This window comes from Urocitellus parryii, chromosome 5 (genome assembly GCF_045843805.1).
Source record: "Urocitellus parryii isolate mUroPar1 chromosome 5, mUroPar1.hap1, whole genome shotgun sequence".
In the NCBI taxonomy this organism is placed as follows: domain Eukaryota; kingdom Metazoa; phylum Chordata; class Mammalia; order Rodentia; family Sciuridae; genus Urocitellus; species Urocitellus parryii.
The window spans coordinates 109,842,933-109,915,021 of NC_135535.1; positions in this window are offsets into that span (position 1 = coordinate 109,842,933).

Sequence of the window (72,089 nt, forward strand, 5' to 3'; positions counted from 1 at the left end):
TGCTTTTTTCTTTTCCATACTTTTTATTGGTGCATTATAGTCGTACATAATGGCAGGGGGTTTTGTTACATATTAATACATATACACAACTTAATAATATTATTTGGCTAATGTCACTCCCCAGTATTTTCTGCTTTTCTTCCCCTCTCCCATATCCCTTTCCTCTACTCTACTGATCTCCCTTAATTTTTTAGGTGATTCCACCTGCTCCATGCTCTTTCTAGTTTTTCTGAAGCCAGCAGAAGAGCTATGCTATGACTACAGAAAGAGGAAACCGCATTGTTGCCAAAGGGCTCACCTACACTCAGGTCTCTTAAAGTACTGGATTACCAATCACAGGAGACTATGAAATTGCCTTCTTAAAGGCTTTAAATATAAAGGCCATTACTCATATGTGGTGGATGGTGTCTCCCATCTTCACCTAACCAATGCTTAGATACCAGTCATTGGCTACACTTACCAAAAATGTTGGCTAAAGCAATTGCATGATGTTTCATTGGGAGAATGGAAAAGTACCATGTTTAAACCACAGGATCATGATTTGTACCAGGGCTGTATGAATCTGTGGCAGAGATTAGAAGGAACTGAGTTCTAACCACTGGCCCAAAATATGTGCATTGCTAGACAAAGTGCCCCACCCCCAGTTTACCTTCCCTGATTCAGCCTGAAGGGTCTGGAAAGCCAACCTATTTCAGACTTCTGTGATCCTGACCCACAGTAACAAGTACATTTTACATCATGAACCAGAACCTTCAATCACTCACACAAATATATATTTCATGAAACAATGTTGCAAGTATGTACTTTGATACTTCATATGCTATTGTAAACTGGATCTATTTTGTTTTTTAAAATGTCAGTCATGACCTGAAGTTTACTGTATAACCTGAAGTTCAAAAAATAATGTTCTTCACTACTGATAACTCCTACCCAGCAACAGTTCTTCATTTCCTACAAAAATAAAGTCCAAAGTCCTTAACATGACAGATTAGACCATTTACAATCCTACCTTTCAGCTTCAGTTCTGCCATTCTCACCTGAGCTCCCAACACACCTCGAGAATGACCTTTCCCGGAAGACTCAAGCTCCATGATACCTTCTCATGTCTCTCTGCCTTGCTTTCGCCCTTCCCTCAATCTGCACACACACTTCTCACTACAAGAAAAATGTCTCTCCCTCCTTGGGAAGTATCCTAAATATCACCTCCTCTAAAAGAGACTCTGACCTGCTTAAGCAGAGCCAAACTCTCCACGAAAATCCCAATCTTTAGGAATTTTCTTTTTTACACAGTATATGATTGCTTGACGCTTCTTGTAGCCTAAATGGCCTCCCCTATTTCCAAATTTCTAGAAATATATTTTTAAATCCTTTCCTTTATGACTTGGCCCCTATCATCTTCTTTCTTTATCTTAACAAATTTCCCCTCTCTATCTCCATAACACCCAGAATTCTCAATAGAATGAGAAGATCAGAGAATAGGAAAAGGCATTGGTCAAAACTGGTTGTGGCAAAACCAGTCTGGTTCTATTTTCCTTCAGTCTTGTGTCTCTGTTTCCAGGGAATCCAAGTTTGGTCAAAGTGCAGCACAATTAATCTGAGTCATAGAAGATCGCAAAGGGAAAACTGAGGTGGGGAAACGAAGGCAGAGTGAGGGCAGTGCTGGTCAGGCTGCAATGCTAGGGTAGGAACCAACCGGAGGAATCAAATAATACTGATTCACAGGCCACAGTGGAAATCTCATCCCCAAACAAATGTCCTGCTGCAGTTGCAGATTATAGGCAGTAGGCAGTGGATGGTCTGACTTACAGTCAGTCACAGAGCTTAATGATCTCTTCAGTCACCTTTATCTATATAAAAATAACAACAAAAAGACCCCAGTGCTCCACCGTTTTCAAAGCAATTACTCACTTATTACTCCATTTAAGCCTGGAGTGTCAGAGCTAGAGGGAACTTTAAGAGGTCAATTAGTTTAATTCCTTATCCTGCAACAGATAAAAAGGAGACTGAGAACAGATGAGTGACTTATCCAAGGCCACACCTGGAGTTCGAGCAGAGTGTGATGCTCTTTTTATCAAACATGCTGTTCATACACAAAAGTCTGCAGTGCTCTCATGTTCTGGTTGATTCTAATGGTTTCATTCCACCTGGATTTTAAAGCCCCTCAAAGAGGCAGGTTGCTGCCTGCCTTAGCACTAAAAAAATTCCTGAGCAGAGGTTCTGCAGCCTGTCTCTGGTCATTACTTCAAATCATTTTCTGCCACGTGGGCTAATTTGTTGTTCCCTATATTGCATCCTTATTCCCAAAGTGCCTAAGCCATTAACTCACCAATAGCAGGTGCATAATTGCCTCTTTTGCACAAGATGTTCATTTAAAATGAAACTGCACATAAATCCCTCCAGTTCCTACTATTTCCTTCAGCTAGCCCTCACCCTTTTTTGGTCTTTTTTCCTCCCAGACCTGACTGCTGGTTGAGTGTTTCTGACATGCCAGGGGGAGGAAAAGCTGGGTGCAATAGAGGAGTTTTACGCAGTTGGGCTGGGGCAGGACAGCAAATCACAGGGCTTAAGTCTACCCCCAAGCCCTCAGGCTCCAGGAGGGGTGATCCAGATCGACTGGCAAAACCACACAGGTAGAACTAAAAGGCCCCATTAGGACTCTTCTGGACCAACTCCCTCATCTTAACAGATGCGGAAACTGAGGTGGGTAGCACAGGAGGGACTTGCCCGCCAAAAGTCAGAGACATCAAGCTTGAACACCTGAAATTCCCACACTCCGGGGCCTGTTACTTTGCCAATGAGAAAATCGAAGCTTAGAGGTGGAGAGAGATGACCTACAAACCACCCAGTTACTAATTGTCAGATTCAAGCCTAGAACCACAGTGAGAAGGGAGAGGCAGCTCTTGGGAAGAAAGACAAGCTAGGGACCAGGCGTCCCGCGTGCCGCACAACTGCAGGGGGCACTATTCCAACTGTGCGCCTTCTGGCACGTTTGTTCCCTCCCAGCTACAGACGGGATCGAGAGCGCAGGGAAGAAAGGGCTGGGGTCCCTACCCTCCTGACACCAGCCCGGAGGGGCCCACCCCAGAGTTAAGGAGGCTTGGCCTCCCAGCACCACCCGAGGCCTCTTCTCGGGGAGCCAGGAAAGGGTCCGAATGCTTTTCCCCCATTCAAAAGGATTATCCCTTTTGATTGTTTGAAAAAAAAAAAAAAGCTGCAGCTAGCGAACCCTGCCTGACAACACCGAAGGAATTTTTCCCAGGGATCGGCCGAAAGCTGACTCACATTTAAAGACTTGCCCAAAGTGGTCATGCCCCTCTGAGCAAATACCACAGGCATGTAAAACCCAGCTCCCCACGGCCTCCTGCGCGGCAGGCCATTGGCACAGCGCTCCGCCGCTTCGCCGCGCGCAGCCAATCGTAGTAGCCGCCTCGCCGCGCGCAGCCAATCGCAGCGCCGCACCGCTTAGTTGCTAGCCTGGCTGTCCGGGGTCCGCACGGGAGGCGCGGGCTGGTAGCTGTCACTGCTTGTTTCCTGTCCCGCGGGCGGGGGCGAAGCGGGTGGGAGGCCCTGACTGTTTGTTTAGGCAGGTAAGGCCTGAGAAGGAAAGAAAAAAAAATTAAAAGGGCTGAACCACCTACACTCAGGAGGAGTGCCGCAGGGCCTTTGAGCTCCAAGTTTCCATTCCAGAATGTGAGCTGCTGCCGGCTCCCCGCCCCGCTGTGCTGAGAGCTCACCACGGGCCTGGCTGGGGGCGCATTCCTGGGCTGCTTCCCTAGACTTCCAGGGGGCCTGGTCTGGGAGTCCCGGCACAGTCCACTTGCATTCTGCCTCAAAACTCCACATCCAGGAGTCGTTTTTAAGTTACCCCCCTGCACTGCTCAGACACCTAAATAAATTAAAAAAAAATAAAATAAAAACAGGAGGCACAAGAGGCCAAATGAACGTGTGATCCTAGCCCTAGCTAAGTATATCTTCAACTGTAGTTCGTGTTTTCTTCTTTCATCTTTGGTATTTTGGTTGGTGCTTCTGTTCGAACCCAGGGCCTTCCACATGCCAGGCAAGAGCTCTACCCGTCACTAAGTCCCTCCATTTACAATGGGATGTAGACCTGATCATCTTAAAAGTCTTCGATTCTAAGATTCTGGTTCTTCTCTCAACTCTGGGAGGAACAGTAAAATTTCATTCTTGTTCCTCAGTCTCAAACCATTTTTCCATCCAGCAGCCCAAATACTTTTCTAAACATGTAAAAGGCATCATATCATTTCCTCCTTAAAACATTTGAGTATCATCTGTCTCCTTCCCCATCCAGGCTTTTGGTTGATTTCCCCTGGATTGGCTAAATTCCTTCACCTCTGTCTAGTTTCCTTTGCCTCAGGTGTTTGCACCTGCTCTTTCCTTCACCTGGATCCCCAGCCTCTCCCGTGGCCAATTCCTCATTCATCCTTCATTTCTTAGCATAAATGGAGCTTTTTTAGTGAGGTCCTCTCTGCACTCTAAATTTAACTGGGTCCTATTTCTGTTCTCTCTTATGGCACCCTGTATGGTGCTGTATTACAGATATAGTCAAAACTATAATTTTATAAGTTTATTTGCTTACAGTCTTTTTCAGACAGTACAGAGGTCACTTTTGTTTTATATCATATCCTCAATGTTTAGCACCATAAATAAATATTAGGTTGAATTTGTTTAAAAATTATCCTTAGGCAAGTAAATGATTATTGTACCCATTTAACAGACAAGGCTGTGAACCTGGAACAGTTTAGGTACTTACCTACATTCAAATGGCCAAAGGCTGTTAGCTAAAAAATGCATTCCCAAACCTGACCAAAAAACAAAAACAAAAACATCAGAAGTAAAATATGTTGCTGTTTCTTTGGATTAAAAAAAAGAGGTGTAGGAGTCAACCATGGTTATTTCTAAAGGAGAATGCTAGGTCAAGGAAGTTTTATACATGGTAAGAGACTTTTCTGGGTACCATTCCTGTTTCTGTGATCCAAAAGCTGGCTTCTCATCCCTCCCTACACACACACACACACACACACACAGCATCACTACTACCACTGCTGCCACCACCAAGTGGCTGAGTCAACATCCACATAGAAAAGAGTGACAGGGAGAGCCCCTCATCCTGTCCAAATGCTTTCCTGCAATGGATAACCTACAAGGCCAGGCAAGGTGATACATGTGGGAAACTGAGGTAGGAGGATCTCAACTCTGACGCCAGCCTGGACAACTTAGCCAGACTATATCTCAAAATGAAAAATTAAAAAGGCTGGAAATGTGGCAGTGTGGCTCGTGGTAAAGCATCTCTGGTGGGATCAATACAGTACCAGGAAAAAAAAAATCTATGAAATGAAAAACTGGCTTCATTACTTTATTTGTTCACTTATTCAACAGATATTTATTAGTCATCTACTATATTCTGCACCTTCCCAGCACTGGGATTACAATAGAGAGAAAAACTGGCTACTGTTTTTGGCCTCAGATAGCTTACAGTCCAAAATAGGGGAAAAGCTAGTAGAACCATCGCAATCCAATGAAAGAGTCACCAATCAATCACACATACACCTACAATCATAAGCTGAGCTGAGTGCCAAAGGGTGATCACATTAACATGCAAAAACCTGAAGACAGGAGGAATCCTGCACATTTAAGGAACTGATGAAGACCAGCATGACTGGAAGAGAGCGATAGGAAGAAAGGAGAGGCTTTGCAGGGCCAACATCCTGCCGAGTTTTGTAGAACATGTTAAGGATTTCAGCTGTGACTGTGAGAGCAATGTGGAGCCATCAGAGGCTTTTTTACAGAGGATTATATGGTCCAGTTTTGGGCTGGGGGTTTTGCTTAGAGCACTTGCCTATCATGCACGAGTCCTTGGGTTCCATTTCCAGTATCACAAAGTAAATAAACAAGTAAACAAAACAAAGCCCAGGGTTTATTTTAAAATGATTATTAGCTTTGTTTTATGGGAGATGATTTAAGTGAGGTTGTGTAGAGGGGATGCAGAAGACATTTTAGGAGGTAATGAATGATGGTAAGATTATGGGAATGATAGTGAACACAGATACCCCACCTTTTCCTCCATGTACAAAGTGCATGCCAGATTGTAAAATCTAGCTCTTTACAACACTATGAGAAATTTGCTTCATATTTGCTGTGGTCATTCCCAATTGCTCTGGAATATAGACGGAGTGGATATGCATATAGATTCACAGGGCCACAAATCTTTTAAACATGTCCAATTTTCTCTCATCCTCTCCCTTCCTCTGAACTTGGCAGTGATCACTCATCCCTATCTCCACTAGTTGGAGGGTGTCTTAGTTTTGCACTAGGGCTGGCCCTCCAGGACAGGGATTGTTCCTGCTCCCACACAGTGTAGGTGCAGTGCCTACTCTGGGCAAAGCCAGTGGAGGAGGTGTGGTGAGCAGGCCATTTTCTGTTTCACATGAGGCCCTTAGCGGCCAGTCCCATTGCATTGAAGTTCTGCCAGGCTCTGCTTGTGGGCCCTGAGCCAATCTTGCTCCCTCCTGCTTATTGTTCTGTGTGGGCCCTAGAAGCACCCCTGACCTGTTTCACTTTCAGTTTCCTGGAACACACGTGGCTGCCCTACACTATGTATTTCCATGGAAGAGGGAATGTATCACTGGCTCACTTATGCGACGAGGGACGTTTTGCAAAGATGCCCATCTCTACAAGATGCGGCATTTTCACTGAACCCTTCTGCTGGGCTTGCATGTGTGAGATGGTGTCTCTACCTGAAAAGGTGGAGCTTTGGGTAGGAATGGCCGTGACTTCCCACAGTACTGCCTGGGAGACCATTTGGCTTCCTGTGTGAAAGACTTCCAACTCCTCTTGCCTTGGGTCTCCTGTGACCCCTGGCAGTCTTGTGTCCCAGGAGAGCCTAGTGAAGTGGATGTGAATAACTCCAGGAAGCCAGTCATCCCTCTGAACCCTCCTCTCCTGGACTGTGTGTGTCGGAGAAAACAGGCCCTTTTTTTCTATAAGAGAGAGCATTTGTTCAGAGCTCTGAGACCCAAATAGGAACTTACCAAGACTCAGCACAACCAAGCTGTGGGTTTGGCTAGAGTGAGAGAAGGCAGGGTATCAGAGGGGTGTATCTCTGCGCTATCTAGCAGTTCATAAAGCAATTAGCGCAAGGGCTTGGCCCTTCCCACAGTTTCCATTCATTCTTTCTTCCTTTTATTCATTCACCAGACTAATGAGTTGCACCAGGGCAGCAATCAGGGATCCTATCGTGTTCATCTATGTGTTCCCACAGCTTAGCCCAGGGCCTGGCCCCAGAGAGACTCTAGTGAATGAACTCATTCAATGACCATTCATTCACCGTGTGCTGTACAAACCCCTGGAGGGTGCAAACAAGGGTGGGACACAAATCCTTGCCTTCCAGGAACTTACAGTCTAATTGGGAAGGCACAGTGAAGCAGCAGTGAACTTGAACTGGGGGTGGGGGTGGTGGGGCTGCAGAAGGCCCTGCTGAGAGGGCTGGGGATATAGCTCAGTTGGTAGAGTGCTTCCCTCGCATGCACAAGGCTCTGGGTTCAATCCCAGCACCACAAAACAACAAAAACAGAAGGTACTGCTGATAAGTGAGTGAACAAGTCCCCAAACCAAAAGTAAGCACCCCACCTTTTACCCCCACCCCCAAAGAAAAACACCCACTCCCAGAATTGTACATTTTTTTTGACCACCATCACTACTCAGGGGCTCAGGCCCTCCTCCTGGGCACTGGCTCCCTGACCTCTGACCGCTCATCTTTGACTTTTTCACCTTTCAGGTTTCCTTCCTGCAGCCCGAGCCTGGGGTCTGTTTTCTGTACAAGGTAGCTCACCCCACTGCCAGAGGAGGCAGGTAGTATGCCCCAGTGGTTTGGCACAGGCCTGACCAACGGGGCTGGAATGGAGTTTCTGTCACCCTCTTGCTGTCTGAATGTCACATGCACGACATCTTCAATTTTTGATTGCTCTTCAGTTTCTTCATCTCTAAAGATGACAGCAAGCACCCACACAGCCTCTGTCCCATGCCACACTCTGTTTTCACTTATTCCGCCCTCAGAGAGGCCATGATCTCCCTGTTACAGGTAAGAAAGTGAAGCACAGAGAAAGCAGTTCGTCTACACTGGCAACAGCATGATTTAAACCCAAAGAAGCAGCTCTCAGCGTGATGACTCGAATCCAGCCCTCATTTTGGCGTGGCACTCGGCTTGCAGGCCCCTGTTTTCAAACCCTCTCGTTCACATGTCACTTGTGCCTAAACAGAAAATGCCTCCTGGCTTCCCGAGAGTCTCACAGAACACAGGACCTTCTGTCTCTTTCTCCAGGCTTTGACCTCAAGTCCAAGCCCGGGACTCCAGGCACGTCCTGACTGTCCACCCTGCTGGGCTGCCACTCAGAGAAATTTCCCTGAACTCACCCTACTCTTCCCTGGGCGTGCAGCCTCAGGTCAGCGGTCAGCGGTCAGGTCCTCTGACCCGTCCTCTCAGCACTCCCCTTTGCTAGTGCTGCCCCAGCATCTTTCAACCTCAATTGGCTCCCGCTGTTTTCTCATCTCCAGGCCCTCTCACACGGCTTCCTTCCCCCTTTCATCCCTGCCCCCACTCGGCTCCCACATCCTGCCCTGGGGCCCTCTCTCTGGCCCCAAGAAGTCTGTCTCCGTATTGTTCTCCACTTCCAACATTAGCATTCTCAAAACCCACATTTGCATTTTGATGGCTCCTGTCCCAGCTAGACAGGGGTACACTTTGATGCATATATATTTTGGAAAGGAGAGCTTTCTCCTGCACAGTGTCTGATTTTCCACTTTCATTCAAGTGTATTCTTTGCTTCTGGCCTGATTTACTCTGGGCCAAGACAGACTTTAGCCAGCACCTTTAGGCTATGCTGAGGCCTATAAGATAACGGAAAGGCTCTGCCTCGTGGGAGTTCAGGGGAACAGACGTCTCACTTCCCACGCCTCCCATCCTGCTCGGAACATCAAAGCATCTTGCAGGCTCCCATCTGCAACCAGCGTGCTCCCCTCCCAGGCTCAAGGGCCTTGGCCTCCAGCATTCCCTAGCACAACTGCAGAGGCTAAAGATCCACTTCCTTGTGGTCATTCCTAGCTGGTTCATCCACCTGACTGATGGACAATCCCAAGCCTTGATTCCAGGATCAGCCACTAGAAGTAGGCAAGGGAGACAGAATAAAGAGGCCACCCCAGAGAGCCTCGTGCCCCTGTATTTTCCCTGTTTATAACCTGAAGATCCGTAGGGATTTCCCTCTGCTTTAGGGGATGTGGGGAGAAAGTGTCCAGGGGCCCAGATAGCATTCTTATCTGGGGCATGGGTGCTGGGGCTTTTAGTTTTTCTATGCCTCTGGGCTGCTGGGGTTCAGCCAGAATCAGAACAGAAAGTGCCAAGCAACAGAAAGGCATCCCCTGCCAGGTCTCCAGGGGTTTCGGGCCATTTTTTACAGGGGTTTAGGGAATTGCGGTTTGCATGGCATGACTTCCTAGGGGTTCATCCTAACTTCACAGTGATTTACAATTCCTATGCCAATGAGAAACTCTACTCATTCATCTCTACCCACAGCCGAATTCTTTCATGAGCAGTCCTCAATAACATCTTCTACATATGGCACGGGGTAGATACTGAGGTACTTTGGGTGGGAAAACAGAGGTAGAAGTTTGGAAAGGATTGGAGTGGACCTCATGGAGGCTCTGCCTTGGGACAGAGTGGATCAGTTGTCAGAGTGGTAGCACAGGAGACAAGAGAAAATCCCCAAGCCTCCAGTTGAGTCGGCATGCAGGAGCTAGCTTGAAAGATTTCTGCATTTCTCGTGCCCTGCTCCTACAGGGGTTGATGCAAAAATGAACAGAAGTCTTAAGCACCAATTTCAAGGAATTTATGTGCTAGTGGGGAATAAATATGCATCATGATATTAATCACTAAAGCCTGGTAAGCACTTGTTTTTTTACATGTTTTGCTTCTAACTTCCATCAGAAGACCTTCTGCCCATCTTACAGATGAAAGCAAAGAGAAAAGAAGAAAGTGAAAGGCCCAAGGTTACAGTGCTAGGAAGTTGCTGAGCCAGAATTCAGACTCACTGAAACCTCATGGCTCCAGTTCCTTCCATCTCCAAACTGTAGGCAAATACCTGAAGACATGAAATAACCAAGTGCTAAGGAAAGTTAAAGTACAGGGACACATCTGCCTTGGGAACAAGACCAGCTCCATAAAGGGTTATCCTGGCTGTACCCTGAAAAGTGGGCAAGAGTCTATGAGGAGGGCGCAGACAGTCAAAGCACCGAACTACTTTGGGGAAATAGTGAATCATCCTGGGATGTGAGAACAGAGAGGAGAGGAGAGAATGGGTCAGCGCGAGAGCACAGAGGGGTATGGAGAAATGTGGACATAAATTTGTGGGTCTCAAGACCACTGATGATGTCTTTAGTAGTAGGACAGAGAAAAGAGATATTTAAGAAGAGAAGTTAAGGCCCAGTGTGGTGGCACATACCTGTACTCCCAGTGGCTCGGGAAGCTGAGATAGGAGGATCATGAGTTCAAAGCCAGCCTCAGCAAAAAAGCGAGGTGCTAAGCAACTCAGTGAGACCCTGTCTCTAAATAAAATACAAAATAGGGCTGGGGATGTGGCTCAGTGGTTAAGCACCCCTGAGTTCAATCCCTGGTACCCCTGCCCCCCCAAAACAAAGAGAAATTAAGGAGACACAGGAAAGGAGACCTGAAATATAGGAAGAAAATAAAATGACAGAAGTGATGCAGGCCATTGAAAAATCCAAACAAGGGGCAAAGAGAACCTGAAAGAAGTAGCCTGACTGTGGCAAGGTGCTGATCTGAGACGCTTTCAAGCTGGAACTGGGAATCTGAAACATGACTGAGAGGGAACTGGAGTTAACAGGTTTGGAAACTGCAAAGAGAATAGATGATGATTGAAACCACAGGACAGCAACAGGGTTGCAGGAGAAAAGAAAGTTGAGAAGCAATTCTAGATCTAAGGGGCAGAAGGAGAAGGTAAGAAAGCAAAGGAGACAGGAAAAGCACCGAGGGACGGGACCTCAAGAGGAGAAGCAATTAGAATGTCAAGTGAGAAGATTGAACTCCTAGTGGTCAGCAGTGTCAAACATGTCTTCTTCAGACAAAGAGTCTTGCTTGATCAAACTGTCATCAGGCTTCTTAACCTTTTCCTAGACCCATCTAGCAACTTCCTTGAAAAATCCAGTTTTGTTTTGTTTTTCTTTGTCCTATTTTTCAGGACTAGGGATTAAAAACAGGGCACATGTGGGCAAGCACTCCACCACCAAGCTACCTCCCCCAACTCTTTTAAAGATTAATTATTATTTTGAGACAAGGCCTCACTAAGTTGCCCAGGCTGTCCTTGAACTTGTGATCCTCCTGCCTTGGCCTCTTCAAGTAGCTGGGATTACAGGTGTGCACCACCATGTCCAGCCAAAATCCAGTTTTAGCAAAGAACCATGCTGAAGTGTTTGTTAGCTGATAAGTGAAATTCTTTAGAGGTAAACTTCTATATTAACACACCTTGAAAGTGTCCTTTCCTTTTGTTTCAGCTAAAACTCTTTGGAGAAGGTCATGAAGAATCATCCATCATCTTCAAGATCACTGAGCCACTCCAACTTTTTCTTTTAGATTTCAGAGCAAACTTGGCTTATTAAAATATTGCATTGAGCATGCCCAGAAGCATTCTTGTCCACCATCTTTAAAAAAAAATTTTTTTTTAGTTGTAGATAGACACAATACCTTTATTTTATTTATTTATTTATTTATTTATTTATTTAATATGGTGCTGGAGATCAAACCCAGTGCCTCACAGATGCTAGGCAAGCACTCTACCACTGAGCCACAACCCTGGCATCTTGTCCACCATCTTAACCTTTCAGTATGTGCTTTATGACCTTGAGCAGGTCCAAAAATGTGTCTGTCATCTTTCCTTCTTGAACTATGACCCTAATCTGGGCATGCTCAGAAATATACATCCTAAACTGAGCATTTTCAGGAATGTGCCCACCCCTGTAGGGAGGTAGGGGTACTAGAGATTGAACCCAGGCGTGGTCTACCATTGAGCTACATCCTCAGACCTTTTTTAAAATTTTATTTTGAGACAGGGTCTTGCTAAGCTATGTAGGCTGGTGATTCTGCTTCAGCCCCCTGGATAGCTGGAATTATAGGCACTTTCCTTCCTAAATGAATATATTTAGGCTCCCCAGATGAAATCCCCTTTCTTGGAAGAGAGCATTGCTCTGCAGATAACTAGGTGCTCTCCTTAACTTGCTGGGGAAAATAAATCTTTCTCCATTCTTTTATCTTCTGGCTTGACACTGACCAAGAAGAAAGTCCATTGTATTTGGTACAGTTAAGCAAGGAACACCTCCACCCTCATATCTGATAAGGTTCCTCCTTTTTCACCATCCCCCAGTGATTTCTGCAGCAAGAATTCTATTGTTGGATTAGTCAAAATCCCCCTTACCCCTGTTGCCTCCCCTTAGTGAATTTCCATCCACTGATCCTTACCCTGTTTCCCATTTGCCCATGCTGTCTGTGGATTGGAGCTTGATTTCTCTTCCAGACTGCAAAATTCCATGGTCATGGCCCCTGTATGTATTTGGGAGGGGATGGTACTGTGGATTGAACCAAGGAGCACTTTAATCACTGAGCTTCACCCAGTACATGTACATCCTAAACTGAGCATCCTCAGGAATGTGCCCACCCCTGTAGGATTTAGAGTGGCCAAATGGATTCTGTGAGAGTGTTGAGGGAAAGTCTTGCTCTTTTCTAGACCTCTCCAACTCAGTCAGTGAGGGGTGTGAGGAGAGCTTGGACAAGCTGGGGAGACATGGCCACATACTGACTAATGGCCCATTAGCGAGGGCAGGAGATAGGAAGGCAGAGGTTGGGCAGGACGAAGGCTTCAAGATGGCTTGGTCATACCTTGAGTCTGCATCTGAGGTGCCCCTTGAGGTAAGGGAGGGCAGTTCATTCCATGGACTTTCAGAAAAATTTCTTCCTTCTCGTCAGCAAATCCTGGCATGCCCTTGCAGAAGGTGACTCAAGCCATCTATTAAAGTCCTCTCTCCACTAATGATGATTTTTTTTCTCTGTTTGTTTGGGTGAGGGCTAAGAGGAGAGGAGACACACAGGGCACCGACGTGTTAGGAAGTCTAGCTCCCTGCTCCGTCTTGGCTGCCCCAGGCTTTGATAGTGCCAGAGACTGAGATAGCTACCCAACTATCAGGCCTGCCTCTCCCTGAGCAGGCGGCTCTGCTTTCATCTGTTTGTGGCCAAGGACAGGGACATGGGGGCCAGTACCCAGGCTGGCTAATGAGTAATTCAGAGCCTCATCTGTGCATGGTCTTGGGTCATGTACTGGGGTAACCTTGATGTCACTGGGAGAGGCCCCAGCCATTCTGAATCCTGGGCCAAAGCCTGGCCCCAAGGCCTGGGGGCCATTTCCTTCCTCATCTCTGCTCCTACCTCCTAGTGGAGTCAGGGTTTTGTCCCCCTTGGCCCCACCTTCACTTAAATGCCCCAGCCTAAGAAACTTGTAAAAGTGATTCCAAATGTTTTTGGCCTCCATTAGCCTCCATCTGCCTCGATTCCAAAGAGGTGAATAATGGTGCCTTCAACTCTGGCTTCCATTTAAATCACCAACCTGTTCTCCTTGAGCTGCTTCCTTCTTTTCCCTACCCTGAGGGTCCTATACAGCCCCCTCCAACAAATGATGCCAAAGGCCTTTGAAAGGTCAGGAGCACACCTTTGTGAGTGGCTCCTTGATCTGGATTTCTTTTCCTTGGGTGAGATAACCTCATTCCTTCCTCTGTAAAGGCCTTGAACACTTGCCCATGGAAAATAGGAGGGAGTCTGTGCTCTTGGGCTCAGCAGGCTTTCCACGGAGAGGTCTGAATTCCCTCCTCAGCATACCCTTCACAGGCCTGCTTTATGTGAGAATCTCTTCGGGTGTGTCTGGTGCTTGTTTGCAGCTCTGGGACCCTGGTTCAGTTGCCAAAACTCTTTACTGTGCACAAAGGTCTGTGGTACCTCTTCATAGGGGTCTAGGCAAAGTGCAGCTAGACAGGAGCTACCAAGTCCTGGACAAGGAAGAGAGGTTCATTCTATCTGGGGGCCCCCTGCTGGTCTACCTCCCCATCAGGAACTCCATTCTCCCACCAGAGTGAACTCAGTAGCTTGAAATCCTTAGAAAATATTTTCCAAGTGAAAGAACCGAATAAATGAATAAATACATTGTTAATAACAGCAAATATGTGTGGGTATCTGTTCTCAGAGAATAAATCAGTTCAGTGATTATGGAATTTCGCACTGTTAAAAGGAGTTGAACCAGGCACATGTAAACTGTCTTAAAACTAATGGAATCAGGCTTAAAATTCCTTAAAATTTCAAAGACTTTCTTCTCTTACTTTGGGTTGCAGTTTATCCTGAGATTAATATTTGAAAATAAGAAATGGTGGGCTAGGGGTGTAGCTCAGTGGTAGAGAGCTTGCCCAGCACATAGGAGGTCCTAGATTTGATACCCAATACTGAAAAATAAAATAAAATGGCCACTGGAAAAAAAATTAATTTGTGGCAGCATCTGCATTATGTTAGGTGTCTGAGAAATTTCTGTGGAATGGAGAAACAGATCAATGATTGGAGAAAAATTAACCATCATGGGACAAGTGCTCATTTGAGCATTCTGAGGGCTCAGATGCTTTCCAGGGTTCTGGGTAGCATTCTCTGTGTGGCCTTTGCTGTGCCTCTTACCCTCTTTGCTTCTACCCCTCTCACCTCACCCATATAAGCCAACATCATCTGTGTCTTCTTCCAGGAGTGTCAGAGACAATTGCAGCAGGGACACAGGTCTCCTGGCAACCCTCTTTGCCAATCTCAGATGAACATGACCACACATCTTTCTGGGACCTTTAGAGCCAGCAAGGTGAGGGAGGAGGAAGGAGAAAATTAACTGGACAAGTCACCCCACAGCAGTGAGGCCCAAGAAAGTGCCTTTATCTTCTCCCTGTTGTGCTTCATTGACTTCATTGTCAACCTGTGTCCAGCACAGAGTCCTTTCTTCTTTCTGCACAGCTAGGCTGTCTCCTAGGGGCTGGGCCTGAGAATACAGGGAAGGAGCAGGCAAATTATCAATGGATCAACTTGCAAAACTATCCCCATTTCCCCAGCCCCCAGCCCTTATCACTTTAAAGCAGAAATGCATTCAGGAAAATCTGACAGTTCCTTGGAATAAGTGATTAAGGACTGTGGCTACAGGACCCCAGGCTGGCTCAGTGTAAGGGTGTCATTTCTCAGCTGGGAGCCAGAACTGTGAGTTGAATCCTGGAAGGTATCCCTGGTCCTGGAGCTCAGAGGAGCTGCATGGTAGTGGCAGCAACTCAAATTCTGCTTCCTTCAGGAAGCCTTCTGGGATTGTCCAAGCTAAATACACCTCTTCCAAGTCCCATAGGGCTTTCTTGTTTCTTGTGGAGCATTTGGTACCTTTTGTCTTTGTGTTCTCATTATGGCATAGGTCTTTTCTCTCTTACCAGTCTGGGAACTGCCAAAGAGACCAGTCTTGACCTAACTGACCTTGGCTAGTTGAGCCTAACAATGACAGCCCTGCAGGAGCCAGTTATAAAATAATTGTTGACTCAATGAGGAAATAACCGCCTTGTCACATGTGCTGTCCTTCTCACCTGTCCAAGTTATGTCCTTGCATTCCTTTCTGTGTGCCTTCTAGGGTTAGAAAAGACAGCAGGGGAAGGGAGGTAAAGGTTAAAGCACCTCAAATACCTGTTTTGGTGGCGGCACCTGTTAACTAGGCTGCATGCACATGCACATGCGCACAGGCATGCCATCTCAGGTACGGTGAAAGTGCAGTGCCCGCAGGGGAGGGAAGTCCAGGAATTAAAGTAATCAGAGGACGTTTAGCTGGGTGGAGTTCACAGGGATGCTTCTGCTTGCCTACCTTCTGGTGCTTGTTCTATCTTGTTTGCAAGGTCATAGTGCCTTGCTCCATGAAACACATTTGTCCCTTGGTATCTGTAGGGCACTGGTTCCAAGACCCCTATGGATACAAGACCCACAGAAGCAGAATTTCTGGGTAACTATGATTTTAACAAGGACAGTATTTTTGTTTGTTTGTTTGTTTGTTTTTTGGTACCAGGAATTGAAATCAGGGGTGCTTAACCACTGAGCCACATCCCCAACCCTTTTTAAATATTTTATTTAGAGTCAGGGTTTTGCCAATTTGCTTAGGGCCTTGCTAAGTTGCTGAGGCTGGCTTTGGATTCCAGATCCTCCTGCTGCTGGGATTATAGGTGTGCACCACCAACAGCAAGGACACTATTTTTGATGTGGAGTCAGGCTCTGGAACCATAGAACTCAGTTATTTTTTAATGCTTTCTGGTTCTCAAAGGAGTTGTTCATGCTTATTGAAAGCCAGTGTTCTTATCATAAAAGAGATATTAGTACTCTATTTTAATGCCTTCAAGTATTATGTTATACCAACATATCGAGGAGTTTGTAAACTCTAAAACTACCTACAAATGCATAATAATAATATTCTGAAATTTCTTTGATGTATAGAAACTCGCTTCTTCAGGAACATAAAGGAAGCTTGTCCCCAAGTCTTTGGGATTTTTCTACATAGTATTACTAAAACCTTGAATTTGAGCTCATCCCCAAGCCCAACTAGGACATAGGCAAAGCTTTTACTTGGTAATATTTTTAACCTTTCCAAACTCTTTCAGGTCCCTTAAGCTTCTCCCACTTCTGCAGGTTACCCAGACAGAAAGCTGCTAACGCAGTTAACACAGTGTTTCCCCAAATGTGCCCTATGGGATAAGAAAGGGGGTTAGGGAAAGAGAAAGGAGAGTATCTAGACCAAATTTGTTTGGGAAATGCTGTGCTAACCAGGTTTTAAGAATTCAGAGCCTTTACGCTATGGATCTGCAATAAGGCAAAAGCGTGGCTAGTGTTTCTAAGCACATTTGAACCTTTTTACTGAGATCCATCTCTCAGAACTAGATGAGTTTTACATTAAGGCCCTAGAAACTCTGGGGCATGTTCCCTCAAGGTATCCTTTCTTAAATTATACAGGGGGTCAGGACATATGTATCTCTTGTGAGGCTGGACCTACCCCCAAAGATGCTGGGATTTCTCTAAACTTTCTTAACCACACTGGAAACTGTGGTTCAGATGACAGTAGCTTCACTATGTGACCTTGGATCACTGTGGTAACCTCTCTGGGCTTCACTTTTCTCCTATAAATTGGTAGTACCCATATAGGGCTTGAGTCTTTTATGAAAACCCAATAAAAACAAATGAGACAATATATAGGGCTGCATTTCTGGCTTTCAAAAGACAACTTCTAGCAAGGCTATTGTAATTATTATTTGGAATTGTATTTGTCTTTCCAAGCCACATTTGAATAAGAGATAGAGCCATGGTCTTTCCTTCAAAGAGAAAATCTTTGAGTCTGAAATAATGAACCAACATTATATATTAAAAAAAAAGAAACAAAAGAATTTGTGAAATAACTGGGCTGTTTTAAGGCAAGATAGGGCAGAGATCTGACACAACTGTCCAGATCAATCAGAACAGGCATTACCCGATTTGAGTTGGGAATTATCTGGAAAATTTCCTCAGCTGTTCATTTCATTTGCAGGACTTTCTCAATGAACCATTGTTACGAACATTTTTAAAAACCTTCCAGCTTGTCACGAAGACTGGGGGTTTTGACAGTCCATGGATTTGGAAGTATAGAAAGAATTTCATATTTTTAAAAAAATGCATGAAGTGTACTGGATTAAACTAATTGGAGGAAGACAAGGCCTCTCTCAAAGAAAACAAAACTGGTATGAAACCAACCATGTACCAAATACCCATCATGTGCCAGGCACCAGCCTAGCTTCTTTTGTATTGTCTCATTCAGTCCTCTTGGAATCACTGTGTGACATCAGTTGAAAGCACTACTTTAAAGTATGGAGGGAAGGAACTAAGACTTGGAATGTTTAAAAAAAAAAAAAAAAAACCTGCCACAGGACCCCAGTTAGAAAGAAGAGCCAGGATTGAAAACCATGCTTTTTCTGCTGAGCATTGCTACTTTGCTTCCTAGATTTTTCCTTGCCCCTCCCCCCAAATATATATATATATATATATATATATATATATATATATATATATTACTTATGATTAAACCCAGAGGTGCTTTACCACCTAGCTACATCCCCAGTCCCTTCTAATTTTGTATTTTGACACAAGGTCTAAGTTGCTGAGGCTGGCCTCAAACTTGCAATCCTTCTGCCTCAACCTCCCAAGTTGTGGGGATTGCAAGTATGCACCTCCACACCCAGCTAAAACTTGACTTTTAAAATTTAATAATCCCAGGGAGGAATGGGAAATAGTCCCCATTCCTTTTTTATATGGAGACAACGTAAGACGACATAAAAAGTTCTTAATTAACTGTAAGAACAGCAGACCCCAGGCACACTAATGATGACCAGTAACAGCCTTTCTATTATACCTCATTTTCCTAAAACCAAAAGAGAGACTCAGGAAGGCCACGCTTCAGAGCAGGGAATTTCTGTGAGGAGTTCTGGCAAGGTCCTCACGGGTACAGGAGTCACAGTGCCCTCAAGCACATTGACTTCTCTGTCTGATTTTGCCTATCTGGAAAGCAGGTCATGCCATCGTTTTTCCAGCCTGGAATACTTCTCGGAAGCAGACAGGGAACAGTCCCGTGATGGCTGGCTCCTGGCTATGATTTTGCAGGCACTCAGTGCTCTGTGGTCCTCTACCACACCCTGGAAAGGCCTTCTCCTGGGTGGGCTCATGCCACTTGTAAAGAAAGGTGAGGAAGCATCCTTTACATGTCAATGGGTAGCTGTGTGGTTGGGGCCAGGAGGTCACCACCCAAACTGGCAATGGGGTTTCCTTTGGGAAGAAGAGTGGGAGCTGGACTTGGCCCGGGGATAAGGAAGAATGAAGACATATGAATGAAGATTTCTTTCTTCTTTCTTTCTGTGGCCCAGGAGATTGAACCCAGGCGTGCTCTACCACTCAGACACGTCTCCAGTCCTTGATATTCTATTTTGAGGCAGGTTCTTGCAAAGTGGCTGGGGCTGCCTTCGAACTTGTTATCCTCCTGCCTCAGCCTCCCGAGTCTCTGGGATTAACAGTGTGAGCCGCCCAGCCCAGGGTGTAGATTTCATTGTTAAGGGACAACAGTTTTGTCAAGCAGAAGGGGGCGGGTGAAAGAGGAGGCTGCTAGGGGTGTAGGTCTGTGATAGAGCACTTGCCTAGAATGTGCAAGACTTGGGTTCCATCCCCAGGACCAGACACAACTAAATGAGGAGGGGGAGGGAGAGGGGAAGGGGCAACCTGCATTATCATGAACAAGTCTCATTGTCCCTCAGAGTAAACTCTCTAATTTCAGTCTTTTCAAGAAAAGGAAGATTCCAACATTGCAGATCCAGCACGAGTGCTGGACTTGACTTTGGCCCCAGCCTCCCTTTAGAGAGGTTATATGACCTGTGCAAGAATATACAGATAGAACAGGAAATTATGTCCCTTCCCAGTGACCGAGATTTAGCGGCCCAATCTGTGAATGAGGAATAAGAATGATTTATTTGTCTGAAGACAGGAGGGTGTCATCCCATGCATGAAGAGAGAATGTTTCTGAAGGACAGACATAGGCCTCATTTGTGTTTGTTTTTGATCTTCTTTTTCCACCGATGGAACCCAGGGCCTCACATGCGGCAGGCAAGGACTCTGCCACTAAGCTCCACCCCAGCATTTGAATAGGAGTTCCCTTGTTCCTTGAGAAAGGCACTTGGGGAAGAAGGCTCTACCTCTTCCCTTGCCGGTCGACTGAACCTCAGATGGGACCATTGCACCTTGCTTTCCAGCGCCAGATAGTCCTGCAACTGGTATCCACTGACTCTCCCAGATCATTGTATGTTCATAAGTAGTTTAAGAAATGGAACCGTCACCCCTCTGTCTGTGGGATGTCCCAAGGACTTGGTACTCTGGGAGAGGAGGCAGGAAAAACTGCCAGCCCAAATACCTTTTCTCAGGTGCTTTCCTGAGGCTCTGTGGAGGAGAAAACATCAGTGGGAGGGCAGGTCCCACTCAATTAGGCAGCATCAGACCTGGAGGGGCTGGGCCAGATTCAGGACGATAACAGCTCAGTCTGCACGTCATCACCAGCCCAGGCAAAGATCCATTTGCTTGCAAACTCAGGGGCCCCCGAGAATGGATGCAGCTGGGTGCCCTGCCTCTCATGGTCCCAAGCTACCTGCCAGGTGTCGGGAGACTGCCACACTGCGTGGGGGGTGGTTTGGCTGGTCCAGGTGGTGTTGTTCTTGCTGCGAGAGGAGGGTGGAGCGATGAGAGGCAAGATGGCACCAGGGAGGCCTGTTGCAGGTCCACGTGCTGCGGCTGGAATGCGTGCACTGGAACCCAGTGCCACCGGGCACAGATTTCTTATCTTTGGCTTCCTGAAGTTGCTTTTGGCTGAGACTCCCGTACCTCCCCCACCCTGGCATACACCAACACAGTCAAAGTGACTGATGGCCAATGCTTCTGACTCAGACCCAGCTGAGCCTCCTAAAGGGGGGTCAAGGCCATTGTATGGCTTTGTTTCTCACGTGTCTTGGAAAAGTCAGCTGACTCTACTTCACCTTGGAGTCCCCCAGCCCCACCAAAGTTCATGGTCCTCTGGATAAGTTTCCAGTCTATGAAGAGCAAAGATAGACATAGAGATCCTGCCTACCCATACTATTGAGGAATGAGAAAACTGTTCCCTCAAGGATGAAAAATTAATTATGCAGGAAGAGAGAAAGGCAAATCAGCTAGTTATTCCCAGTGTCTACTATTGCCCTCTTCCTTAGAAAAATAATTCTTTTTCTTTTTTCAGGTACCAGGGATTTAACTCAGGGTCACTAGACCCTATTTGGTATTTTATATAGAGACAGGGTCTCACTGAGTTGCTTAGCACCTCGCTTTTGCTGAGGCTGGCTTTGAACTCGAAATCCTCCTGTCTCAGCCTCCCAAGCCGCCGAGATTACAGGCACACAAAGTAGCACCTCGCTAGAAAAAGATTTCTAAATTTTAGGATTTACAAACTAAGAAAAAAAAAAAAAGACATTTATCAGCTTCCCTTGTAGATCTAGTGGAAATGTTGTGGGAAAATCCTAGGAAATATCTTTAAATGGAAGAAGTATATCCTTCTTTTCTATTTCTTTGTTTTTGCTGGTTAGCTGTTGGCATGGAAGCTGGAGCTCAAGCAGCCATCCTGAACCATGAGGTCAGAGACAAGTTTTGAGAATAGCAGTCCTTCCAGATAGAAGGATTCTGGGTCCCTGATGATATTAGGAAGGCCCCTAGTACTCCTGCACTATCAAAATCTCTTTCAAACTTTTCCTATGAGAAAAAGAAATAAATTTCTATCTTATTTATATCAATATTTTGTGTTTCTGTCACATGTAGCCAAAGCTAAAAGCAACTAAAGCTAAAAGTAGATAGTTTCTGGTTCATGAGAAGGAACAGCCAGTGTTAGAGATAGATTAGATTAGCAAAAGCTTTGATATGTGTGGAAGAAAGGATCAAGTAATCTTGGAAAAGAAGATTTCTCGCCTGTAGCTAAAGGATAGATTTCTCTCTCTCTCTCTCTCTCTCTCTCTCTCTCTCTCTCTCTCTCTCTCTCTCTCTCTCTCTTTATTTTTATGGTGCCGGGTGCTGAACTTACGGTATTGCACATGCTAGGCAAGCACTCCACCACTAAGCTATATCCCCACCCCAGGGCAGATCCTAGAATCACAAGCCAAAAAAAAAAAAAAAAAAAAATCTCAAAAAAGATCTCTGTTTTTATTAATTGAAATATAAGAACCTTTTTTGGGGGAAGTCATTACCCATAAGAAACAACTACTTGGATAGCATTAATCTCCACATTCCACCGAGGATTGGGAAGGTGGGGAAGGGAACCTCCCAGCACAAAATTCATCAGCTGTGTGTGTAATAGCACATCCATCAGAGAGCAGACAGAGACAAGGCCATTTTAAGAAGTGAAAGGAGAGGATCAGTGGAAATAGTCCAGATAATGAAGTCACATGCAGCCCATTGCGTTGTAGATGCGTATTCATGGACTCTAATGTATTAAGCAGCTACTAGGTTCAAGACAAAAGAGGATACAAAGATGATCACCCACAAGCCAGGCACTGTGGTGCACACCTGCTTCCTCAGCTCAGAAGGATGAAGCAGGAGGATCACGTGTTCAAGGACACCTCGCCACCCTGTCTGAAAATTTAAAAAATTAAAATAAAACAAGGGCAGAGAGTCAAGCTCCATAGTAGAGCACTTGCCTGATGTGCAAGGCCCTGGGTTCAATCCCCAGCACTGCAAATAAAAGATGATCAGATATAGACTCCATCCTCAAGGAGTTTATAAAGACTAGTGGAAGGAAAGTTGTATGCTTTGCTATAGAACGTGATACATACCTGGAGAGAGGTTTGGGTGTCGTGGGATGGCTCCTAGTGTTGTGGGAGTTCAGAGGTCCCTACCAGGTGTGTTTTGGGGAAGCACTGTGGAGGACTACTACTTCAGGTAGCTTTTTGTACTGTGGTCTTGCAGGATGGGAAAGATTTTGGACACACAGGATTGGTAGGCACAGAGAATGCCTTCTATAGTTTCCCTTTCTCCAAAACACCACCAGGGTGCCTGCTTCCTTATAGTGTGACAACTAACCACCCTTCCCAAGAGTAAGGACCTTAGAGTCGTTCACTTTAGGAAATGGAGGTAACTTGGGAGATGTTTGATGTAGTCTACCTGTAAAGGATGAGGATGAACCTTCGTTTCTCCGTTGGACACTTAGATTTGAGTCATGGTACTCCAAGATCTTAACTCAGTGCCTTGAGTACTTTGAGGCTGAAGGCTCAGAAGCCTAGCTGAAAATGCCCAGCTAAAAATGCCCAGCCAACAGTGGCCATGCCCTGGAAGCAAGGCATAGAAGTCATAGGTCGGTGGTTGAGAGGGGTACTAGCGGAGGACTTGAATCGGCACTTATCTCCACTTCCTTTGAGCTCTATTATTCCATTTCCAGAGCCCTAGAAGAATGTCAAGGTGCAGGAGGAGGCTCTAAGCTTGGGGACATGGAAAACACCAAAAGCAGATGGAAGTGCCTGCTGGGGTGGGTAGGATTAAGAGGGCCTGATCAAATCGCAGTCTGTGATGGTAGGAAAATGATGGTTAGGCGGTTGGGGACACTGCAGCCAAACTCTGAAGAGGTCCCCTGCTGCTCTGGAATTCATGGTAGGTAGATGTGTTAACTGTTGGTGTTCTAGCTTTTCACTTTTTCTTTCCCTTTGAGCATAACGCAGTGTAGGCCCCAAATGGTTCACTGCCACCATGACCAGAATGCACACTTAAATATCTAGACTCTATGCTCATTCATAACCTTACCAAGGATTTCTTCTTTGTCAGAGGGATAGGGTAGGGGGTGATCAGTCAGGAAAACAACTGTTCTTGTCTCCCTTTGTAAGACTAATAAGAGGAAAAACAATACCACAATTTGTGAGGTATTTCTTGCTCTGGAGAAGAGCATGTCTGGAGGGCCCAGGGGTGAGTGAACACTTTACTGCTCTTCTTTTAGGCTTTGCCTGGAAACAGGAAGTTTGCTTGGCCCACTTTACCTGCCCAGGCCACTTGCTCTCTACCTCAAGGCACAATCTGCTGTTTGTAATATCACAATCCGTTGCCGTGGAGATAGTGACGTAGACACATCAGCCCTCAGGCTGCAGGAAGGGAACAGTTTGCCGAGATGGGGCCCCAGGTGCAAATAAATACATTCCAAAGCAACAGGTGAGCTTCAGAGAAGCCAGGTCTTGATTTCCACTGAAACGTTTCTACCATTAAACAAACACTGTTGGATACACAAACATCTGTCTAGGAGCACAGCGGGGAGCTCATGGATTCCAGGGCTGGCTAGTGTTCCTGCCTGTGATAGCCTGTGTGGGCTGGGACCATTGGCTCCACCTTTCTGTGTCTTAGGTAAACTGGCTCTCCTTCCTGGCTCCCACCCTCCACTCTGGCCCCGTGGTGGTATTAGGTGGATGGGTGCAATTGGAAAATAGAAGGAAGTGTCTCCTTCCCTGATGACACCAGGCAGGAGAGGGCAGGAGAGATGTTTACCCTGCCAGGCCTCATAAAACTATCTCTATCAGCAAAACACCACCATTTATTAACCCCTTCTCATCTGCAGTCATTTTGCTACACTCATGATGGAGAGAGCTCAGACAACATGGTAGCTTATGTCTTATGGGTGAGACCAGCCATTCTTAGGGAACATGGCAAGTGAGACAGTTCATGAAGCTTAAGCATATGATTTCACTGCATTTCCCTGTGCCATTAGATATTTGATTCAGTCAGTGTGTAACAAGATGTATTCTGTTAGCTTACTAACAGCTGGCATTTAAGTGGGAATTCAGTGTTTCCTGCAAGCCCAGATCACTGATAATCTAGCATAGATTTCCAACCCTCTTCTTAATACACACAGATTGATGTGCCAACATTACCCCAGGTGCAGTGGCACATGCTATTCTTGCTACTAGCACATGTAATTCTTGCTACTCGGGGGACTGAGGCAGGAGAATTGCAGGTACAAAGCCAGCCTGGGTTTCCTGGTTTCAATTCCCAGCAAAAGATATATATATATATTTTCCAACATTCATGTTCTGGTTTACACTGAAAGCCAAACATGCAAGTAACCAGCTTACCTTTGATCCATTATTGAGCGCTAGCATTATTTTGTACCTAATAGGTGTGTGATAGCTACTTAATGACTTCATGAATTAATTAGTGTTGACATTCATAAGCTGGTTACACCACTGTGTGTACCTGTGCATGTAAACACAGATAGGTATTTAATCCCAACACTTGAGAGCTACCAGCCATCTTATTATACACAGGGATAATCTCAGGCTCAGAGAGGGGTGACTTGTCCCAGCTCAGGATAGGACTCTAGGACCAGGACTCCTCTCACTTCTTCACCTCTCCCATACCCTAGGCCCATTCCTTCCTTCCTTCTTCCTTATACTCCAGGGGAGAGAGGCCAAGCCACTTTCCTGAAATCACAAGGAGCTCTGCTGATGACCCCTAGCCTGTGCACAGGAACTGTGCTGCCCTTACCTTGGAGCTGGATCCAAATAGGCCTTCAAAGAGGGGTGAGGGGCCCAGGCCAGAAACCGAGACCATCCTTCTCTGACATTACCCTCCCTAGAAAGAATGCCAGGTCCGGTGTGGTGGTGCACATCTGTAATCCCAGTGGTTCTGGAGGCTGAGGGAGATGGATCGAAGCCAGCCTCAGGATTGCAAGTTCAATGCCAGCCTCAGCAACTTGGTGAGATCTTGTCTCAAAATAAAAAATGAAAAGGGCTGGGGATGTAGGGCAGTGGTAAAGCATCCCTGGGTTCAATCCCCAGTACAAAACAAGAAAAGGAAACTCTGGTTTTATTTTGGAGTCAGAAGCCCTATGCTTGAAGTTTAGCCCAGGGGTATGCCAGCTGCAAAACATTGGTAAATCACTTCTATTCCTCGGGGTTTCATTTTCTTTACTTGTTTAAAAAAAATATCATTTCTCCCTTGTATGTATCCATACAAGGGGATCAAATGAGGTCATATGTTGAAACTTATCTATGAAATGTGACACAAGAAGGCACAGGATATAGTAACGAGTTTTAATTTTTAATATTTTCAGTAACTTTCTTATCTGGGAGGAGACACACACAGTTGATTGTGTCTGAAAGTATTTCTCAAACATCTTTGGGGCAGTGGTTTGCACCAGCCACACACAATTCTGTGGCCTCCGCGTGCGCTGACCTCACTCCCCTTCTGCTGACTATACCTGCCCCCCCAGCTCTTCCAGGTCGCTGGTATACCAGTGCCTCCAGTGGTAGTCCCTAGGGTTCCCAATAATCACTGTGGTTAACTTCAGGGAGACAAGACATCTTCATTACTGAGGGGGCAGGAAGATAATAGATGGTGCTGGCTTTGTGACCACTACCCCTTTGCATAGATGTTTTTTATTTTTATTTTTTCTGGGCACAGCATACATAGGCTTATTGTTATCTGCAGTGTTTGAATCAAATGAACCCTAACCCCCCAGCACCTGCAATGTGTGCCTCAGTGAGCAAGACTGATGTCTTCCTCCTCTTCCTCTCCTCTCTTGAGCGCTGTAACAGGGCAAGATTCCAACTAGTGACACCCTGCCTGCTACCAACCATGCCTGGAGGTGACACGGTGTGCTTCTGGGGGACTCCCAACGAAGCCCTTTCCAAATCCCCCACTCTGAACTTTCTGTCTCTGCTATATGAAACACGGGAATCTTGTTTATTTCCACAAGTACCTCGTCACCATTCATAGAAGTAGGAAGGCTGTACCCCAGAGAACTGGCTCTGAAATAGTGGCCTAACCTGATTAAACATGGGGCCATCCCTGCCCAGGCCCACATCACAGCCGAGCAGGTGGATTTGGTGAGGTGCTGGACCGGGAGCACTTTGTGCATGAGGGCAAATGTTCAGGATGCCAATTATTTGGACCCTGCGGTGCTTCTTTTTGTCCTTTCTGACACCCTCTCACATACGCCACACCAGGCTCTGCCCCGTTCAGCCCAACCTGATTTTACACATACCTGACTTTGTGGAATTCACTTTCTCTTGACTCACCATGGGCACTCTGCTGGGCACCCCATGCGTGACTCCTCGACTTGTTGATTTGTGCCCCTGAATCATGTGGAGGCACCCAGCGTGGGCCCTTACCTGTCCACAGGGCTGTGCACACACTGTCAGCTTTGGAAGTGGCCAATGGTACATCCAATTCTCCTGCCTACCAGATGGAAGAACTGTCCAGAACAGCTCGAGGGTAGAGGACTAGTTTTTTTACTCTGGAGTAGAAAGTCTCATTTCCCAAAGATTTTGAGGAAAGGAATGCAGGAGGAACAACATCAACCTGGGCTGATAGGAACACAGTGGGTTGGATTCTGGGCCCCGGGGGATGAGAACCCCAGGGCGAGAAGCAGCCCAGGTTAATTATCAGTCTGCGGGTTTCTCCCTCACTCAGAGCACAAGGCCGCGACAGCTGCTTCTTTGTACCCTTGAATATCTGAACAGCCTGCAATCATGGCCCAGTGCTTGTCCCTGCCTGCCCCCTCCACCCGGAAACAGCCCAGGTCTTGCTGAGGCTACCCCTCGTCCATGATTAGATATGGTTCCTGTCAGGAGATAGAAAAGGGTCAGAGGCCCAGAGAGGGGAGAGGGGAGGAGGCCGTGTCCTCTGTTCCCAGAAGACAATCCCCATCATTTCTGCATGTTATTAAGGAGGTATTAACATAGAGAATCCAAGTTCATTCCAGCACATGGTGGGTTTGCCCAGCCGGCTTTGTGGTCAAGGACGGTAACCTCAACTGTCCATCACTGAAGTCTCACAGAATTGGCCAAAGGCAGGTCATTCTGACTCGACCGAAACAATAGGAAGAAGCTAATTTTGAAGACAGGGAGCAGAGAAGTGTGTGTATGTGTGGTGGTAGTGGTGCTGTGTGTGTGTGTGTGTGTGTGTGTGTGTGTGTGTGTGTGTTCTTTTATTAGTTGATAAAGGCACCACTGCCCTCTACTGGCAACAGCTTCATCATTGTGTCAGAAACCTGAGTCCGGAGATAAATCATTTGAGTACTTCCCGCAATTTTTCAAACAACTTGCTAATAAAGTGAATTTTGCTGTTGTGTTTCACTTTGTATGTTTGTTTTTTGGTGGATCCAGGGACCCTCAACCACTGAGCCATATCCGCAGTCCTTTTTTAATATTTATTTAGAGACAGAATCTCGTTGAGTTACTGAGGGGCCTCAATCAGTTGCTAAGGCTGGCTTTGAACTTGCAATCCTCCTCTCTCAGCCTCCTGAGCCACTGGGATTTCAGGTATGCACCACTGCACCCCAGTATTTCACAGTTTTATACCATCCATCCTTTCATTCATTCATAGCCTATCTGAAATGGGCAGGTTGTGTATACTCTGCTCAAAGGAAGTTATTATTCTAAAAAGAGAAAGAAAGCTGATTTAATGAGTATAATCCATTTCCTCATGTCCAGGTTTAATAACAAAGTTACAAGCCCTCTGACCCACAAGGCACAGATTCCAACCTTCCACCTTGCACCCGTGACCAGGACACCCAGAAACACAGCTAGAGAACTCCTCTCACTGTCAGGGAACATCTGGATTGGAGTAATTTCCGTGGAATCTGGAAGGTCAGTCCAAATTCACGTAAGTCGAAGTGTGAGATTCCAAGGTTCAGATGGGAAACCCATTCTCACGACCCTCACAAGGTTCTGCGATCCTTCAGGCTGCAGAAGCCTGCCTCTTCCAACCTCCCGCCTTGGGCGCACATCCTGGCTGTGGGTTCCTGGAAACCAGGACCAAGCCTCCCCTTTGCCTAGCCCCCTACACATCATCTGCAAGCTTTGTTCATCCTGGAGTGACTCCAAGCAGTTTAAATAGGCGTGATTCCATCCAACATTTCTGCTCCTGGTGTTTCTTCTTCTGCTATTCTGTAATCAAATTAGCAAAGTATGTATCCTTTTTTCTCCCCCCAACATTTTTTTAGACTAGGTAATGCAATTCACATGGTTCAAAAATCAAAACAATAAAAATGTTTCAAGTTCAGTTCAATCCCCCTGTCATTCATCCACCCTCTCCGCACCCCTCTCCTCTTTCCTCCTCCGCTGGAGGTAATCACTGTTATAATTTCCTGTGTATTCTCCCAGCACATATGCAAATACAAATGCACATAAATGTACATTATTGTTGGTGGCACCCTTTAGACAAAAAGGAAGCATGCTCTGTACATCATTTTGAAAACCCCTCCGCATAATCACGGACACTGGATAACTTTCCAAATCGATAGTTTTAAAACTTCCTCATGCCTTTTTTATAGCTGTTACTATTCCATGGTGTGATAATATTGTGGTTTACTGAACTAGTGTTTTATGGATGGAAAATAGGTTTGTTTAGAATCAGTACTCTGGAGATCAGAGTAGAGTGTTTTTTGTTCCCTGATTCTTCCCAGCCTCAGTCATTATTTAATATTGTTAAAAAGAGTATTACTAAGCTGGGGGTGCAGCTTGGTGGTAGAACACATGCTCAGCATACATGAGGCTTGGGGTTTGATCCCCATCACCGAAAAAAAAATGTTCCTGAACTATTGGTGGCTTACCTGATGATGTGTGCCATAGCCATTCCTGGGGTCTTGCTCTTGAGGATCAACTGCACACTGAAAACTCTGTCAGTGTCCTAGGGGCACAGAATGCAGGACGGAGATCTCCAGGGACAGGGAAAAAATACCAGATCTTCAGATAGGATCCTTTCCATTTGGGAGCTGAGCTGGCGTGGAGAGCTATCATGCCACAGTTTCTCCAAGGAGTTTTGGAGAATGTGGATCAAGACAGTAATACTGGTGTAGAGCTAGAAAGCACCTGCAGGTAATTCAAGTTATATTGCCTTTAAAGGGGCACATAAGCCCAAGTAGTAAAGGACCAAAGGAAATAAGGATTGAATCACACCACATCAGGCAGCAGATTGAAAAGAATTGTAATAGACAATTTGTTCCTTTCCAAATCAGTACTCCAGCCTCCCAGCCTCCCAGCCTCCTCTCTAGATGATGTCAAGAAGGTTGGGTGACTCCCTCAGCAACAAGGACCAAGGTTGGTGGCAGCCTGGGTGGCCAGCAGCCAGGTGACGAGAGGTGGACTTTTTGAAGAAGCTGAGCTGACTGTGGGCTCGGCCCCTGTGCAAGCAGTCCTCAGACTGTCACCTTGACAAGAGCCAAACAAGATGATCAAAGAATCAGTGGCTTCAACTGGTTTTGAGTCATATCTGATGTCACAAAAGGCAATTGAACTGCTGCTGTGTGATAAACCACCCCACATTCAATGGCTTCAAAACAACAACCACTTTATTATTTTTTACAACCGTATGGGTCAGGAATTTGGGCAGGACTCAGCTGGACAGCTCTTCTGACCAGGAGCTATCACTTAGGGTCATTCTCTGGGCTAAATTCTGCTGGAAACTGGGCTGAGTTGAGAAGTCCAAGAAGATTTTCAGCATGCGTCCCATGCTTTGGTGGCTCCTCCAAGGGGTCTCCCCTTGTGGCTGCTTTGGGCTTCCTAGTGGCATAGAGGGCTGGAGCCAGCTGGGCTGCTTCTGCCCCAGCTGACTTCCAAAGAGAGAAGAAGCAGGGCTGGAGGCCCAGATCAGCAGTACAGTGCTGGCTTAGTGTGTATGAGAACGTGAGTTCCATCCCCAGCACCTAAAGAGAAAGAGAGAGAGAGAAGAGAAGAGAAGAGGGGAGGGGTGGGGAGGAGAGAAGAGGAACGAAGCAAAGCGACTAGTCTTCTAAAGTCTGGGCTTGGAAGTCCCAGAAGGTCACTTTTTCCTAATTCTACAGGTCAAACCAACTCACAGATCAATCCAGAATCCAGGGTAAAGGAACTAGACTCTGTCCCCCCTACTTTGATCCAAGGAGTGAATGTAAATCCCGGGAGATGGAGAACTATTGGGGGTCAACTTGAGAGGCTCAGTACCACAAATCATTAACTGTGAACTGTGGGTAGAAGACGCCCACAGGATTGAAAACATTTTCAACAAGGCTTATGGGCTGTTTGTGTGTCTATAATGGGGGTTTTATTTGCATATTGGTGATTGAAGTGTTCAAAAAGGTCTTTCTCTCCACCGGAAAACCACTCTTCTCAATGATCATGCAAAGGCAGGGGGAAGCCTGAGCATGGTCACCGCAGGCTGTAGCAAGAGAGGGAGGAGGAGGGGCTGGCTTTGGAAATCAGGGTGCAGATCTGGGAGTATGTATTTTCAGGGGTGCACTGGCTCCCTCCTTTCCTACCAATTTCAGAAATTCTAGTTTGTCACAATCCTCCCCTTCCTCACTCATGGAAAGACATTCCAATCAGTCCCAACACTCTTGCCTAATGAACCTGGACTTGAGCTTGGAATTATTAACACAGAAGCTCAGTAGACATTGCCAATGGCTGTGAACTGGCACATGAAACGAAATCCATTTACTAATGCAGGCATCAAAGGGGTGTCGAAAGTCCCAGGCTAAGAGGCAAAGTGGGCAGCTACATCCACAATGACGAAAGGTTGTTCACCTAGGTTTGCACCCAGCAAGAGAGAATATGGGGGGTAGGGGCACCCTCCTGACAGGCACTTTCTTTGCCATCACAGGGAGGATGGGCCTTTTGTGGTTTGCTTCTCAGGTGTCTTTGAAGGCAGAGCTGGGTGGACCCAGCAGGCCAAAGAGGAAAGAGCTCTGAACAGGGAGTGTGGGAACTGTATTCTCTTTCCAGCTTTGCCCTCACTATTAAGATGACTGGTCTTTAAAAGGAGAAGTGGGCCCTCTATTTGCACACTCTAGAGGGATACTGGGGCCTAAGTATCTGTGAAGGAGTGGAGCTTATTTCTGTGAAAGCTCCCAACTCTGAAATCTACACTCATACAACTAGATGAACTCTTCCCACATCAAGAGCTTGGTGACTTTTCAAAGTAAAAATGACCACTAACCTCCCTGCTTCCTACCCAGTATAGCTGAGATAGAAGAGAATAAGCCCCGGAGGTGTGCTGGACTTGTGTGGTAGCCAAGGAGGCAGAATCAGAGTCAAAGACTTTTGGGTGAGCAGGATGACTTCAGTTTTTTGTTTTTGTGTTTACAATTTGTATTATTTTGTGGAGCTCGGGGCGGGGCGGGGGGTAGTAGTACTGGGGTTTGAATCAACCAGGTGCACTCTATCACTGAGCTATATCCAGACAGGTTCTCACTAAGTTGTCCAGGCTGGTCTTGAATTTGCGAATTTGCGATCTTCCTGCCTCAGCCTCCTGAGTAGCTTAGATTACAGGTGTGTGCCACTGCACCCAATATAAGTTGCCTTTTATGGACAAGAGTCAGAGGGAGGTCAAGAAGATTCAGGAACCCAGAGACAGGTATCTGCACAAAAGCCATCAGTTTGCATCATCGGTAGCTGCCAAAAGGCCAGCTCCCCTAACTAAAAGATCCCCTTTCATTTTGGGATGGGGTTGGGAATTCCCATTAAAATCCATTTCCATCCCCTCTCTCAGCACCTCTTTCCCCTTTTTAGACTTGTGCCTGGTGTTCTTGCCTCTGCCAGAAAGGCTTAGACACTGTCAGCTTCTCAGCAATGATAAATCTCTCCCCAAGATTGTCTAATGAGGGTCTGGAAGAAGTTTCAAAATCCTCAAAGATGTTAATCAGAACCTCCAAATCCCTGAAAAAGTTGAAAACACAAGTGGATATGGGCACTTGAGCAACTCCAGACGGAGTGGAATCCTACTGAACGGATCAGATTGTGCAAGTGGGAGAGGGTAAAGGAAACAAAGAAAAGAAAATGCAAAGAAAGATATCAAGAGAGGGCTGTTCAGAGCCCAGGGACTTAAAAGACGGGGCTTCTCGCTCCTCTGCAGCCGGGGGCCTCTGCTGAGAGGCCCAGGGTAAAGGAGCCCCGTGAATAGGGCTGAGGCGGCCTCTTCTTTCCCAGAGAAAGCTCTGAAGACTCAGTGGGGTGGGGAAGACAACAGGACCGAGCTGTGGGGGAGCCTCCGAGGGCTGTGACATTGAAGCTGTCTCCAAGGCCTGCTGGGGCCGGGACAGGCATCCCGACATGGTCTCCTCAGCAGGGCCTCAGCAGCCTGGCCCCACAGCAGCCTGGGCCCCAGCCCCAGCCGTGTAGCCCTGCTCCGAATTTCACACCATGTCTAATCCAATCACCGGCAGATTGCAAACTCTCTGCCTACCTCCCAGATTGAGAATTCTTGGCCAGCTCCAGTGATAGGCCCCTTCCCAGCCCCGCCGGCTGTCCTCCTGTTCATCCATGTAAACCGTTCTGCAGCTCTCCCCCTGCCCCCTACCTCCCCTCTGGGCCTACGGAGTTAATCCTGTTTGCCTGGTCTGTCAATTTAAACAGCTTTAAATATGCCTCACCAGGTCCGGGTGGCAGAACCCTGATGCTCAAAAATAGAGGGCTTGCATCAAAGGAGGTTGGGGTAATGGGGGCCACAAGGGTGTCCTTCAAAGGCACAAAAACAACCCCTTGTTAGAAAACAAAACCAAAAAAAGTAATCCCAGTGAATCACACCCACATGAAGATAAAACATCCCCACTCAACAAAATGAGGTTCCCCAAACCAGATTCAGAAACAGCTCCAAGGTGGAGGATGCTGGTGTAGCGTGGTCATGGCCAAGTCCGTAGGAAGAGTTCCTCCAGTGGGAGCAGAGTCAGAGCAGTCCATCCTTCTGGGCAAATACTCCCACTCTTCCTCAAAGTCACAAGGGTTGGGATCCATAGATTAGGTAATTCTGTAGCTGAGTCCCAGAAAAGACTCTGGGGAGTGTGTGTTGTTTGGGGACAGATCCAGACACTTGGACACACAATCCCACTTCAGGCTGAGGCTCTTGCCCCACAGCTCACAATGAGTAATGGAGAATAAGTATGAGTCCAGTGCTCCCTAAACTTTATAGCACAGATGCCTCCCTTGGCTATCTTGATAAAAACACAGGGTCTGATGCAGTGGGTCTGGGGTGGGACCTGAGATTTTACATTTCTAGGGAGCTCCTAGGTGATGCTGAGGCTCTTGGTCCACAGACTACACTTTGAGTAGCAAGGTTTTCAAGCAGGGTTAGGAAGAGTCCAGCCTTGGACTCAGTTGTCTTGGAGTCAATTCCCAATCCTCCCCCTGTTCTTCCTCCAGCTCAGCAATTTTTCTATTCCCTTTTCCACGTGGAACAAGATGAGAGATTGATCTTGTGTTAAAGCAATTGGCATCTAGACCAGCTTCCCGAAAGGTATTCTCTACTCTGTCCCTTGCTCAGAGAGCTGCCAATCACTGAAAGAAGTGTGAGTGAGTAGGGGCTGCTTCCAGAGAAGGCAGACAGCCAAGGGTCTCTGTAGAGACTTAGCTGATAGTCGGGGAATGGGTGGACCCTCTCAACCCCAGATTCTGTTATCCTAAGTCCTTGGTTTTGATAAGGGAAAGGCATCTGTCCTCCCACTATGTCTGGGCAGGGGAGTGACCCAGGGTGCAGGCTAGGACCTGGTATCTGCAGAGAATTTTGGTTATAAGCAAAGCAGTGGGCCTTGGGAAATACAGGACAGAAAGGCTATCTGCTCTGGTTCTTGAAGTTTTGTTTTGACTTCTAGAGAGCGGGGCAGTCCCACTGTCCCACGATTGCTAGAAAACAGAGACATCTAACCACAGAACAGTTAGCTTGTCTCTTTGCACACTACCTCCTCTATACCTTTCCCAAACTCCTCCCAGTTCACCACCTCGCCATCTCCACAACGGGGACAAGGCCAGGTCCAATCAGACTGGGAATTGTCTGTGCTTGGAGTCCTTGCTGTAGACAGTGAACAGCAACATTGTGACATGAATGACAGGGCCATAAGTAACATGCAATTCTGGGGCAGAAGACAGGACCGTTTCTATGAGGGGTAGGAGGCTGCTGCTCCAGGAAGACAGAAAAGTGAGCTTCCGAACATACGGAGTCGGGGAGGGGACCCAACCCCAGTTTGGCTCAGGGTAGCACCTGGCTGAGTGGAGGAGGACCCCTGCAGGAGAGGCTTAGAGGGAAGAGGCAGGGAGGCTGGTGTGAGTGTACATTGTGTCAAAGGTGAAGTCCAAACCAAAACCACAGAAAAGAAGAAATGGAGAAGAAGTAGAGCCTAGAGCACTCAGTTAAAAATTTTTTACCTCTTTATCTGGAACTTCACCTCAAGCCCCCAAGACCCTCCCTTCAAAGCAAACAAAGTCCCAGAGGAGCAAAATTTAGAGGTGATGGGTCTCAGAGTCCATCAAAAATGCCTGACCTGCCTCACCCTCTGAGTCCTGAGCAGGTCTGGCAAGAGGAGAGGGACAAATGTCAGTCCAGAGGGAGACTGAGCATGGGCTTCTCTCCTCTCTCTCTGGGCACTTACCAAATGCCTACTGTCTATCAAGCACTGAGTTAGAATTGATATAAACCTGTCAATTATACTCCCTGGGCTTGCCAAGTTCTCTTTATGATAGGAAAACATAGCTGCCCAAAAGATGGTTTTTAAAATGAAATGCTAAGTTAGGTAGTGGGATCACGGGTATTTAAAATTTTTTGCATCTCAAATATTTTTCTAAAGAAAATAAAATAGAAAATAAAATAAATGATGGACATATTTACAGGGAAATATGGGGAAAGCAAGGAGAGGTTTATATAGGTCTTTGGAAAAGGAGGGAGCATCACTAGAGTCCCATTAATCAAGAGTGGCCTGGCAGCCCTGTAAGGGGGTTATTGTGATTGGGAGAGATCAGCCCACCTTGAGAACAACCCAGGCCCTCAGGAAATTGCCCCTTGCTATTACTTTCTCTTTAACTTCATGTTGTATGTGTATGTGTATGTGTGTTTGTGTGTGTGTGTGTGTGTGTGAGAGAGAGAGAGAGAGAGAGAGAGAGAGAGAGAGAGAGAGAGAAAGAGAGAGAGAGATTTAAGAAATCTTTGCTACAAGATCACCTGCTGCTGAGGTTGTAGCTTAGGAGTAGAGCACTTGCCTGTATGCAGGAGTCCCTAGGTTTGATCTGCAGTACTATGATATATATATAATATTTTCTTCTATGTCTTCTAAAAGTTTCATAGTTTTAAATCATATTTCAAATTAATTTTTGTATATGGTGTGAGGTAAGGTCAGTTTTTTTAAAACATATAGCTAAGCAATTTCCAAAATCATTCACTGAAAATTTACTTTCCGCATTGAATTGTCATGACATTTGTGTCAGTAGTCAATTGACCATCCATGAATGAATCTGCTTCTAGATTTTCAATTCAATTGTATAATACTCAGAGAATATACTTGGTATAATTTGAATTCTTCTCCATTTATGGACTGGGGGGTGTAACAGTGCTAGAGTGCTTGCCTACCACTACACATGCACTGATTTTATGGTATAGAATTCCATGTCTACCTTAGGACCTGTTCTGGGTGCACTTGAAAAGAATTTTGTGTTCTGCTGTTGCAGGGTGGAGCGTTCTGTAAATTTCAAGCGTGTCAAGTTGGTTGACATCTTCTATATCTGTACTGATTGTTTGTCTCCTGTTCTTTTAATTATTCAGAGAGGAGTGTTGAAATCCTAGACTATGATTGCATAAAGAAAGCTGGAACAGCTGTATTATTATCAGACCAAGTAAATTTTTGAGTAAAGAATATCATAAGGACATTTAATAATGACAAAGGGTCCAGTTTCCCAATAGGACATAACAATCCTGAACATTTATGCACTTACCAACAAACCTCAAAATGAAAAAAAATCAATCAAACAGTGGGGATAATAGGCAAAACCACAACTATTGTTTGATCTCTAAACATGTACTAAGATATTCTGTGCAATAATAAAATATTCAGCACCCATCAATGTCAAATTCATAATTCCTTCCATCCAATGAAAATTACCATCTGGAGGCCGAGGCAGGAGGAACATGACTTCAAAGCCAGCTTCAGCAACAGCGAGGTGCTAAGCAACTCAGTGAGACCCTGTGTCTAAATAAGATACAAAATAGGGCTGAGGATGTGGCTCAGTGGTGGAGTGTCCCTGTGTTCAATCCCTGGTACCAATAAAATAAAATAAAATAAAATAAAATAATCAGACATTAAAAAAAGAAAATAATACCCATCAGGTGGATAAAGATAAATAACTCTTAAATAACACAGGTGATAAAGTTCACAGGAGACTGATGACTACTAATCACGTTTTCCTTTTTCAGGATGCTGGGGAGCAAACCCATGGCTCATGCATACTAGGAAAGATCTTGAACACTGAGCTACACTTCCAGCCTCTGTGACTCACTTTTCTGAATTCTTTCACTGGTCCATGAATTTTTTTGAATATGTATTTTTTAGTTGTTGATGGACCTTTATTTTATTCATTTATTTATATGTGGCGCTGAGACTTGAACCCAATGCCTCACATATGCCAGGCAAGTGCTCTACCACTGAGCCACAACTCCAGCCCCCTGATCCATGAATATTGAGGTTTCTGTACTGGTAGAAATGGGATCATGAAATACTTGCAAGTCCAGTGACCATCAAGAGCATCCCTTTGCTCTTTTCCATGGAGATGGTTAGTATAGCTGATCACACACAGTCCCCCGTCAGTACCCAGGTAAGGACGGTGGGGAGCCCTGCAGATCTTCCCTGCTCTCTCTGATACTCTGTACTGGGAACTCAAGCTATGTGGGCCCTCCCAGATTCCCAAACCTATTTCTTCAACCTAGGGAGACTGTCAGGTTGGATTTCCTCTCCTATGCTGCACCCAGGAAACTCTTTCCTGACAGAAAGCTGGGGAAATCATAGAACTCAATTTATTTGCTTCCCTTTCTCTTGTGGATCACTATCCTGCATTACCTGATGTCAAATGTCTGAAAACCATTGTATTATTCCCTCCCTCCCTCCCTCCCTCCCTTCCTTCCTTTCCTTCCTTCCTTCCTTCCTTCCTTCCTTCCTTCCTTCCTTCCTTCCTTCCTTCCTTCCTTCCTTCCTTTCCTTCCTTCCTTCCTTCCTTCCTTCCTTCCTTTTCTTCTTTCTCTTTCTTTCTTTTTATGGCCCAGTGTAAGTAGGGTGGTAAATATGGTCCCCGTACAACATTTCAGCTAGGAGTGGAAGTCCTACATCAATTTCCTAATCCTTGGTGTCTGCATCTGTAAAATATGATTGTGGCTTATAAATTTCTATTATTCTATGATTTCCCTTCAAAACTGTTGGCTTTTCCATAATAACTTTCTCAAATTATTAATCAGCAAAAGACTCCCAGAACATGCTCTGCTCTATATGGGACTAAACCTCTACCAGTCAGAGGGAGATTTCTCAATAGTTCCTGACTCCCATCCCCCAAATTCCTTTCAGGATTTCTCCACATGGTTGCTGGTTAAAAAGCATGATGCCCAAGGAAGCTGTGCCATCCACCTGTAGGCTAACAGCTGATGAGTCAGAGGGAATCCTTCCCTGCCCCTTTCTCCTTTTCCCCTCTCCTCTCTTACTCCCTCCTTCCTCCTAAGACATACTGAGGGACCTCTCTGTGCCTGAAACTGTGCTAGACTTCAGTGATGAAATATCCCTGTTTCCTGGAGAAACAGAGGCATGAAATATAATTTACACCCCCACAGAGTGACGTGAAGACGACCTTCTGAGCCTTGGCTTACCCAGCAGCTGTGAGCAATGAAGAGAAGCCCCAGCTCCTCTGCGTTCCCTTGCTTAGTCTCTTTTTCTGAGGACTGAACACAAGGGCACTTTATCACTGAGATACATCTTCTGTCTTTTTAAATTTTTATTTTGATACAGGGCCTCCATAAGTTGCTCAGGGCTTTGCTAAGTTGCTGAGGCTAGCCTTGAACTTGTGATGCTCTGAAGTTGCTGGGAACACAGGCATGGGCCACCATACCTGGTGCCTTGCTTAGTCTTACCTTTCATAGACTAATCCAACTAAAAAGGCAAAGAGAAAATGGAGAAAAATATTTCAGGGAAGGTCCAATTTACTTATTCTCTTGACATATTATGTTCTCTTGTTCTCTGGAACATCATGTCATTGCTTTGTGGTACTGGAGATCAAACACAGGGCCTCACACATGCTAGACAAAGGCTAGAGCACGGAGTTAACCATTTCCCAGCCTTGACATTACCTCCCACCCCACTTTAGGAAAGGAGCCTGTTTACTTACCATTAAAATTCCATCTTGCTGGACATGCTGGCACGCTTCTGGAATCCTAGCCTCACAGGAGGCTGAGGCAGGAGGATCACAAGTTTGAGGACAGCCTGGGTAACTTACTGAGAACCTGTGTCAAAGTAAAATTTGAAAACAAGAGAGAAAGTCATCTTCTTTGGTGACCTGGAAGGGTGATAGATGACTTTTCCCAAGGTGTTTCTCATCCCTCTCAACAGCTAGCTAAGTCCATTGTTCATACTTATTCATAGGTAGGGAAAGTAAACTTTTTCTTCTGGCTAATTATTGGGCATTGTTTTGAACATCTGTGGGTTTGTGGGTACACATGTGAATGTGTGTTTGTGTGCACATCTCAACAATTTCCTCCTTTTCATAGACCCCCCCCCATTGTGTGTGCAATTTCAATGGTATCATTCCTTCTCTACCCCTAGCTAAATGCTGTGTATATAAAGTAAAATAAGTCCATCAGATTCTCAAAACTGAAGCTTAAGAATTTTTTTTTTTGGTATGGGGGATTGAACCTAGGAGCACTTAACCACTGAACACACATGCCCAGCCCTACACACACACACACACACACACACGATTTTTATTAAGAGATAGGGTTTTGCTAAGTTGCTGAGGCTGGCTCTGAACTCTTGATCCTCCTTCCTCAGCCTCCCAAGTCACCTGGGATTACAGGCGTGCACCACAGTGCCTGGCTGAAGCTTAAGATCTTGAGCAGAAAGCTGGAAGGGTAAACATCAGCAACGAGAGAATAGAGCACATTCATTACAGAGGCAGTGGCCCGAAGAAGTGGTCTAGAAGCTGTCCTGACCCCTCTTCTGTGTCCATGCCTAGTTGAACAGCCTCCTATCCATTGGTGAGCTCCCTCTTATCCCATCAATAGCTTATAGGAACCAGAGTTTGTTTTTGTAACTTGTTACCAAATAACTAGACAAACCACTTCCACTGTGGGATACACGAATGATGACAATCTCCCCTCCTCCACTCACAGGAGAAAAGCCGCTGTGGGAACGGTGTGACACACCACGCAGAATCTACCTTCAGCATGAAGCACTCAGTCCTCCAGCAGCAGGAAGCATAGGTGACTAGTAGCTCCCACCAGAATCCATCTCTAGGAATTGCCTGCTGCTAAAGAGAGCCGGCCACCTGCTCCAAGTGGGGCATTCCATACACAGTGACAGGTGGATGGGAGGACACAAGGTCTGGTTCATATTCTTCAGGACAAGATAATGCCTATAAGCCATCTCGATCGCAGAGTCCCCTTGAGATCATCTGAGTTGTTTCTCAGTGTCTCCTTTGTCCTGTCACATTTCCCTCAGTCCCTCATAAATATTTTTCTTGCAATAACTCCCCAGTCAACTTTCTGGAAACTAACCTGTATACTGGAGAACTGACCTCAGATGCCCATGAGGGCACTCACTGATCCTCAGGAAGGAGAGGCCTCTGCTGGTGCCTGTCTCTTTTTTGTGTGTGGCTTGGGGTTTGTGCAAGCCTCAGATTCAAGGAGATAGTCTCCTGGGTATTAGATCATGTATTCCACAAATTGACGGAGCATCTACTCTGTACCATACACTATTCTGGGTACTTGGGTTATATCCAGGAATGCACAGAGAGAAAACAAAAATTGAAATCCCTGCCCCATGGAGCTTCTAGAGTAAGAATGAGGGGTAAGGTGTTTTCAAGGGTGGGAGGCATTCCTTTGAAAGCAATGATCCCAGGAGTTGACATCCCATCTCCACTTTTCAGGTGGTAACCCCTCCCCCAGGGAAGAAGTAGCCCCTCATCAGTGAGTCAATACTGGTTTGAGCTCCAATCTCGGGCCAGGTAAAGATGCAGTCTGTTCAGACCAGCTTGGTTTTATTTAATTGCTTCAGATGTTTACAACTGCTCACCTCCCTTGGGTTAAAATCTCTTTTCCAAAGCTGCCCATTCTACACACTTCCCAAGTTGCACCCAACTGCCTCAGACCTTCCAGATATTGCAGCTCCTGACTCCCATGACTCTCTCATGCTTCATCGGGGTCTCTGATACCTTCTAAAACCCCTTAAAATATCCCTTAGCTGTGCCCTTCACCCTCCCACCCCCTTGAACAGTACTGAGGTCAAGCATGGTGTGATGACCCAGGTTCTCCTTCGCTCCTCCCTGGCCACTGTACAATCAATAAATGCAGAAGGCTGCCCTGGGCATGGTTATGGACAGTGCTTCCATTCCAACACAAGCCCCTCAAGGGCAGGGACTATCACATGGTCAGCTTGGCCCTGACAGATGTTTGACAAAGGTCAAACTGAAATCCATCCTCTGGTTTCTTAGGCATTCTTTTTCACGGAAAGATTAAAAAAAAATAGTTTCAGAATTTCTGTAAACTGCCTTAGTCATTTTGTCTATTCCCGTTCCCTCCATGTGCCTATGCCGATAGACCCTCAAGGGTTGACCACATACAGCAGTAGATGACAAAGGCATGCTGCTAGTTCACAACTTAAAGGTCACGGTATCTGATCATTTAGAGGAAACCTAAAGTTCAGCTGGTCGACTTGCCTTCCTTCTGCACATGAGAAAACTGAGGTCAGAGAAGTAAACGGCTTTTTGAAGGTCACACAGCAGATGGTGATGGTGATGGTTGTTCGTGACTCCTTAACTGGGGACTCACCATGCTCTTGGTCAATCTGTGGTACTGACTATTGCCCAGAAGGTTGGCGGTTACCTAGCAAGACTCGTAGAGCGGATGGAGTCCTCTTCCTACTGGTTTTTGGGTATTTAGCATAGCTGTCACCCCACAGGATGCTGATGGTTGCCTGTGGGGTCTAGAGGCTTTGGGTGTTTCTTACACGTGAAGACAATTTTATAAAGTGGCCTGAGAGAGGGGTGTCTGCTCTCCAGTGAATTTTCTAAAAAGATGCAATTCTTTATTAAATCCACAACACCCTCTTAAATTGCTGCCTAGCTTCTCCTTGTGCAAAATTAGATCAAGGTTTAAAATAACATAAAGCATGGTAAGACATTATGTGTCTTGATATTTAACTTCAAAGTGATCAAATAGCTCTGAATAAAATTTCCACATACCGTGGGTGTCTGCAATCATTTTTAACAGCTGCTCTCTAGCTTTTGCACTTTGTTGTGGTTGTTTATCGGAGTTAATGTCTAGTTGTTGTTGTTGTTTTTATTTCTACTCTTTGAACTCTCTGCTCTGTGTTTTGCTGCCACACAGCAAGTTCTTTTAAAGTCTAACCGAACAGCTCCATCCTCCTTACCTCACTGGGTTTGCTCTCAGCTGGCCCCTGGCTCTGTCTACGTTGTAAAAAATGAATGTACCGTGTCTTGGTGTTGGTTTTTTCCCTGGAGAGTTTTCCTTTTCTTCTTACAACTAGTTAAGGTCCCTTTAACAGACTGACACAGATTGACCCAGAAGAAACGAGCAAACCAACTTCACTAGAAGAGCCTATTGCTCACTAAATGATGGTGTGTGCGCGCAGCAAGCTTAAAGGGAGAACAGAAGCCGGGCACAGTGGTGCATGCCTGTAATCCCAGGGACTCGGGAGGCTGAGGCAGAAGGATTGAAAAATTTTTTTTGAGACCAGTCTCAGCAACTTAGCAAGACCCTGTCTCAAAATAAAAAATAAAAGGGCTGGGTTGTGGCTCAGTGGTAAAGCACTCTGGGCTCAATCCTCAGTACTATATAAAATAAAATAAAGCAAAAATAAGTAAATAAAGGAGAACAAAAGTCATGACATTTCTCACAATGTTAATAGCGACAACTTCCTATATGGTAGGTATTGTTTGAGGCATTTTATATCTGTTAATTAATTAAATTTTATTTCGGAAAACCACATTAGGTAAATACTCAATTTATTGATCATGACACTGTGGCAGAGTGAAGTTAAGCAACTTTCTCAAGGTCACTCTCACTAGTGGTGGAATCAGATTTGAACCCAGAGTCTAAATTTGAGAATAACTCATGTAGTATTACCTCCAATACCCACTACTCCATCCATTACTTAATCTAATCTCACTTCAGAACATTCTTAGATGAGGCTGGGTCTTTTACTGCTTCACATTATTAAAAACACCACTTGAACATAAAAATGTAACCAAGTGGTAGTCAAACCAGGTTATTAAGTCATCTGTTATAAATAATAGCATACACAAGAATGTTAACTTTCTTATTTTATTTTGCATTGCTGTTACAGAGTGCCTAAGACTGGATAATTTATAAAGAAAAGAGGTTTATTTTGGCTCCAAGAACATGGTGCAAGCATCTTCTTGGTTTCTGGTGTGGGCCTCATGAAAGCAGGATAAGTCAATGGTGTGGAACAGAGAAGTGAACAAAGGGATCCAGACACTTTATAACAACCTACTCTTGTGAAAGCAAATCTATTCTGTGTGAGAACTAATCCAGTCTCACAAGAAGCACATTAATCCTCTTAATTAAGCTTCACATCTCAACACTGATACACTGCTCTCCACATTTCAGGGTGAGTTTTGGTGGGGACATACTACATCCAAACCATAGAAGTTGGATAGCATGGAATTTTTTTTTTTTGACTTTGGAAATTCTGTTATATTACTATCTTCTATGTAAAAGCTGCTGGGGACATAATTCCAGCTAAGAGGCTAACATATTCTTTCCTGTCAGTGGCCAGATAGTAAATATTTTAGACTTTATAGACCATATGGTCTTTGTTGCCACCGTAGGGCAAACACAACCATGGATGGCAAATAAATAACTGGATGTGGTTGTCTTTTAATAAAACTTTGTTTATGGATACTCGAACTTGAATTTCATGTAACTTTTACATGCCACAACAGATAGTTCCTCTTTCGATTTAATAAGGAAAAAAAACACAAGGGTGAAAACCATTGCTGGCTTGTGGGTCATTCAAAAAAATAAGCAGCAGGCCAACTTTGGTCAGTGGCCCATGATTTGCCACGCATTGCTCTAGCTAGCAGAATCTTCTAGCTCACTGTGGGCTCCCCGAGAGCTGGGACCATATCAGAATCAGCTGGGCACAAAATGCACATTTAGTAGAAAGTCTCTGGACTGAAATGAATTAAACTGGAAAAAAAGGGATCTTTTCAGAAACCCCATCCTGCCTCATGCTCAGACAGGAACTAAACCCAAACAGGTGTGGGACATTCTTTTTTCCTCTCATAACTTTTGTTGCTTTTTTTTTTTTTTTGCTCGTTTTCTTCACTTTGGGTTGCACCGGGTCCTGGCTTATCCAGGTCTCCTCATGAGTTTTCTTGCTCTGTCTCCATATGGCAGGTTTCAGATTGCAGTTTGTAGATAGAGATCTCAAAGGACAGACACCTCTGCTGGGCCTCCTGCCAAGCTGCCCCTCTGGCACTGCAAAGGAGGGGGACCTTCCGGGGGAGTTAGTGGTGCCTCATTTGGCTGGGTAGCAAAGCAGAATGCTTCTTTCTGATTTCTGCTCCTGATAGCATGGCACACAGATCAAAGGAAGAAGTGCTCCAAATAGGACCAAAGTTTGCAGCTTAGATACGAGTATAGTTCATCTTACTGAGGTTCTCAAAAGATCTAGGAATCATCATCCCTGTGGCTCTGGGAACTTTGGAAAGATCAGAACAAATTCCTATTGTCTAGGACAGAGACTAAGACCTCCAAAGGGTTTTCCGGGTTGGGAGGCTCAGTTCCTAGGAGCCAAATCCTGGTCCTCATCTGCAGGTGGGTCTGAAGCCCACAGGTTAGCACATGCAGGGATGATTTCTGGCTGGTATAAAGGTTGTGGTCTCTGAGAGACAGACGCCTTTCTGCAGTGCTGACATTGGTCACAGCTGAGGAGCCACCAATCTGTAGTTTGCTTCTTGGTGGGGCAGAGTAACAAAAATGAAGTTTGGACAGATAATTTTTTAACAGAGCAGGTACATCTTTCCCTCACCCCTATTTCCCAACAAAAGCTACTCTATACTATCAACTCTTCTGCTTCCCCCCACCCCCCCCCCCTTGGTATTAGAGATTGATCCCAGTAGCACTCAACCACCAAGCCATAACCCCAGCTCTTTTTATTTTTTATTTTGAGACAGGGTCTTGCCAAGTTGCTTAGGACCTTGCTAAATGGCTGAGTCTGGCCTTGAACTTTCGATCCTTGTGCCTCAGCCTCCCAAGCTGCTGTGCACCACAGCGCCCTGCTGCACCATCAACTCTTTAAAACAATTTGCATAATATGGTTTTCCCACCGCCTTCTCTGTTCAGGTGAGCCTCAAGAAAGTGCTCAGTAGGTTAAGGAGGGAATTTCCCCAGCCCCATTGCTTATGTTTCTTTCTCTCTTTGGGACTTTTAGTTTCCTTGCTGAGATCATTGGCACTCCTTCTGATGTTTTCTTCCCCCTCTTACTATGTAGGTCCCAACTCTAGAATTACGCATAAACAGAGCAGGCATAGCGCGGAGACCTGAAGAAATCCCCAAGGTTTCTCCTCCGGTCTGCCTGATATTCTACAATTAGTCATTCATTTCTTTGGGTTAAGCATGCACCCTGTGTTATATTTCTTCAGAATCAAGACAAAACCAAACCAAACTTCATAAGGGTGCGATAACTTGTCATGAGAATAATAATCATCATGGGAAAGCCCCTGAGTCCTTCCTAATATATTACAAATGAGGGTTCAAGGTAATCAGATTCTAGGGGTAAGAACTCCCAACCCCAGGAGTTTCTTAGTTAAGAAAATGACTAATGGCTTCCCATTGCACTTCACCAGAACCCCAGACTCCATCACAGCACACAAGACCCCAGGTGATCTGGCCCCTGCCATCCTCTCTCACTTCGGACCATGACATGTCTCCTCTTTCACTGTGCATCAGCCAAGGCCTCTTTATTTCTGTTTCTAAAACTTATCCAACTCATTTCCACCTCAGGTGTCACAAATGCCATTCCCTCCATCCAGAAGGGTCTTTCTCCAGATGTCTTCTTGGCTACTTCCTCGTCATTCAGGTTTCCACTTAAATACCACTTCCTGACCACTCGAGTCTAGAGCTGCCCACAGATAACCCCGCCACACTGTTTGGTACGAGTTTAGAGTATGTATTACTCTCTCAAAGTGTCTTGTTTGTTTGTAAGTGTTTCTTTCTTGTGGTTGACTCTCATACAACTGTAAGCCTCATAAGAGAATGAATTTTTCTCTATTTTACTTAATAAGTAAACGAACAAAAGAATCGGGTCAGATTTTCCCTCAAGGAAACAAAAGCAAAAAGGTAGAAAGTTCCAGGGGAAACACTGACAGTGCCCTGGAGGTCACAGGCAGGTGGCCAAACCAATGTTTGGAGCCCCAGAGGTTGGAATTCATTAGGAGAGGCTGTGGGAGCATCAAAGTAGAGGTCCCTGAGAGGGCTCAGTGAATAGCCCTGCTCTTTCCCACACTGATCTGTCAGAGAAATGAGACAAAGTAGGAAAACAGGAGCTTAGCTATCACTTTCGGTATTAATAAGCTGGAGAATATGGCTTATGTCTACGGGCAAAAGTGCTTACTAATCTGTGACATAGTATCGGGTGGACTACCTGCTCAGCAGCAGCAGCGCTGGGTCATGGTCTTCTCCATAGGGACAAGGCATGCAGGAGCAGGGCAGAAAGCATGCTGGCGTTGGTCATTGGCTTCCAAGATAAGAAAAGAAAAGACTGTCAGTTTTTCCTTTCAAATTCACCAAACATTCCACCTTCCCTAGTAAGTGAGGGGATGTCCAGAGGCCTAGGGTCAAGGATACCCTGTTGGACAATGACAGGTGGTAGTGGAAGGAAATATCAGAGGTGGGGAAGATTGGTTTTCTGCTATCCCACTGTCAGTCTAAGAGGAAGGAGAGGGTTGATCAGGGAAGTGGGGCCCTGAAGGGTAGGAGAACCTCAGACATGGACTACCTGATGGCACCTGTTACTGGCTCCTTTTTATTTGCAAATTTGCTCTGCAGAGACATTATGCAAAGCTAGAAATGAACCAGACCTAATTGCTTCCCTTGGTGGTCTCAGGCTAGTGGAGGTGACAGATGTGGTCTGGTGCTTGCTACTTGCCTAGCTCCTCTCCCAGCATCTTCTTTCCATACCCTAAGGCACCAGCCCAGCCTCTTTACCTCCCTTCAGCCCCTGCGAATAGCCTCAGTGTAATTCTTCTTCACTATAAGCTCATGCTCTAGCTGCCCTTTCTGCCTGGACATTTCTCCCTGCTGTCCTTTAGCCAGAGACAGGAGGATTACAAGTTCTAAGCCAATCTCAGCAATTCTTTTGAAATTAGCTCATTTACTGAGAAAGGCATCTTCCTTATAGTGATTCTCCCCATTAGGTACGCTGATGGCACCCTCTAGCTCTTGAGAATGCATAAATTGCCAAAGTTCTAATTTTTGCATTTGATGGTGCAATTCTTTGACTTACTCTATAAAAAATCTTATTTTGGAAAATTTCAAACACTTGCAAAATTAGAATGAGCTGGGTATGGTGGTGCACACCTGTAATGCCAACTACTTGGTGGGGCTGAAGCAAGAAAATCACAAGTTCAAGGCCAACCTGGCAACTTAGTGAGATCCTCTCTCCAAATAAAAATAAAAAAGAGTTGGGGATGGAGCTTGTTGGTATAATGCCCCTGGGTTCCATCCCCAATGCTCAACAACAACAAAAAAGGGAGGGAGCATAATAAAAACAACTCTTTTGTGATGGATTTTGTTTGGATCTGGGATGTCCCCTAAAAGCTCATGTGTTAAAGACTTGGTCCCTGGTGCAGCAATGTGGAGGTGGAGTTTTTTAAGCAAATGATTGGATCGTGAGGGCTCTAACCTCATCAGTGGATTAATTCATTTGATAGATTAATAATTTGAGTGGATTATTAAGAAGTGGGACCTAAGTAAAGGATCTAGGCCCCTGGGGCCCTGCTCTGGAGGGTTTATCTTGCCCCTACCACCCCCCTTCCTGGCTGCCATGAGCTGAGAACCTTTCCTCCACTATACCATTCCACCATGATGCTCTGCTTCACCTCAGGCCCAAAGCAATGGAGCCACTGCTCATGGACTGAAACCTCTGAAATCATGAGCCAAAACAAATATTTTGTCTTCCAAGTTGTTTGTGCCAGGTATGTTGGACAGAGCAATGAAAAGCTGACACACAACTTTTGGGATATTGGGGATTTAGCAATTATCAACTAGTAACCAAATCTTATCGATTCTTTTCTTTTCTTTTCTTTTCTTTTGTACCAGGGACTGAATCCAGAGGCACTTAACCACTGAGCCACATCCCAGACCTTTTTATATTTTATTTTAAGACAGAGTCTCACTACGCTGCTTAGGGTCTCTATCTAAGTGGCTGAGGCTGGCTTTGAACCTGTAATCCCCTGACCTCCACCTCCCAAGCTACTGGGATTACAGGTGTGCACCACCATGCCTGGCTCTCTTATTGATTCTTTTGTTGTGTTGCTCTCCTGAATAAAATTTAAACTCCAACAAGTCAAAGAAAGTCAAGTGAGGTGGTACACATGCATAATCCCAGTTGCTGGGAGTCTGAGGCAGGAGAATAGCAAGTTTGAGTCTGGCTTTGGCAATTTAGAAAGATCCTATCTCAAAATAAAACAAAAATGGGCTGGGGGATGTAGCTCAGAGGTAGAACATTCCAAGGTTCAATCCCCAGTACAAATAAAATAAACAAATAAAAGCGAAGAGACTGTTGTTTTTTCTTACCACTATATCCCTAGTGATTAGCACAGGGCCTGACTCATGCAAAACACTTATTTTTCAGTGAATGATGAATTGAACGGAGGAATATCTTATATCTTAAGTAAAAGGACAACATACATTGCTACAAGAGCCCAAATGATGTTAGTTAACTCAGGTTGCTATAATAAAAACACCATGTATTAGTCTACTTTCTGTCACTGTGATGAAATACCTGAGATAATTAATTTGGAAAGAGAGAAGGTTTATTTTGGCTCATAGTTTTGGAGATTCCAGTCCATGATGGATTGGCCCATTGTTCTGGGCCTTTGTCAAGGAAATACATTATGGTGGAAGCAAATGGTGATTTGTGCAAAACCTGCTGACATCAAGAGCTAGGAAGCAAAAGAGAAAGAGAAAAGGTTTGGGGGTCACACCATCCCCTTCAGGGTCAAGACCCCAGTGACCTAGAGACCTCCCTGTAGGCCCCACCTCTTAAAGGTTCTATCAGTTCCCCAAGGCACCACCATGGGGAACAAGCCTTTAACACATGTTACTGGGGGCGGGCATTAAAGATCCAAAGAGATCATCCATCAGCTGGTGGCTTACCCAACAGACATTTAAATTTCATGGATCCTAAGACTGGAAGTCCAAGATGAAGACATCAGAAGGATCCGATTCTAGGGAGGGTTCTCTCCTGGGGTTGCAGGTGGCCAACTTCTCTGTGTCCTCACGTGAAGCATGGCACCCGAGAGAGATCCAGCTTTCTGATGTCTCTCCCTGTAAGGACCCCTCTTATCATGAGGCTCCACCCTTATGACCTCATCTAATCCTTGTTCTCTCTCAGAGGTCCCACCTCCCAAATTCTCACCTGGGTGGCTAGGACTTCAACATAAGGATCTGGGGGGACACAATTCAGCTCATAGCAGGTAAGTGCCCTCTAGCCTAGACTGAGGAAGCTCTCCCACCATCCTACCAGTTGGCTTCCCAGGGTTCAGATACTGAAGCTTCACAGGGACCAAGAGGATGGTATGTAGGGGGAGAAGATGAAAGAAAGCATGGGAGGGATTCTCAAAGCCCAGGAGAGGCCACACAGACCTCTTCAGGCATCCTGATTGGCAAAAGCCTGGTCTATCTCTATTGTCCAGACAGTTTACTGTTTTCTGCCCCAGAATTTATGCCTTGGCATTGACAACTCCCAGAGAACCCTAGTCTAGAAATCCATTTCTAGATAAAAGGAATCGGTGGTTCTCACGTTTGGGAACCCTGCTTTACCAACTTCTTAGATATTAACTCTTGAAGTTGTATGTTCTTGTAAGTTTTAATCTTGTCTGAGGCAATTCTTTCCAAATTTAATATGGAACCCATCACCACTCCTGAAACAGTCTTCAACCTCTGGGAAAACCCTTGTCTGCAGAATAGGTTTTACAGCACATCAAAAACACATTTTCTGAGGTGGGTGTGATGGCTCATGCTTCCTATCCTAACTGCTTATCCTATCAGCCTCCCAAGGCTGGGGCAAGAGAATCACAAGTTTGAGGCCAGCCTCAGCAACTTCGTGAGACTCAGCCTCAAAAATAAAAGAACTGGGGATAGTAGCTCAAGGATACAGTGTTTGCCTGGTATTTGGCATGTGTGAGGCCCTGGGTTGAACCCCCAGCATTTCAGAAACACACACACACACACACACACACACACACACACACACACACATACACTCCTGGCTGGCTGTTTCCAGAAGAGATATATTTTAAGTTTGTTCCTTTTCTTTTTACCAACCTCCTTTCATTATATAAGTAACACATAGTCTAATAGAAAAGAAATAGAATGTGAAAATAAGATAAAAAAGAAATAAAAGTCTTATGAGTCCTCACCATTTTTAGTGCATCTTTTTCTGGACTTAAAAAATGCATAATTGCTGCACATGTTCATCAAAAACTGTTTTTTAAAAGAATAATTGATATGAATTACCAGTGCCAATAGCAAAAACAGTCTTAGAAAGAGAATGCATTCCCTGACAACTTAAATATGGGGTTCTTCCTCCAGAATTCCCAGGTGCCTCTTTACCTTTTGTCTCTTTGTTTTATTATCAGTACATTCCAGTTGCTTTCCTCTATTTACCTGACATTTCCCCAGGCTAAAGTTAGTCCAATTTGACAGGCAAACTGCTAGTTCATATAGGTAAACTTTTAATGATAGTACTCTGTGGGAAAAGAAGGCAGATTGCCTTACTTCTTGATATGGAGTGAAGTGGAAAGTTCCTGAATGATTTTTGGTGGGTGCAGGTAGCAGGTAGGAGAATTCTCTCCTATAGCTAGAACCATTCAAGATGAGACAGGAGACTTGAAAATGAGCTTCAGTTTCCTTCTCAAAGATTTGTCTTTGTAGAACTACTAGAAAGTAGTTGTCCACTATGTGACCTGCTTTCACTTTGAAGCTGGCTACCCAGCCCTTCAGAATTTCTGGTGCTTGCCATCTCCTTCCTGTTCTTCGATGACATTATTAGGTATTTTATCTTTGCATTTCAAGTTAAAGTTATGTGGAAGAATTTTTGAAAAGAATATGATAACATTTGAATTAACTGAAAACCTATTTTGAAAGTCTTATGAGTAGTTGGGAAATCCTTCTCTCAGACTTTACACGGTGGCAGAGAGGTCATTAGCACCCATTCTTTACTCCTCTGCAGTGATATTATACACTAATACCTTTGCCAATACCTATTGGGAGGCAGGATGTATATCCCTGCCCTGCTTATGACTTTCTTTGGCCAACTGTACTTTGAAAGACATGACAAGAGCAAAGATTTCAGTATGTGTATAATGTGGGTCTTACCTTCTTGTGCATCTCTCTTCTGCCCTAAGATGAATTTATCTTGGAAGGCACTGGACCAAGGAAGGTAAGACATGCCAGGGGTAGACCAGAAACCAATCTGCAACTCAAAGCCTAGCCCAGCTAACCCTTAGATGCATGACCAAGAAGTAAGTGCTTATAGTTGTATGCCATTGAATTTCAGAGCGTTATCTTTTTTTCTTTTTACTGCATTATTTTGATGTAGCTAACCAATACACTTAGGATGGTCAGTACATGTGAAAAGCAGAAATGGGATGTCTGGCAAAATAGTCAGTGAATATACATTAAATAGTAAATATTCCAGAAGTCTAGTAGCATGGAGACATTAAGTGTTGGATAGCTCTGGAATCCAGTTGTAACTATTCAGTTCCTTTAAAAGTTATCTAGAGATTATTTAGGTAGGCATTCTTACCCAGGTAGAAGGCAATTTTAGAATATGGGTATTACAATATTAAGTGCCTGGCACTGTGCTTTCTGCAGTATGTTAGTCAGTTTTCCATCACTGTAACAAAATGCCTGAGATAAACTACTTGTGAGGAGGAAAGGTTTATTTTGCTTCATAGGTTTATCCATGGTCACTTGGCTCTGTTGTTTGGGTCTCTGGCAGTACTGTATGTGGCAGAGGAAGACTATTTATCTCATGGTGATCAAGACACACAGAGGAAAAGGAGAAATCAGGGTCCTAATATCCCTTCAAGGTCACCTCTAGAGACCTAACTTTCTCCAACTAGGCCCTACCTCCTAAAGATTTACCACCTCCCAATAGTACTGCAGGATGGGGATCCAGCCTTTAACACAGCCTTCGGAGGGCACCCCAGCTCCAAGCCACAGCATGGGGACAACACAGAAAGAATAAAGGCAGTTTTGCATCCATGAAAGAGCAAACTTCAGTGTCAGGAAGACAGAATTTGAAAATCACTCTGCTTGCTGTTACTTAACACCTTGGACCAGTGGTGAGTCTTGAGAACTCTGAACTATTCCGAGGAGTAGTCTATCATATGAAAATGATAGCACTTAATATTTCTTTCTTTTTTGGAGGCGGGTACTGGGCATTGAACTCAGGGGTACTCGACTGTCACATCCCCAGCCCCTTTTTTTTGTATTTTATTTAGAGACAGGGTCTCACTGAGTTGCTTAGCACCTTGCTGTTGCTGAGGCTGGTTTTGAACTAGCGATCTTCCTGCCTCAGCCTCCTGAGCCGCCGGGATGACAGGCGTGCACCACTGCGCATGGAAGTACTTCATATCTCTGTACCTTGCAGCCTAGTAAAAGACTAGCACAGTGCTGCCACCCAGGAGGCACTCAGTAAAATAGTAGCCCTAACCATTATTATTGTTAATACAGTCTCCCAGGGAAACTGCCATTCATCTTACAGACTCATCTCACAGAAGCATAAGTAAAAAAACATCAGATAGGATTTGGAAGACGCCTATCATATGTAGTAGAAGCCTTGGCTGGAGAGAAGGGACACATGTAGGAATCAAAGGAGGGAGGCTGGAACTGCTAGGTGGAAACCCAGGTAGGTGTTCTTCATGATGCTAATGGAGCGTGATCTCGGGGAAGGTCTTCGCTATTTTGTATCCTTTTTATTAAAGAGGGACCTGCAAATTGTGTGAGCTTAGACACCTGTCAGTATGGAGCTCTGGGTATGGTATATTGTGATGTGCCTCATGGGTCAGGGTTAGCAGTTTGGATTTCCCTCTCAGCCCTAGAAAGCTGTCCAGTGGGGAGCAAGTGTCAGTACTGTACCCCTGGAGGCTGCCCACTTGCTTGGCATCCAGGGGATTGGCTGGGATACTCTGTGCTGGTAAAGCCCCACGGCACAAGCTCAGGTGGGTAGGCAAGCCACCGCAGGCCTTTCTGTTGCGGGGGATCTGGTGGGGCTCACCCACCGCCTTGAACAATTTGGGGAATCTAAGGCATGAGCTGCCTTCCTGCAGGCTCCAACCCGGCTGACACAGCCCTCTGGCTAAGGAGATTAAGCAGGCTTTATTTACAGAAGCCTTTTGGTGACAGCAGCATCCACCACGCCCAGGTAGAGCCTGGGAAGAAGGAAAGCACATTCTTTGTCGCTGCTAAATGCCAGGGCAAAGGCTACATCCGCAGAGATTATGTAGACAGGTAAGGGGGGGGGGCTGGCTGGAGGCTGCCCCCCACACTGCCAGTCAGCCTCATGGAAAGATGGACTCCAACACAGGGTCTGGAGGGCGGTGAGACAGGATCTTATGTCCAGGACTGGGGTGGGGGAGTGATGGGCTGTAACACCTTCGAAGGCTCAGAAAATGACACAATGAAGTTGGCTGAATGAATGAATGAACGAACAAACATATGAATGAATCAGAATGAATGACAAGGGACCAGCCCCACTGCCTCTGTGTCCTATCCCTTTCCCAGTATTTTTTCTCATATCTGGAAGCAAAAAAAAAAAAAAAAAAAAAAAAAAAAAAAATTCAAAATATTAAATGCTTCATCTTATTTGAGATGCTGGGAAAGGACCCCAGGGCCTCAGGCATACTAGGCAAATGCTCTGCTACTGAGCTCTATACCCAGCCCAGTAATGATAAACACCAGCCTTCATAAAAATGGTTGTTATATTTATAAGCAAGAGCAATGCACTTCTTCCAGGGATTTTTTTTTTCTTTTTGTTTTTCACAGTGCTGTGTATTGAACCCAGGACTATGTGCATGCTAGGCAAGCACTCTATCACTGAGCCATATACCCAGCCCTAGAAGTATCTGAAATCTACTATTCCAGGGATTTTTTTCTTTTTCTATGCAATCCACTTCTGAAGTGTGAAATTCTCACTCCAAGTCTTCCAGGGGGTTGCAAGAAAGTACTCCCTGGATCTTTGGCCCCCACACACCACACAGTGTACTCACACCTGGAAAGATGGTACTACACAGTGTGAAGGGCATGCTTTCTGCAGTCTGACCCTTTGGGCTCAGATCCCAGTTCTACCATTTACTGATGGAATGACCTTGAGCAAGTGACTTAACCTTTCTGAGCCTCAGTTTTCTTATATGTAAGATGGGATGATAATACCATCTCCCTTAAAGGGTTTGTTGTGAGGTTCAATTAAGATAATTTAAAATGCCTTTAGAAAATGTGAAGGATGCCAGTCCTGAGGCACATGCTTGTTATCCCAGTGATTCTTGAGGCTGAGGCAGGAGGATCACAAGTTTGAGGTCAGCCTTGGCAATCAGCTTGACCCTGTTTCAAAACAAAATAAAAAGCAGAGGGAATGTAGCTCAGTGGCCCAGTGGCCCTGGATTCAATCCCCAGTATCACCAAAATAAAAATAAAAAAGGTAGGGTTACTTACTGCTACCTACAAAGCAGCCCAGAATTAGGTGAAAATGAATATTTTACATTTGCTCTGCCTGATATTCAGTGGAGACAGGAAAAGAACACACACTCATTCCTACCCTGCTCAGACAGGGCTTGGTAGGCGATACTATCATTGGACATATTTCTGTAGATTAAGTTGCTAAACTTTCAGAGAGAAAAGGGGGAGTGGGTGAGACCCAGGGAAGACTTCCTGAAGGGGGTGATTTGGGAACATACCTGAGATGCCTGATCTCTCAGCACTCACCCTGACCTCCTAAACACTCACGTCCTTGAGTCGCCTGTAAGGATGCAAACACTAATCAGGACTTGTCTTTCTGATTTCTGTTCTGAGATCCACGAGTTTTCTTGGAATTTTTTTCCTGTCTTTGTCCCTGTTGATCTGTCTACTGTAAATTGTGTAGTGTCAGTCTGTGAGAAGCACAGTGTAAAGCCACACGTGCTTGGAGCAATGATCAAAACCCTTCTGGGGAGACCAAAGAGGAAAAGGATGGAGAGGGAAGAAGGCAGGACATGGGGAAGAACTGGGGAGTGGAATCTACCAAGTTAAACTAGGTTCACGTACCACAGTGAACCCTGCAGGCATGCGTGTGTGTGTGTGTGTGTGTGTGTGTGTGTGTGTGTGTGTGTGCATATATATAATATGTATATTTATGTATATAAAATAAGTGTATATGTGTATATATTATAATGCACTAACTTTAAAAAATAATAGAAGGGATAACAGAAGCAGGGCAAAGAAAATTAGGAGGAGGGAAGGGAGAAGAAGGGAAGGTCCTGGGGAAGGAGACTGATTAAACTATGTTACATGCATGAACAAATATAGCATAGCAAATTCCACCATTCTATGTAATATAGTGTACCAATAAAAAACTCTGACACATAAAAATATAAAGTTGTATGTATTAGTAGATTATCATGGAATGTTTTCATATATGTGTACATTGTGTAATGTTTTAATGTTTAAAATTAAGTGTATCTATCTGAAAACAAAACAAAACAAAATACTTCCATTCACATTATGGCGCTTAGGCCCAGGGGCTGATCACATTGAATCAAAGAACATTTTTAGGAGCCATTTTCCTTTAGTTATCTTCCCTTCTGTTCCTCCAAACTTCTTGTGTATTCCAGCCCTAATTCCTGCTTATTATTTTTCTTAATATTTACTATTGGATTCTTGGTTTAAATTCTTTTTTTTGAGGGGGAAGGGGGTACCAGGGATTGAACCCAGGGGCACTTAACCACTGAGTCACATACCCAGCTCTTTTTATTTTTTATTTTGAGACAAGCTCTCACTAAATTGCTTAGGGGCTTGCTAAATTGCTCAGGCTGGCCTCAAAATTGTGATCCTCCTGCCTCAGTCTCCTGAGCCACTGGGATTACAGGTGTATGCCACCATACCTGGCTGGGTTTGACATTTAATGCTTGGATCCTTAGCTTTCAATTCTAGTGTCCCAGGCCTATCAAGCTTTTATTTTATTACAATAGACTTAACATCTTTATTTAGCATTTTTTTCAGTAGGTGGTCAATCGCCTAGATTATTCTAATTGCAAGGCAGAAATAGAGAATAACAGTGAAAAGCAGTAATGAATGGACTGATCTCTCAGGATTTGGTCCTGCTCACTCTAGGGCAGCTTTTGGAACCTGATAGAGATCCCAGGACGAAGACCAACATCCCAGTCTTGTCTTTGCCACTAGGTAGCTGTGTGACCTTCATGTGTTGCCTCATGTCTCTGGTCCTTAGTTCGTTATAACTGAAATGCCACTTGGGGCAAAGCTTTAAAGTTCTAAGATTCAAATGTTCTGCCAACAGTGAGGGGGAAAAGAATTGCTGACCTTTAAATTTCTCCAAGGTCATTTAATCACATGATGATCACTTATTGCAAGAGAGGCTATAAAATGAAATCTACATGTCCAGGAAGAGGAAGACAATATGGTCATGGGCAAGCATCAATAGCAAGGGAAACTGAGGCACAGCTAGCCAAGAGGCGGAGGCTGGAGTTGACCTCCAACAGGAACCATGCTGAGCTCTTTCTCTTTGCTCAGAGGTTTCCGCTTACCAGTTTGGGCTAGTGAGCTCAGTTGTCTGTAATGAAAAATATGTTGTGCATTTGAATAATAGCCATGCTCTCTCACTCGCTCTCATGTTCATTCAGTAAGTATGTGGTTATTAACATCACATTCGGGCCAGGAACTGTGGGATGCAAAAACATGAATAATGCATCACCTATACCCGCAAGGAACTCACAGTGTAGTGGATGAGCGAAGATGTCAAGAGCAATTGTCAGACACAGCAGTACATAAGAGGGATAATTCGAGATAGAATTCCTGGTAATGGAAGAAAACCCTTTCAGTTATAGTGTTTGACTCAGGCCTTGAAAAATGAGCAGGAGTCTTAGAGCTCCATACATAATGGAGCAAGAGAGGGAGGAGAAACCCCAAACCTTGATTTTGAGGATGGGAGACTGGAAGTCAGTAGAACTTGAAGAACTTGAGCTCTACTTGTTAGAATATAGGCATCACTGACAGTTTTGAAAGTTTAGGTTCATTGTCCTTAGGAATGGAAGGAAAATGGATGGCTCGTGATGTACTGTGAAGGAGCTGGGAACTACCGAGAAACTGAGGCACCATGAAGACCCCCTCTTGAAACCCCAATTCTTGCAATCAAGTCAGAAGAGTTCAGAAATGTTGCTCGGAGTAATAGGAATGAGTTTATTGAAGGGATAGGGGAAAGGAAAAGGGGACACTCCCAAGGGAGAGTGTGGATCCTCTCAAAGAGGACTCCAGTTTTACTGGGGATCCCAGAGAAGTTTCCGGAGAGTCCCACCCAGATCTACCACTTGACTTTTGACTGACAGCAGGGTGACATCAGACTTTCAAGTCCCCACTCTCATGGCAACAACTCTAGGTCACCTTGGTTCTAATTGGATTCTTAACCATACAGGCTTACAGATTTTATGGTTAGGAGGAACTACCCTTAGCTCCCAGAATGCTTGTGGGGGTCGGCATAGTGGACCCATTTTATAGAATTACTCTCTTAACCTCGTGTTCCCACCATTCACACAATTTTTGTTCCCACAAAAATTGTTCCCTAACAATACCATATTCTCTCTCCATCATTGGCCCAGAGGCTGGCCTTGCAAATGCTACCTGCTCATAGAAGGGACAAGTAAAAGAGTGTGGAGGACTCAGACTCCTAGAAAAACCACTAAGCCCAGATACACTAAGGGCTGCTGGCGGGGAGGGCAGTCCTGGGGCTGGTGTCTGTGGACAGAACCTTTCCTAAGGGACCCACACTCTGAGCATAGCAAACATTCCACTGACCTCTAGTGGCCAAAAATGGCACCCAAACTGTCCCAACGCCCAGCTCCACAAGGCTGATAGCTGTTGAGGAAGAAATTGCTTAGAACAGAGCCTCTGTTCTTTCTAGTCTTTTTGGCCCTCAGTGGGCTTTCCCCCTTCATTTAACTAAACATATCCCCCACGCACTCTCTCAGCAAGGTTTCTGGCCAAGCTGGAGGGCTTCAGGGACGGAGGAGAGCAGCGGTGCTCATCCTGCATCAGTGTTGGTCACGGCCGACTGGAGTGCTTGTCACCTCCTCAGGCAGCCTGATTGTCAGTGGAGAATAATGCACATGATAAGTCAACATCCTACTCAAAAACAGATTTTTATTAGACTACGAAGTCAATTGAATATTCTAATAATTATCAATAGGGCTAGCTTGGTGTGGCCTGTAATCCCAGCTGCTAGGGAGGCAGAGGCAGGAGAATTGCAAGTTCAAGGCCAGCCTTAGTAACTTAGTGAAACCCAGTTTCAAAATAGAAAATAAAAAGGTTTAGTGATGTAACTCAGTGATAGAGCACCCCTCAGTTCAATTCTCAGTACCCAAAACCCCATTACTGATGCTTAATGAACACTTACCATGTATCACTCTGAGCACTTTAGATATACGATTTAATCTTTACAAAACCTCTTGTAAGTAGGCACTTGCTGTTATCACTTATTTTAAATATGAGGAAGTGGAGGCACAAAGAGGCTAAGTCACCAGCTCAAAATGAGAAAGCTAAATGGTGGTGGATCAGACACCTAACCCAGCAACAGAGCTGCAAACTCGGGCCCATACATACTACAGCATTCCACCCCCAGCACCATCTTGTACCAGTCATATGCCTTGCTAAGGTCCCTGAGTCTATCTGCTTCTTCATCTACCAAATGTGGGACTAGGGCAGAGGGTTTGGATTTTCCTTAGAAATGGAAGAGACAAGTGCAATACTAACATAGCTTTTGCCTTAGCTGAAGCAGGGAGTCCATAACCCAACTCATTTTTCCTCTTCTTCCCACTTCCTTTCCCACCGTAGGAGTGATCTCCTGAGGAGAAATTACTTTGCTAGTGTTTGTTTAGCATATATTGTATTTCAGTCACTGGATTAGGTGTTTTAGAAATATTATATTCTTAATCCGCAAAACAATCTCATTAGGTAGCTGTTATTATGTTCACTTGACAGATGCATAAAACGAAGCACAAAGAGAATTATGTAGCTCACCCAGAGTTGCATGGCTAGTGAGTGGCAAAGCTGGGAGAAAAATCCAGATCTGTCTGATGCCAAAACCCCTGCCTTGGCATAGCGAACAGGATGGCCCCTCTGACAATGAAGACCTCTGGGATCTGGTTCCAACTTACTCCTGAATCCCTGGGCGAGGTTAGGAGAAGACTTAGATGGACATTCCTGCAGCATAATGGGAGAAGCCAAAGGTAGCTTTCAGGAGGAGCTGGGAGGATGCTCTATCATACCCACTGCAGCTCAGATGGCCTCCAGCAGACAGCAGGCCATGGGGACCATGGACATTACTGCCCCTTATAGAAACTCATAGGAAGTTCAAATCAAAGGAAATTGTTCTGATTTAAGCTCTTACTTTCAAGTCCTTTTCTGGCACCCACACTTGGGAGGTAACAGAAGCAGAAGTTTTGTCACCAGCTCAGACATAAGTTGTCTCTAGGAGGAAATAGCAAACCCTGGCTGAGAAGGGCTCACGGAAGAACCCACATCACCCAGCCCACTTAGTGGTTGCTTATCTCCACTTGGCAGATAAGGAGAAATAGTTGGTTAGAGGCCCCCAGGAGGCCCCCTGTCTTGAAGGCACATGTTGGTTCTCGAGTTTGTGGTTGTTGTTCTACAACCAGAGTTGAATTAGAAAAGCAATATGGAAAGCACCATGATGTTCCCCACTCACCTTAAAGAAGACCTGATTTCTAAGTGGTGGAAATCAGAAGACCCGTGTTCTAGTTGTAGGTCTGCTCTAACTCCACCCATGACCTTGGGTTACTCTCATGCTCTCTCTGGCCTTAGAGAGAGGAAGCAATTTATCAAGTTCACCCAACAGGCTAATGTCACAGTCAGCACTTAAAGCTAAGTCCCTTCTCCCTCTCCAGAACCAGGTGATGGGAACATTCATTATATTACTGGATTCTTTCACCAATTCAACATTGATGAAGCTCTCTCTTTGCGCCAGGAAGCAGGAATACTATGGCGAATAAATATACCCCAAGCTGGAGGGGAACTCTGAAAGCATCTAGTTGCTTGCACTCTCAAGATGAAGAGGCCAAAAGAGGGACTGCATAGTGCCTTGCTTAAGGTCACAGAGAAGGAGAAGTGGTATGAGATGATTGGACTGTATGCTGAGTGTGGAGGTGAACTGCAGAAATTGATTTAGTATATTTAGCTGAATTTTGTGAAAAAAGAGCTGACGAGAGATGAGAAGAGAGGGTATCACAGAGAGAGAGAGAGAGGTAAATGAGTCCCAGTGGATCCTTCATTTTCCATGGTGGCTTTTTGTTCTCTCTCTTGGAATAGCAAGAATTTCTATGTTTAGAAGAAAACTCAGAATGTGATTTCCCTAATATGAACTAAAGAAGGGAAACTGGGACTGGGACAAAGTTTGAGTAAGTTGTTCCCCTACAAAATCCATGCTCCAATACTAGCTATGTGATACAGAGCAAAATGTCCTTCCACGGTTTCTGGACTGTCTGGGTTTGGTGAAGTCTGAGAGTGTGTCTAAGGATGGTGGACAAGGAGCTCCTAGGCAGCAGCCAATCTCTTGGCATGTTGGAGCCAAGACTTCATGCTTTGTGATCATAAGAAATGCATTGCCAACTGATTTTTCATGATACTCATTTTTGCTTACCTGTAACCTGAGTATTCTAGTTAGAGATTGGGGGCAAGCTGATTTTATATTAACTCTGGATCAGATCCAGTTTTGAGACTCACCATTTTACTAATTTTATTATTTATTAACTTATTCATTTATTTTTGATCCTGGGGATTGAAACTGGGGGAGCTACACCACTAAGCTACATGTCCCTTTTTGTTTTATTTTGAGATAGGATCTTGTTAAATTTCCGAGGCTGGCCTTGAACTTGCAATCCTCTTGCCTCAGCCTCTCGAGTTGCCAGGATTACAGGTATGCACCATCATACTTGGCTTATGTTATTTTATTTTTGGTGCTGGAGATTGAACACTTAGCTTTCTACCTGAGTGTATGTTGTACCACTGAGCAACACCCAGTCCAAAGTTCATTATCCTAAATTAACATATTGTGAAGCAGAATATCGCTCTCTAATATGTGTCTGTTATAGTTTAGATCTGAAACATCCCTGAAAAGTACATGTGTTGAAGACTTGGTATGGGGCTTTTGGGTGATGATTAGTTCAGAAGGTCTCTGACCTCATGAATAGATTAATCCACTTATGGACTTATAGCTTCATAGGTTTGGGGAGGGGCATTGTTTTAAAAATAAACTCACTCTGCTTCTCAGTCTCCAAGAACTGAGCAGTTTTGCTGCAACATGTTCTCCCCACCATTATGCTCAGCCTTTCAACTGGCCTAAAAGCAATGGAATCAGCCAACTGTGGTCTGAAACCTCTGAATGCATGAGCCAAAACAAATCTCAGCTATTTTGTCACAGTGACAGAAAGCTGAGCAACACAGTGTCTTTCCAGTAAATTTTGATTTTGATAGATTTTATGCCAGATTTTTCCCTATGTTGATCTTTTTAGATCTGACATAAACTCTATAATAAATACAAAGAGACATGGAATAAAATTTGAATTTACTCTCTGGGCTATCTGCATTAGATACCTTCATCATTTACTTAGCTATCAATGACAGTACAAAAGTGAATAAGAAAGAGCTTTTGTCTTTGAGGAGTTCAGAGTCTATTGGAGGAAATGGATGTATGAAGAGAATATTTCCATGCAATGCAATATATACTCTTAGAAAAATATACTCAAGGTGCCAATACACTCAATGGTTAAGGCCAGTTTTAAGAAAAGTTGTAGCACTTCCACTTCCCTGTTCCATAAGCCCCTCCAAAAAGAACATCTCTTGTGTCCACATGAACAGTGGCAATATGAGGCACAGAGCTATTGTGCCCACTAGAGAGAATTCAGTGCATTTCATGTCCTGACCACTTCCCCACACACCCTCCACCAGCCCTAGCCTGGTTCCTCTGAAGAGTCTGGTGCTCACAAAGGCCAGTCCTCCTCAAAACTTGAGCTTCCCCTTGGGAGATGAGTCTTGGCCCAGTGGACCGAGGGGGTAGGCACTTTCTGAGCTTTACGGGAGGGAAGGGAGAGGATAACTGAGCCCCTGTCATGTTGCTAAATGGTGTTTTCTTATCAGTGTTTGTTCTGGTGCCTGAGTGGAAATCACCTCCCCTGAGCAGTAGCCTCAGAGACATGTGACGGTCTCCTGAGGGGCAAGAGTGCCTGGAACACCAGCAAGACTGGAAAGCTGGGGTCCAGAAGGAAATGTGTAGAAAGAAGAGAACATCAAAATGGGAGTCTGACAGTTCCTAGATCTGGTCCACCTGGTTGAGATCTGGGTCTCATTTTACTTAAGTTCATTCTGAGGGAGGAGTGTATGAGGGTGCTGAGCATTTATGTCCAAGCTGAACCACAGCTGGGGTCTCAGCTAAATCCATCTGTGGAGGTCAGCCCCAGGGTGACCTTGGCCTCCTCCAAAACCTATTCAGCCAGGCTGGGCTAAGGGATGAGGGGATGGCAGCAGGCCAGATGGCCGTGCTGAAGCTGGGGTGAATGCTCCTGAAGGTTTCAAGGCCTCTGGCTGGACTCTGACCTCCTCCTCACCAAATCCTGCAGCTTACGACTGGCTGTGAGGAATTAGTAATGAGATATGGAGTCATTCACCTCTAGGTCACTAGTTCAAAACCAGGTCAGCAATGAGTCAAAGTTCCCAACCAAGGAAACAGGCTTGGGGTTTCATCTGAGTGGCTGGAAGGCAGACATTTGCCCTTCCAGAAGATAGCTCAGGCAGGTCAGCCTGGCCCAGGGCAAGGAACTCTGTCCTGTTGATAGGCCACTCAGGCCCAGAGAGGCGTTCCATGTGGGGTTTGTCCTTCTGGCTCTGTTTTCTCCAGGACCCCTCTTCTTGCCCTCAGGCCAGGTCACACACATGTCAAAAGACCCCAGGTAAGCAGCAGACACTGGGATCATCTGGTGACAGCAATCTCAGGCTCTTTGAGGGTAAAGACTCTCTGTGTCTCTCTACTTTGTTTATTTTGGCCTCATTAGTATCTAAATTCGTTTATTTATTTGCTGATTTGTCTATTGCCTAAACCCTACCACTTTTATCACTTAAGCACTGAAAACAGAAAACCTATCTATGCCTGGAACTTCATAATTGCTCAAGAATGGTTTATTGAATGAATGAATATATAAAAGAAGTGATGAATTCTGGATTCTTCACATTGTGTTTAGCAGAGAGGATGTTCTCAAGGATATTTGCTGAAAGAATGAATAAATGAAACAGAATAATATTTCTTTTTGGTACTGGAAGTTGAACCCAGGAGTGGTTAACACTGAGCCACATCTCCAGCCGATTTTTATTTTGACACAGCATCTTGTGAAGTTGCTTAGGGCCTTTCTAAGTTGCTGAGGCTTGCTTTGAGCTTGCAATCTTCCTGCCTCGGCCTCCCAATTTGCTGGGATAACATGTGTATGTCACCATGTTCAGCCCAGAATGAAATTTTTGAGAAACACCAACTCCCAGGACATCTTACAGTTAGAGATTCAAAAACCTTTTCTTAAAAAAACCCCACAAAAAAACCCCTGAAATCCTCAAATGCAAAGTACAGTGCTTGGCTCATAGTAGATGGTTGGGAAAGATTTTTTTGACTGAACAATAAGTGAATGGATAGATGAGGGGTGAGTGGGTAGATGGATGGGTAGGTGGATGAACTAAACAAATTAGGAGAGCATTCATGAATGAGGCGAAATGTAAAATATTTATGAAAATTAATTTTTTTCCTCTTCATCTAAAATGACACCTTTGTTTCATTCTGTCCAGCTCTAAAACTGGAATTTTCTCTAGCATCCATTCTCTTCCTAGTTAATTTTTTCCCCCAGTCATTTGTCTATCAATCAATCAATCTAAGCTCTGAGTCCAGGGGTGGAGCCATGTATGTCCACATGTCCAATGAGCACTGGTTCCCACACAGTCACGGTGCTATGGAGATTGTAACAACAAATAAGGCAATCCAGTTGTGTTGGTATAGTTTTCTTTATGTCTTGTAGCTGTGCCGTGTGTTCCACATTATAAATGCCTAGGCAGTCAGATATAGAAGTAGAATTTAATGCTGAATCAGGAATAAGATCTAATAAAAATTACAGACATGAAGTCTTCTTGCTCTGATTGTATCCCACCTGACACCACTGCCTATTAGCAGCTATGTGAAAATTTTGAACAATAAGACTACTTATAATGTGCAAAGGGTTATAATCTTGAGCTCTATCTCTCTGGGAAAGAGTTGAATAGCCTCACGATTCCCAAAAATTTCTATAGCATTCATGACTATCTACTATCTGCCAGATATTGTGCTAAGTGCTGAGGATGATGGATAAAACCTTGCCTGGGCCCTCAAAAAGATCAAGTTAGAGCATAATAACAAAGACTTCATTCAATGCAATGAGTCTTATAAGGAAGCTCTGTTTAAAGAGGATGGGAGCAGAGGAAAGGACTTGATTAATTATGTTTTGGGAAGTTGGAGAGAGTTTTACAGAGGAGCCAATATTTGAAGTTTACTTTGGCCAAGGAATAGAAGTTTGTGGAAATAAAGAAAGACCCTTCAGGAGAAGGGCATGGCATAGCCTAAATCTGACAGCTATAGATAAATGGAAGTTTGTAGAACCACAAGCCACAGGCTGTGTGTCTAGAATGTAGGTATGCAGAAGAGGAAACCAGGTATCAGACAGAATGCTTTTTTTTTTTTTTGTACTGTGGGGGGTGGGGCTACAGTCCTGGGGCTCAAATGCTAGGTAAATGTTTTGCCACTGAGCTACACCTCCAGTTCCACCCAGACTGTTTTCTATAGGCCATGCCAAAGAGTTTGATTTTGGATGTTCAGGTAAGAAGGAATAATCAAAATAACCAAATTATTTTGACCATTTATGTCTGTGGTGAGGGTCCTCAGTTCCTACAATATGGCAGCTTAGATGACATGAAAACTCTACTATTTCAAAACTCTAACTACAGAAAATAATTTCCAAACTGCAAAGCTGAACTCACACACACACACACACAAAAAATAAATAAATAAGATGATCCTGCAGCGGGGTAATGAGCAGAAGTGAGAAGATGTGAGCTGACTCTATTGGGGCAAGTTGAAGAGGGTGCAGGTTTAGGATCTCTCCTTTTAAAAATTTAAGCTGAGTTGTTTGTTTGAGGTTCTGAGAGTCAAACCCAGGGCCTTACCCTGGTGAGGCAAGTGCTCTACCACTGAGCCACACAGTTGGCTCTAGACTGAGATTTTTAGGTCCCTGGAATATTAGATATGAGACCTTGGGTCTTTGCTAGGCAGAGAATTGAAACTGAAGCCTTCAACTTTGGTGGGTAACACTGCTGGCACCCTAGGGAGAATCGTCCATGAAATGGCCCTGGCCAGAAACAAACTCAATGCAGTTCCCTCAGGATGCCCTTGACCAAGGTAATGCAGTTTCAATTCTTGTCTCTTCAACCTCCTCTTGTTCTTTTATTTTTCCTACACTGGATGTGGATCCCAGGTTTTGAGCATGCTATGCCACTAAATTACAGCGCCAGCACCCCCCCCCCTTTTTTTGAGCTGCTCTTGCTAAGTTTCCCAGGTGGAATTTGAACTTTTGTTCCCCCTGCCTCAGCCTCCTGAGTCACTAGGATTGCAGATGTGCGCACTACGGCACCAGGCATGAATCTCAGTTCTTAAGTTATAGTGTCACAACCCACCATAAGCAAACATCAGTAGATACAACAAACAATAGGTGCAGAATCTTCAGAAAAATAGAGTTGTTGGAGTTATTATTTTTCAAAAAATGTTGCTGGGACAGGTGGCACATGCCCAATAATCCCAGTGGCTCAGGAGGCTGAGGCAGGAGGATCATAAGTTCAAAGCCAGACTTAGCAAAAAAAAAAAAAAAAAAAAAAAAAAATGAGATGCTAAGCAACTCAGTGAGACCCTGTCTCTAAATAAAACACAAAATAGAGCTGGGGATGACACTCAGTGGTTGAGTGCCCCTGAGTTCAATTCCCAATATTCCCCCCCCCCAAAAAAAAAGCATTTAAAAGTCATAAACAAAAAAATACAAACTATAAAAAAATCATAAGACACTATGAAAAAGAACAGATAGATTTGATGAAACAAATACAATTTAGAAAGAGTCATGCAGTAATGGATGTTGACTAGACAAAACCAAAGTGAGAGTTTGAGAACTGATGGATTTGAGAAAACTATCAAGTACAACACAGAGACATAAAAAGATAGAAAATAAAAACAAGATTAAGAGTCATGGAGGATAGAATGAGGGCAAACATATGACTAATAGGAATATCAGAAGAAGAACATTAAGAGAACGAGAAGAGGAAAGAACCAAAGAAAAAATGGCTAAGAATTTTCCAGAACCTACAAAAGAAATGAATCTTCAGAGGCAGGAAATGAGTCCTAGATAAACAAAATGAAATTGGTACTAAATAACATCATAGAAAAATTTTACAAACCAAACAAATAGATCTTAAAAGCACCCAGAGAGAAATTTGGACTTCCACAAAGAAACAAAAATCATACTGATAGTGACTTCTCAGAGGCAATGATGGAAAGCAGAGATCCAGTGCATGAAATAAAATTATTGTGTGCTGAGTGAAAATAACTGTGAGATTTCATCTTTACCTTCCTTAAATATCATTTTTTAAAATCAGGTAAAATAAAGATATTTAAAATAAATGAACAAGAGAATTTGAAACTCAGGGAACTTTGTGGAAAAGAATCTGGGAGTATGTATCTTATGAAAGAAAGAAATTGAACCCAGAGGCAAGAATTATACTAAACAAAGAAACTGATAAGCAGTAGGTAAAGCCCCCTTTCCCCCCGCCAATTAAGTACCTGCTTAAAAAAAAATGATGATGATAGTTAAAACAAACAACAAAAAAAGGTGAAATCATCTAAAATGCTCAATGGCAATCATAAGTTTAAAAATGTCTAAATTTCTTCTATTACTCACAAAGGGAGTACCAATGTTAACTTTAGACATTAGGTTAAGTGAGCCTGACAAAGAACAAGGTTAACTACTAAAAAAGTAGAAATGGAGGACATAATTTCTAAATTAGTATTGGGAATCAGAGAAATAAAACTTGACCAATCTAAAAGAAGATAGGAAAGGAGAAAGCAAAAAGTGTTAACAAGCTGAGCAAAATAGTAAAAAAAAAAAAAAAATGGTGGAAATAAATCCACATAGATCAGGAAACATAATAAATTTAAGTAAATGAAGATTCATTATTTAAAAGGCGATTGTAAGGTTCAGTCTTAAAAAAAAAGAAAAAGAAACAAAACTTGCCTAAGATGTCTTAAAAAATATGTATCCAAAACAGAGGAATACAGCACAATGTTACAATTAAAAAGATAGAGAGACATACCAGGAAAACACTTAGCAAAACAAAACTGTGACTATAACTGTAGCAGAATAAATGGCCTTAAGGAAAAAAGATGGTTATTGTCTAGCAATAAAAGAAACAGTTTATCAGAGACATAACATCCAAATTTGTATTGTATCTATTCTAGACCCTCAAACTATATAAAGCAAAAGGTAACTGAATTGCAAGGAAGAATGAATGAATCTGTACAGAAGAATCAAAGAATCAAAGCACACCTTTTTGGAAATTGTTATGATTAACATGGTCCATTGAATAGACAAATATAGACTTTTTACCCAATAACTGAAGATGATACTTTTTAAAAATTACATAAAAAGTTACAAAAATTGACAGGGAACATGCATGTGGTGGCTCAGGGCTGTAATTCTAGCTACTTGGATGGCTGAGGCAGGAGGATTGCATGTTCAAGGCCAGCCTAAGCAATTTAGCCAGATCATATCTTAAAACAAAATTTTTAAAAGAATTGGGGATATAGCCCCATAGAGCCCTTGAATAACATGAGCAAGGCCCCAGATGGAAAACGAAAACAAAAATAGAACTTAGCAAGATAGTAAGACCAAAAGCAAATATCATCAAATTCCAAAATATAAATATCATACAGCCCACCTTTTCTGACCCAAATCTAATTAAGCTGTAAATTAATAGCAAAATGGTAACCTTAAAAAAGTGAAACATTAGGCTGGGGCAGTGGAGGCTAAGGCAGGAGGATTGAGAATTCAAAGCCAGCCTCACTAAAAGCAAGGTGCTAAGCAACTCAGTGAGGCCCTGTCTCTAAATAAAATACAAAATAGGGCTGGGGATGTGGTTCAGCAGTCAAGTGCCTCTAAGTTCAATCCCTGGTACCCCAAACCCCTCAAAAAACATTATGTTTAGAATTTAAAACATTCCTAATTAACTTGTGGTCAAAGAAATCATAAAAGAAACCAAAAGAAAATACTTAGAACAAAATTTTAAATCCTATTCAATAAAATTTGAAGAATATAAAGTACTGAGATCCATGGTTCTCAACTCAGTCACTTTTCCTCCTCCGGGGAACACTAGGCAGTGTCTTGAGGCATTTTGAAATGTCACAGCTGGGACAAGAGCCACCAGCATGTAGCAGGTAGAGGCGAGAGATACTGCCATCCTGCAATGCCTAACACAGCCCTGTCCCCACCAATGAAGAATGATCTGTACCCAATGCCATCATATTGAGGTCAAGAGAGGCTCAGAGGAAAAGTTATAGTTCTAAATATTATACAGATGGTCCCCAAACTTGTGACAATTTGACTTATTATCTTTCAACTTTATAATGATGTTTCCACACTGCAGTAGAGACCCTATTTGGAACCCAATTCTTTTCCCAGGGTAGCGATATACAGCATGGTGCTCTTTTGAGATTTGGGGCAACAGCAGCCAATAGCAGCACCCCTGTCAGCCACGACATCACAGTAGTCCATAGTAACTTTCATTTCTACAGTGTACTATGTTGACAGTGTTTTTTTGGACACAGATATTCAATAAACTATATGAGACACTCCATGCTTTATTATAAAACAGGCTTTGTGTTAGATGATTTTGCTCAACGAGAAGCTCTGAGTGCTCTGAGCACATTTAAGGTTAGTCAGACTATATGAGGAGGTTCAGTAGGCTAGGTGTGTTCAATGCATTTTTGCATGTAATCCCCATAAGTGTTAGACCTGTATTAGAAAAGAAGAATGATAACTCTGTTGATAGGGGTGAGCATAGATTAGAAAAATGAGCCATATAGCAGAGAAAGGTTAGTAGGCCATGGTAATAATTAAGGTGGGCAGTAATGAAGACTTAGTCTAAGGCAAGGGTGACAGAAATAGAAGAAGAGTTGTGGGGCAAAGTGGACAAAGTCTGGAGACGAATGAAGGAGAGGGACTAGTAAAAAGTGAGATGACTGAGAAGAGAAACATCCCAAGGTAGAAACAAACCTCAGCATTTATCATCAATCAGCCATCGTAGACGACTAGAGGGGTGGGGTGAGGGGCACGTGTCTTGAAGTCCCAGGGAGAGATCATCAGTGCAGTACAGTCTCCTGCAGGTTCAAAGAACCTGAGTAAAACGCCATGGTTTCCAAAAGAGGAAATGAGGTCAAGGTCGTGTCCAGGGAGGTGGGAAGTGTGGAGGACACCAGCTCCCAGAGAGAGGAGAGAGTGGGAGGAGGAAATTCTTTATGACTGATCAGATTCGAGATCACTTGAGGTGCGGGTGTGAGTGGGCTGGCCCCCAGATCCTTGCCTCGTTCCCATGGACGTGATGCTAGTCAGTGAAGAGCAGTTTCGTTACCCCACAATGGAGAAAAAGGAAGAAAGAGACCAGACCACGCGGGCCGCCACTCAGTGTTTCAGAGACCACATTTAAGGTGTGCTTCAAACAGCCATTGTGCATCTGGAGCTTGGCCCAGACTCAAGCATGAGGCCTGAGTCAGAAGCCCAGCAGCAAGCCCTTCTCTCATTAATGGAGTCTGTGATACCTAAGCAGGTGTTGGTGAGGGGGCTCCTGTCAATCATCACTGCCGGAAGCAGGGGTAGGTGGGGTGAGTTTTCTCTTCACATTTTACGGGGCAATTTACATCATTTACTAGATTTATAGTCTGGCAGTGTCTTTTTTGGAAATGCTCAGATTTTACTTTCTTTGGCTGTACCTGGTTTCCAGTGGTTAATGTTTGTAACAGAAGAGCCTTAAATAAGAGGCTGATGGAACTTGTATACTATCTGTTTAAAATAATACTTATTAAGAAGTTCACTCAGGCATAGAGGTGCATGCCTGTGACTCCAGAGACTTGAGAGGCTGAGGCAGGAGGATTAAAAGTTTGAGGTCAGCCTCAGCAATTTAATGAGGCCCTAAGCAACTTAGTGTCACCCTGACTCAAAAAGTAAAAAAAGGACAGGGATATGGTACAGTGGCAAAGTATCCCTGGGCTCAATCTCCATCCTGAAATAAAAAGAAGCTCAGGGGCTAGGGGTGTAGCTCAGAGTACTTGCCTAGTATATACAAGACCCTTAATTCAGTCCCCAGTACACACACACACACACACACACACACACACACACACCACACTCTGGGGTGGCATTGCATACTGGGATGATGACTGGTAACAATAATGTACAGTACATTTCAAAAACCTAGAAGGGAAGGTTTTGAATGTTTCCACTATGAAGAAATGATAAAATATTTGAGAAATTTACCCTGATATGAACATTACACAATGCATACATGTATGAAAACCTCACATGGCACTTTACTCATTTATATAATTTGTATGTTTCTATGCATCAGTTAAAATTACAGGCATGGTGGCCTGTGCCTGTAACTCCAGCAGCTCAGGAGGCTGAGGCAGGAGGATCAGTGAGACCCTGTCTGTAAATAAAATACAAAATAGGGCTGGGAATGTGGCTCAGTGGCTGAGTGCCCCTGAGTTCAATCCCCAGTACCCCACCACCAAAAAAATACATTTAAATTTTAGAAAAGGAAAAAATAATGCTTAAGATGTTTACAAAATTAACTTCTCTGAGCTCCTTTTAGAGTCCTAAGATATTTTTCATCTAGTAAAGCATTGGGGGTTTCTCCCCACCCCATTTGGATAAAAAGCAATCTGTTAGAGTAGCTGCTCCTTCTCCCTTGTTTCCCATCAGGCTCTGGCTCTCTGAGATACACCGGTCTTTATTTGGTTCTTGAGTGTGTGGGAGAGAACGGTACAGACCAGGACAGCAGTCTCAGGGGAGGCAAGAGGTGAGGCTCCTCGTCCATGTTCAGGTCACCTCCTCTGATCAGCAGTCTCTCCTATTGAGCTATCTTTGTGAGACCGAGAATAAATGGAACTTCTTTTAAGTAAATGGTGTGAAGAAAAGAGACAGCAGAGAGAAAGACTAAGAGATGTGGAACCGGACTGAGAAAGAGGAACACAGAGGGGAGGCAAGAAGAGAGTGAGGGGAAATAGGAGTGTGGCCATTTCTCACTGGTCTTAGCCAGCATTTCCTGGGCTTTTGGTCTGTCTGTGCACAAGACATGTCCGTGTTTCTGAGGATGGACCTGCCTGGCTCCCTGAGAGTGAGCCTACTGGACTCTTAGGGTCCTGGGGGAAAGACTGGAAGGAAAAAGTCCTGGCAGCTCTGGTCTGGACTGGAGTGGAGTGGGAGGGGAGGATGGGTACCCAGGATGTCTTGCCTGTCTCCTTACTGGGCTAAGGGTCAGGAAGGGAAATTGGCAGAACTTGTACAGACTGGATGAAAGTTTTTGTGGGTTGAAGTGATTGTTGGATTTTCAACTTAAGATGTTAGCCTCTTTGAAAATTTCTTTACCTACAAAGATGAATTTGCTTAGCACTCTCAAGAAGAACAACGATGGTTCCAATGAAAAATTTTTTCTTATCCTGTAAAAGGATTCTGATACTAATACCTCCTTATAGATCATAGTACCTTGTGTTTATTTAAGTTATTTTTACTGATTCAATCTC